This window comes from Salvelinus namaycush, chromosome 2 (genome assembly GCF_016432855.1).
Source record: "Salvelinus namaycush isolate Seneca chromosome 2, SaNama_1.0, whole genome shotgun sequence".
In the NCBI taxonomy this organism is placed as follows: domain Eukaryota; kingdom Metazoa; phylum Chordata; class Actinopteri; order Salmoniformes; family Salmonidae; genus Salvelinus; species Salvelinus namaycush.
The window spans coordinates 57,288,142-57,357,772 of record NC_052308.1 but is presented as its reverse complement, the minus strand read 5'-3'; the positions used below and the strand labels follow the sequence as shown (position 1 = coordinate 57,357,772).

Here is a 69,631-nt window from a genome sequence, read left to right as displayed (position 1 = left end):
TACATGATTTAAATTAAAGTAAAAGTTGTGCGTCCATATATCAAGTTAGGTTTTAGGCTCTCATTTAAAGTCACAATCTGGAGTTTTTGTTTCAGCCCAATACGCTGGGAAAATAAATCACATGGCCACTTTCCTGCCATTCATTTTTGTCCCACGAGCACAAGAAACCAAGAGTTCGCTCGTTAGATTAGTCGTAACAGGAAAAACTGTTGCATTGTGGTATACTAGGAGATCAGCTGGTGGACGAGCCCATTGCCAAATGTGTAGATAGGGTTTGTCTTTTTTTTATTTTTTTTATCTAACTTCTTAATGACAGGCATCTGTTTTACCCAAGAACTCACAAGTTCATGGAGCCTGAAATTGTGAGGAAAATAATATTACGCTAAGGCTGTTCTTCTTCGTCGGTGGCACTATCGTGCCGATTCATGGCAGTTAAAATGCTTTTGAATAGATGCTGGATGCTAAAGAACCAGCTAACAAACTTACTATAACAAACTATTTGGATGAAACAGTCTGTGGACCCCTGGAAGAGTAGCTACTGCTTCAGCAAAAACTAATGGGGATCCAAATAAAATACTAAAAAACATCCTAGATAAGTCCAAAATATGCTAAACCCTAACCTACTTTAAGCCTTGTTTAAATTAAAATAGCAGACTATTGACTGATTACTAATATGTTAATTATCAAAGTTCAAAAGACTAAGATCTATTGAATCAGCTATTGAGAGTGATTAGGTGGAGGTTTTAGAAACAATGGTCATATACCCACCCAGTTAGCCAAATGATGGAGTATGAAATAAAGTTTATTTTTGGTTCTTAGTGAAAGTTGAAAATACGTATTTTAAACAATTGTTTACAGACAGATTATTTCACTTATAATTCACTGTATCACAATTCCAGTGGGTCAGAAGTTTAAATAAACTAAGTTGACTGTGTTTTTAAACAGCTTGGAAAATCCCAGAAAATTATGTCATGGCTTTAGAAGCTTCTGATAGGCTAATTGACATCATTTCAGTCAATTGGATGTATTTCAAGGCCTACCTTCAAACTCAGTGCCTCTTTGCTTGGCATCATGGGAAAATCTAAAGAAATCAGCCAAGACCTCAGAAAAAAATTGTAGACCTCCACAAGTATTGTTCATTCTTGGGAGCAATTTCCAAACGAAGGTACCACATTCATCTGTACAAGCAATAATTTGCAAGTATAAACACCATGGGACAACGCAGCCGTCATACAGCTCAGGAAGGAGACACGTTCTGTCTCCTGGAGATGAACGTACTTTGGTGCGAAAAGTACAAATCAATCCCAGAACAACAGCAAAGGACCTTGTGAAGATGCTAGAGGAAACAGGTACAAAAGTATATATATTCACAGTAAAACGAGTTCTATATCGACATAACCTGAAAGGCCGCTCAGCAAGGAGAAGCCACTGCTCCAAAATGGGGACAAAGATCATACTTTTTGGAGAAATGTCCTCTGGTCTGATGAAACAAAAATAGAATGGTTTGGCCATAATGACCATCGTTATGTTTGGAGGATAAAGGGGGGATGCTTGCAAGCCGAAGAACACCATCCCAACCGTGAAGCACGGGGGTGGCAGCATCATGTTCTGGAGGTGCTTTGCTGCAGGAGGCTGGTGCACTTCACAAGATAGATGGCATCATGAGGTAGGACAATTATGTGGATATATTGAAGCAACATCTCAAGACATCAGTCAGGAAGTTAAAGCTTGGTCGCAAATGGGTCTTCCAAATGGACAATGACACCAAGCATACTTCCAAAGTTGTGGCAAAATGGCTTAACAAAGTCAAGGTATTGGAGTGGCCATCACAAAGCCCTGACCTCAATCCTATATAAAATTTGTGGGCAGAACTGAAAAAGTGTGTGCGAGCAAGGAGGCCTACAAACCTACACGATCAAGAGAAAAATATGCTCCAGTTTATGAGTTTCCAGAATAGCCGTATTTGCGTAAACTACACTGTATGCTACTGTGGCTAATTGTTATTGTTTCCAACTTCACACTGTCCGTTCAAACTGCTACCCAGTTCTATGAATGACGTTAACCTTTACTTAACACCCATCCTGGATCCGGGAGCATCCTCATCAGTAAAAGCTGACTAGCATAGCCTAGCATAGCGCCACAAGTAAATAATAGCATAGAAATATCATGAAATCACAAGTCCAATACAGCAAATGAAAGATAAACATCTTGTGAATCCAGCCATCATTTCAGATTTTTAAAATGTTTTACAGCGAAAACACAATATGTATTTCTATTAGCTAACCACAATAGCCAAAGACTCAACCGCATATTTTCACCATGTTTCTACCGGATAGGTAGCTATCACAAAACCGACCAAATATAGATATAATTAGTCACTAACCAAGAAACAACTTCATCAGATGACAGTCTTATAACATGGTATATAATAAATTTATGTTTTGTTCGAAAATGTGCATATTTGAGGTATAAATCATAGTTTTACATTGCAGCTACCATCAAAAATATCACCAAAGCAGCCAGAATAATTACAGAAACCAACGTGAAATACCTAAATACTCATCATAAAACATTTATGAAAAATACATGGTGTACAGCAAATGAAAGACAAACATCTTGTGAATCCAGCCAATATTTCAGATTTCTTAAGTGTTTTACAGCGAAAACACAATATAGCATTATATTAGCTTACTACAATAGCCAACCACACAACAGCATTGATTCAAGGCACGTTAGCGATAGCAAATAAACCAGCAAAAGATTATTAATTTTTTCACTAACCTTCTCAAACTTCATCAGATGACAGTCCTATAACATCATATTACACAATACATATATGGTTTGTTCGAAAATGTGCATATTTAGCGGTACAATTTGTGGTTGAACAATGTGAATACTAGCCAAACTGCACAAAATAATCCGGATATATTTCTGACACTCACATCATCTAATCAAATAACTAATCATATACTTTACTAAAAAATACAGGTTGGACAGCAAATGAAAGATACACTAGTTCTTAATGCAACCGCTGTGTTAGATTTTTAAAAATAACCTTAGTACGACATACAGCTTACGTTATAGCGAGACAGTGCCCGAAATCTGGGCGGAATATAGTCTAAACATTTTCGACAGAAATACGAAATAATATCATAAATGGTTCCTACTATTTGATGAGCTTCCATCAGAATCTTGTACAAGGTGTCCTTTTTCCAGAATAATCGTTGTTCGGTTGTAGAATGTCGTCTTCATCTGTCGATTTAGCTAACAAAGCTGGCCATGCGGCACGGAAGTGTCCAACTCACCAGAACGCATAAGAAAGAAAATACCGAAAATCGCAATAAACTGATATAAGTCGGTTTAATTTAACTAGTTTATGATGTTTTTAACACATATATCAAATAAAATCAGAGCCGGAGATATCTAACGTCGATAACGAAAGTTTTTCAGAACGCAATCCAGGTGACCCTTTCGCGCCATGGTGAAGAAAGGAAAGAGTGAACGCGTCATTCCAACAGGTCTTGTTCGGCCTCAGATAGAGCTATACACCCCATTCCAATTCTCACTGCCTACTGACATCTAGGGGAAGGCGTATGCAGTGCATGTAGACCCATAGATTCCATGCAAATTAATAAACTGACCCTGGAACAGAGCCCTCGATTTCAGATTTCTCACTTCCTGACAGGAAGTTTGCTGCAAAATGAGTTCTGTTTTACTCACAGATATAATTCAAACGGTTTTAGAAACTAGAGAGTGTTTTCTATCCAATAGTAATAATAATATGCATATTGTACGAGCAAGAATTGAGTACGAGGCAGTTTAATTTGGGAACGATTTTTTACAAAGTGGAAATAGCGCCCCCCCCTATTGAGAAAAGGTTTTAAGAGACATTGGTGATTTTATCAATGTAATCAGATTGGCTATGGTATTGATATTGAACATATTATATAGCCTACTAACCAGGTGTGTTAAAAATTGTGTTTAATTTGTAGTGTAGGCCAATGAATTGGGCTGCTATTATGTTCTGTTCCTCCAACTTTTAGCTGAGAAAAAATTGGCCCAAGGCCAAACCTATTGCCAACCCCTGCTGTACATAGTTTAGTGGTGGAGGGGGGCAGCAGTTTTTTCTGTCTCACCTAAGGCATGAGAACGTCCAGGGCCGGCCCTAACTGGGCTTACAAAGCACATGCTTTCACTCCAGTACCAGCTTTTTGAGAAGCTGCTCTTGCGCTCTCTGACAGTTGATAGGCTTTTCCGCTCCTCAATATAGGCTGTGTATGCTAAAGAAAATACACACAGGCCAATTTAATTTCACTAAATTATGATAAGGGGAAAAACCTAACTGGTAGCCTAGCTAACAAATAGCTAACTAACTAGTAACTTGGCTAGGTTGCTAGTTCCAGTTAGTTTTCTCATCGTGAATTAAGCAGGTAGAGTAGCTACCTTGTGGTATAGTTATGTGAAATTACAATATTTTCTTGCAATATACAATGTTGATTCATGATTTATGCATTGACAGTTTGAAGTGGATCACCGACCAACACTCTACCACCATGTTGGGTCTGGACTGTGAGGGACCGCCACTTACAACCCAATCTGCACCCATCGTATCGTCCATAATAACAAGCAGGGCAGGCAGGGGTTTTGAGGGTGTGCAACTCTTATTTTCTGTTAAATACATTTTTTTACATTCGCAAAGATTGCCCACATTTGCATCTTTCTTGTGATTGGAGCTCTGGGTTTGCTGCGCAAATCAAATAATCCTCTTATGGGTCTTCAAAAGGGTTCTACTTAGCACCAAAACAAGTTCCCCTACAGGGACAAATCAATTAAAGATTGGGTTATTATTCTGTTTTGTAAATATTGCAAGCGATTTGTTTGTGGAAAATGCTCAAAGAAAGTTTAGCAGATTTGTGTTGACTTGATTAGGATTAGAGTGGTTGCCAAAGGTGGCACCACAGGTTCAAAAGTGGTGTGGCCAAATTTTGACACGTCTTTTCTGGGGCCTGGAGTTTTTCCTGATCTCATGACCTGGTCAGGTAAAACTCTCGGTCCTATTCATAGGCTATGACAAAATATTATTATTATTATAGATCGCTTCCTTTTTCATCAGTGCTATGACTATAAGGCTGGGGGTTTTCTTTTCATGTGAATTGGAAACACTCCTGGCCTAAGGTGGATCAAACCCTTTTAAACTACCACTAACTTTGTTATTTTTCATTTCAACTTCAATGGACATCATACTCTGTAGCGTAGCGAACTACAATAGCAGGGCTGAGCGTTATGCAAAGAATGGTTACAATGTCTTTAAATATGAATTTCACTCTATAAACCAACAATGTTAAGCATGGGACTTTGACATGTTTTTAAAGACAGACAGGTTTCAATGTATACAAGTATTTTACACTATACACAGTAGACTTTGTAACAATGTTTTTTTAAATGTTTCATAAAACCTATTCTTTCATAATCTGATCTAGTGTTCTTCTGTAATTATTCATTGTTTTAAGTCTTACTCCAGTGTTCTTTTCACCTCATTTAACACCAGATTTACTTAACAAAAGGCACATCTCAATAGGTCCAGGTATTCTCATGATTTGGCACAAGTGGGGGAGGGCCTTTCCTCTTTTGTTCTCTATTGCGCTTCTATTGTTGAAATTTTAGTTTTTTTTACCAGAAACATTTGTGAATAATCACCAGCAGTGGAAATTAACTAAATGACAACAGTACTGGACCAACAAACTGGCTGACTAACCTTTTCAGGAACTTCTGTATCTCTTGGCCTTGTGTAGCAGCAGCAGATCGTTTAATCTTTCCGTGCCAAACACATATATTCAGTGAGTCTAAATTATTATTGTTAGCTGCTGGCTGCATCAATCTAGCTAGCTAATGTTAACTGAAGATAACGTTCGTAGTTTTGTTAGTTTTAGAGGAATACCAACCTATAGCTATCTAGAATTACCCAAACTGATTTTATTAACACACACCTCAGTTTCCAGGAAAATTTGTGTTCACTCTCTCGTGAGGCAGGCAACCAGGCAGGCAGGAGAGGAGTGTTGTCAGTAGTTACCAAAGCCACAAAGTCAAAATTGTCTATATCATTAAAATGAGGCTCTGTAGCAGTCTGTAGCTAGTGACTGACAATTGACTGTGACTGACAAGTGAATCTACTTGTTGCAGTGAGTTACCACGTGTAATCTCAGGGACAGGGTTGTATTCACTAGACATAGAGGCACACGGGCGAAAATTGGGGGGGAAGTACTATGTCAATTTGTCCAATAAGAAATACCTGCTTTCTTTTGTTGCAAAACATTTATAGGTTTTTCAATGACGTGAATTAATTAATATATCTATGCCATATTTTTTTTTAATGGAAATATTGGTGGGGCAAACTCAAAGAGAATATACATCAAAACCACTACACTACACACTGAATGCACCATAATTGTAACGTGTGTGCTGGGAGTCGGGAAGCAAGTTCAGGGAGTGAATAATTTAATAAATTAACGAAACATAATACGAAACAAGAAACAAACAACGCACAGACATGAAACTGAAACAGAAACAATAACGCCTGGGGAAGGAACCAAAGGGAGTGACATAAAAAGGGCAGATAATCAAGGAGGTGTTGGAGTCCAGGTGAGTGTCATTAGTTGCTGATGTGCATAACGCTGTGTGCAATAATCAGTAGCCTAGTGACCTAGAGGCCAGAGAGGGAGCACACGTGACAGTACCCCCTCACGACGCCGACCAAAATGACGATCCCGGGGATCAGGAGTGGACCGGTCACCTCTGGTGAGGCGTGGGAACCTGTCATTCCGGCTGAGGCGTGGGAGCATGGCAACCCAGAGCGCCGGAGAGAGAACATACGTGACAGTACCCCCTTCCCCGGCACGCGGGTCCAGCCGCAGGACGCCAACCAAAGGGACGTTCCCAGGGATCAGGAGCGAACCGGTCATCTCCGCTGAGGCGCAGAAACCTGACTTACTGGCTGAGGCGTGAAAGCCTGATGAGCCGGCTGAGACCTCCCCGGTTGCTTTGGTCGAGGCACGGGAACCTGTTCACCCAGCTGAGGCAAGGGAGCCTATCGAACCCGCTGAGGCAAGGGAGCCTGTCGAGTCAGCTGAGGCATGGGAGCCTGTCGATCCCGCTAAGGTATGGAAACCTGTCGAGCCAGCCGAGGCAGGGGAACCCGTCAAACCCGCCGAGGCATGGGAACCTGTCAAGCCAGCTGAGGCATGAGAGTCTGACAACACCGGCTGAGGCCTTCCTGGTAGCTGTGGTACTGACACCCAGACCCGACATTACCTCCAACAAAAAAAACACTCCCTGATGTTTCCCTTTGGTGAGGCGTTATTCTGTAATGCAATTTCAGGGAGTGAATAATTTAATAAACGAAACATAATACGAAACAAGAAACACAAACAACGCACAGACATGAAACTGAAACAGACACAATAACGTCTGGGGAAGGAACCAAAGGGAGTGACATAAATAGGGCAGATAATCAAGGAGGTGATGGAGTCCAGGTGAGTGTCATTAGGCGCTGATGCGCAATAATCAGCAGCCTGGTGACCTAGAGGCCGGAGATGTAGCACACATGACAATCATAACCAACCCCATAATGAGTTTTGAGCAACACACACAAATGTTATAACATTTTGCGCTATGATCAGGTTATGGGCTACTTCCCATATCTTGCTCTTATTGCATGGAAAACCATGGTAGTTGAGCATACTTTTATAGAGTAAAGTTTATGTGACTTCAGAATCAGTTTCAGCATCAGTCTACAGCATTGCTATTCACAGTGCCATCCGTTTTGTCACCAAAGCACCATATACCACCCACCACTACGACCTGTATGCTGTCATCAGCTGGCCCTCACTACATATTCGTCGCCAGACCCACTGGTTCCAGGTCATCTACAAGTCTTTGCTAGGTAACGCTCCGCCTTATCTCAGCTCACTGGTCACCATAACAACACCCACCCACCCGTAGCACGCGCTCCAGCAGGTATATCTCACTGGTCATCCCCAAAGCCAACACCTCTTTGGCTGCCTTTCCTTCCAGTTCTCTGCTGCCAATGACTGGAACGAATTGCAAAAATTGCTGAAGTTGGAGACTTATATCTCCCTCACAAACTTTAAGCATTAGCTATCTGAGCAGCTTACCAATCGCTGCAGCTGTACACATCTCATCTGTAAATAGCCCATCCAACTACCTACCTCATCCACATATTGTTTTTATTTACTTTTTTTGCACACCATTATTTCTACTTGCACATCTATCAAGCCAGTGTTAATTTGCTAACTTGTAATTACGTCGCTACTATGGCCTATTTATTGCCTTACACATCCTTACGCCATTTGCACACACTGTATATAGACTTTTTCTATTGTGTTATTGACTGTACGTTTGTTTATTCCATGTGTAACTCTGTGTTGTTGTTTGTGTCGCACTGCTTTGCTTTATCTTGGCCAGGTCGCAGTTGTAAACAAAAACCTGCTCTCAACTGGCCTACCTGGTTAAATAAAGGTTAAATAAAATTTAAAAAATAAAACAAAATTGTTAAGAGTGTTGGGATGCAGCCCATACATGTTCTTAGTGCAGTTGCATTAACAAGATGCTCTGGATAAGAATAAAGCAAGAGTCTATAAAGCTAGTCCCTTCTTTCATCCATTGCATAGCTACAGTTCCATTGGGTTATTACAGTCTGAAGTCAAACAAGCTAAATCAACATTTCTGGAGACAGACATACTTTCTGTAACATCCAACAAAATTACATTATGCTTTATTCCAAAAATAACTAACTTTTTATGAAATTCATATCAATTTACTATTCATATTCTGGTAAAATTAGAAGAAAAACACTGCAAATGCTGCTGGAAAATATGGTTGGTTATTCTGTTTATGTTATTTTCGACAGCACAGACCTCAAAACAAATCAGGGGGGGAAAACATATTCATTCAAAAATAACAAATCATAGTTGATATGCTGGAAAGTTGATGGTTGATGTTAATTCTTCCCTGTTCTTGTTGTTTCTCCATTGAACAAAGAGACAGGATGTTGTTTATACCAAAACCTAGCCTGTGGTTAACCAATTAGAATTCATTGCAGTAAAATTGGCCGAATACAAAGTATCCCTTTTCAGGCTTCAATATGTAGATAGTTTGGACCAATGAGAACTTGCCACATGTAGCTATGAGTCCAAACTGGAACCCCTACACAGATTCTAAACAGATGCTGAACTGAAAAACAACTAGTTGCATTGATCTCTAGTTTCTGTGCGTTGTAAATTTATCTTTGAGTATTCTTACAGAAGGTTTAGGCCTACTGTAGACATGAGCAACGTTTTTCTATTTCAATCTTCTGAATATGCTTATTCTGCATTGGATCTGGAAATTTCAACTCCCTACTTGCAGTAAATATCATATTTTAACTTAGCCCCCAGTTTAGTGTGAGCCAGGTGCTTCTCAAACTTCTCGTCCATCTGTTTACTTTGGGCTTCACTTAGATGGTTCTTCCAATCTCCAACTTCACCTAGGCAGAAAAGCAAGGGGGACAAATCAAAGGCGAAGATCAACTTTTTGGACCTGTGAAAACATCAACAACTGACATCACCAAAATCCTTGTATATTCACTTTGAAATGTTTTACAAAGCCTTTACTACAACCCTTTTCAGTTGTTGTTTGTTTTGGGTGGTTTCAGTCTCTTCACCAATTGAAAGGTTTCCTTGATATTACTAAGGGTGTCCCAAAGGGGTTGATTTTGGGCCTGTACGTTTGACTTTTCTATAAATACAAACAACATTGGTTGGTCTGTAGGTAATCGTAATTTCCACTTGTATGCAGATTATTCGGTTGTGCATTCTGTTGACAAGGCTGTCTTGGAGCTACAATCTGCCTTTTTTGCTTTGCAGAAAGCCCTTGTTGAACTGAAATTGGTATTTTCCAAAAAGCTCTGATGGTTTATGCATTTGTACATCAGATGGTGCCCACATTTATTGTGTTCCCTCTTATAAATATCTGGATTGACGAGAAGCTATCTATCAGAAAGCATATTGATTAATTAGTAAAAAAGTGAAGAATTAAAATTGGCTTCCTTTATAGGAGTAGGGCAAGCATTTCATTAAATAGCAGAAAACAAATAATTCAGTCAACATTCACATGGCATGCCAGGGTTGTGGGTTTGATTCCTACGGAGGACCGGTATGAAGATGTACTCACTACTTTAAATTGCTCTGGATAAGATTAAATAAAACTTAAAATACTGGTTATATTATATATTATAACTCCTTTTCCCAGAAAGGTGAGTTCCAGTCCTTTCTAGAACTTTGTAGCATTACTAGTAATTGTTTTTGGCCATCTCATCAAAAATAATTACTTTTGGGTATGAGTATTTAGGTGGAAATCATACAAGCTAGCAGACCCGGTGTCAGGGAATTCTAATTTGGAGATCCCTTTGATCTTCACTGAGTTATAGTGTACTCTGAGTATACCAAACATTAGGAACACCCAAATACTTTTGGGTATGTCTATGTAGGCGGAAATCTTTTTTTTTTTTTATTATCATTCAAGAGGTTAACCGGTCAATTGCAACTAACATTGTCTCAACACAAGGTGATTTTTTGTCATACCATTAATATGCGCTAAAATCACCCGCACTGCTAATCTCAATTGCAACCACTTTTGGCCACCGTATTAATGCTCACAAAAGTGTTCGATTTTAGTCCTGGATGCTGCCAACATTTTTCAAGACTATTTGGTGGGTATTATCTTTGGTATAAACTAAACCTACTATTTGAGCAGACTAAGCAAAGACTTAACTATTGACAATCCTTCCGTACAACTGAATTGAAGTTTTTCCTTGTTTACCACAGAGAATCTACATTAGCAATTTACTCTACACATTTTATGAATGGAAGCTCATGTTGGTGTACTTATTTCTCATTTCCAATTAATGTAATCCATGAAGAAGTAATACAGTACTGTCATTTCTTATTCAAAAAAATATATACAGTGGGGAGAACAAGTATTTGATACACCGCCTCCCGGGTGGCGCAGTGGTCTAGGGCAATGCATCGCAGTGCTAGCTGCGCCACCAGAGTCTCTGGGTTCGCGCCCAGGCTGGGCTGGGTTCGCGCCCAGGCTCTGTCGCAGCCGGCCGCAACCGGGAGGTCCGTGGGGCGACGCACAATTGGCATAGCGTCGTCCGGGTTAGGGAGGGTTTGGCCGGTAGGGATATCCTTGTCTCAGTATGTAAAAAAATGTAATAAAATGTATGCACTCTACTGTAAGTCGCTCTGGATAAGAGCGTCTGCTAAATGACTAAAATGTAATGTAAATGTAGATCAATTACCTGCCTTGCAATTTCCAATGTTACTTATAGGTCAATATATCATTGGCAAGGACCCATGCCAAATATTTTTCCTGTAGTCCACAATCATCTCCTTTGTCTTGATCACGTTGAGGGAGAGGTTGTTGTCCTGGCACCACACGGCCAGGTCTCTGACCACCTCCCTATAGGCTGTCTCGTCGTTGTTGGTGATCAGGCCTACCACTGTTGTGTCATGGGCAAACTTAATAATGTTGTTGGAGCTGTGCCTGGCCATGCAGTCGTGTGTGAACATGGAGTACAGGAGGGGACTGAGCATGCACACCTGAGGGGCCCCTGTGTTGAGGATCAGCGTGTCGGATATGTTGTTACATACCCTTACCACCTGGGAGGCGGCCCGTCAGGAAGTCCAGGATCCAGTTGCAGAGGGAGGTGTTTAGTCCCAGGGTCCTTAGCTTAGTGATGAGCTTTGAGGGCACTATGATGTTGAATGCTGAGCTGTAGTCAATGAATAGCATTCTCACATAGGTGTTCCTTTTGTCTAGGTAAGAAAGGGCAGTGTGGAATGCAATCGAGATTGCAGGATCTGTTAGAGCGGTATGCAAATTGGAGTGGGTCTAGGGTTTCTGGGATAATGGTGTTGATGTGAGCCATGACCAGCCTTTCAAAGCACTTCTTGGCTACAGACGTGAGTGCTACGGGTCGGTAGTCATTTAGGCAGGTTACCTTAGTGTTCTTGGACACAGGCACTATGGTGGTCTGCTTAAAACATGTTGGTATTACAGACTCGGACAGGGAGAGGTTGAAAATGTCAGTGAAGACACTTGCCAGTTGGTCAGCGCATGCTCGTAGTACACATACTGGTAATCCGTCTGGCCCTGCGGCCTTGTGAATGTTGACCTGTTTAAATGTCTTACTCACATCGGCTGCGGAGAGCGTGATCACACAGTCTTCCGGAACAGCTGGTGCTCTCATGCATGATTCAGTGTTATTTGCCTCTAAGATAGCATAGAAGTAGTTTAGCTCGTCTGGTAGGCTCGTGTCACTGGGCAGCTCTCGGCTGTCCTTCCCTTTGTAGTCTGTAATGGTTTTACAAGTCCTGCCACATCCGACGAGCGTCAGAGCCGGTGTAGTGCGATTCAATCTTAGTCCTGTATTGATGCTTTGCCTGTTTGATGGTTCGTCGGAGGGCATAGCGGGATTTCTTATAGCTTCCAGGTCCCGCTCCTTGAAAGCGGCAGCTCTAGCCTTTAGCTCAGTGTGGATGTTGCCTGTAATCCATGGCTTCATCAATAAGTGCATCGATTTTGTAAGCCGTAATCAGGAGAATGGAATTATGGTCAGATTTGCCAAATGGAGGTCTTTGTATGCATCTCTGTGTGTTGATTTATGTTTCCCTGCATTAAAGTTCCCGGCTACTAGGAGCGCCGCCTTCTCGGCGAGCGTTTTCTTGTTTGCTTATGGCAGAATAAAGCTCATTCAATGCTGTCTTAGTCCCAGGCTCCGTCTATGGTGGCATGTAAACAGCTACAAGAAAATACAGATTAAAACTCTCTAGGTAGATAGTGTTGTCTACAGCTTATTGTGAGATACTCTACCTCAGGCGAGCAATAGCTTTAGACTTCCTTAGATATCGTGCACCAGCTGTTATTTACAAAAATACATAGTCTGCCGCCCCTTGTCTTACCAGACGCCGCTGTTTTATCCTGCCGGGACAGCGTATAACCAGCCAGCTGTATTTTGATAGTGTCATCGTTCAGCCACGACTCCGTGAAGCATAAGATATTACAGTTTTGAATGTCCCGTTCGTAGTTTAATCGTAGGTCATCAATTTTATTCTCCAAAGATTGCACGTTTGCTAGCAGAATAGAAGGAAGTGGGGGTTTATTTGATCACCTACGAATTCAACAATGATGTGTGTTAAGTGAATTTGAAGGACAAAATCTGCCTGGGTCAATAGTTCAACAAGGCAACAGTAAATATGTCGTCTGAGCCAATTGAGACATCGCGTGACCCAAAAAAATTCAGTTATTGTGTTTGACCACAGATTACCCATTATATTGACCTGATACTCCAGTGGCTGCTCTAACAATGAAAATAAATATATTCAGAAAGGGAATTCAGTTAGCCTGAGTGCCAGTCTCTTTAGATAATCCACTCCCTGTACTCCATGTCATGTGTCAATGAGACTGGCCTTTCTGCCATCTTCAAATATGAACATTTTGTCATTGGGTGTGTTCCTAAATTCATTCTGGAGTATCAGAGTACGTTCAGAGTGCGCTCTGGGCGTTCATAAATTCAGAGCATTGCCAGATTGTCTTTTCTTAAATTCTGTGCATTTTGCTCTCAGAGCGTTCAGAGCGCACACTGGACGCTCTGGCTGAGGAGTAGGGTTTGTTCTGAATGGCAGCCAAGCCCCAAGCTAACTGGCTAAACACAAATGAGAGAACACCTCACTTTGACTATTTTACTCGCCCTAGAAGAGCTGGTTAGACTTTTTTTCATGTAAACTAGAGTGTTAGTGACTGTATATGTGCTGCTAGCCACAATTGAATTACGTTTTTTTGCCGACGTTTACTGATACCTGTCAAATTCAATGGGTGTTGCGCTTTCGTAAAATCATATTTTATCTACTCTCTGGCACACTCTGAAATCAGAGTAGATAGCCAAAGTGAATTTATGAATTTATGAACGCATCCATTAATGAACAGAGCATTTGATCACCCTCACAGCTATCCTCCAATCAAGGATTATGCAAATGTTGGAACCGTTTTTAGTTTGTCCAGTCTTTCAAAAGTTGCTAGCTCACGTCTAAATTCTTAAAGTAAATGCATACTGCATTTCCAACTACTAATCGCCTTAATTTTAAGCCTCAAAGTACAACAACTTGCCTAGCTAACAGATAAATGTCTGTTTTTGTCTTTGTTATAAATTCTAATTCTATTTTCGAGGCGCCACATGATGTCATGGAAAATATGAATGGTATTTTCAACAACCAATGAGCAACTCTGCCATAAATCCAGCACATATTGAACATTGAGATTGCCTAAAGGCCAATCTCTTTGGCAATAACAAGGAGTGGCAAAGAGTGGAATTTTAGCTAAAGAGACTGGTACTCAGACTAGAATGCAGTCAGGAGGCAAGATCAGGTGGGACCATTCTAGGCAATAAAGCTGCAATATGTAACTTTTCTGGCGACCCAACACAATGCACATAATGGGAGTTATCGATCTGTCATTCTCATTGAAAATAAGTCTAAGAAGCGGTAGATCTTTTCTATTTGCGCTATTTCTATACTTCCGGTTCTTACATTTAGTTTTTGCGTCTTCTACTTTCAGTTTTTTACACGAGCTTCAAAAAGATGAAAATACAATATTTTAGGTTATGGAAAAGATATTTCACAGCGGTTCAGATGGTAAAAGGATTCTCTACACAATGACGGCTTGTTTTGTCACATAAACTGAAATTAGGCAAACTATTAGAATTTTAGCAACCAGGAAATGACGGAGCGATTTGACATTCTCATTGACCTCCATACAAAAACACCAACTGCTAGAAAGACAGATTTTGGCCCAAGTTATCCCTGACTTCACCTCTTCACTGGTGTGATTCAGTAAATTATTTAAGTAAATTACGGACCGAGACCATTCCACAATCCCCTACCTGATTTCATCGTGGGGGACAATAATGAGAGGAATAAAGTAACGTTTTTGTTTTACAACATTAACAACATTTTGTGAATACAATTTATTAGAATTATTATGAACTTACCTTTTCGGAAAAACACATTGCCATGTTTTCCATGGGTGTTCTTGGAACTGTCCTTCATAGCATTGAAGGTGCTCTGCCCTGCAATTGTCTGGACTTGCTCTTCAGTCAATGGGAAACCAAAGAACTTGGATATCTGCTGCACCCCCTGACCTAGATTCTGAAGAATAAACAGAGTGGAGTTTACTCTTTTACATCCAACTTTGTGCATTCCACAACTCTCAAAAAAGCCAGGAGGACATCAATGTGATGTAAGACAACGATAAAATTGAATGTTAATGACATATAAATGTACATTACTCACACATAATTAGGATTGTAAATCTCCCAGTAATTTACCACATCGGAAATGTTGTTAATTAAAATCCTTAGTGTCGATTGATGCACCCGTGAGTCAATTTAATTAACATAATACAAACATCTGTCTATACCTGAATATTTTTATTAACGTCTTAATATATATATATATATATTTGTCTATATGTGTCTAGTAGTTAGACCATGTGGTTCAAGAGAGCCTAATTAATGAAAAAATGTAATTTCCAATTATCTCTGGAACTCTTCCAACTATTGACTTCTCACAACTGCCGACCGGTTCGGCCCAAAAACATTTACAGCAAAGATATATTGGCATAGTAAAATAAAATATAGAGGATATTCCATGCTGAAACCCTCATGGTAAACAACGGTATTCAGTAAATTGATTGGTTATATTTAAGATTATGTTATACAGCTTTGTGAATCAATTATTTTATATTAAAAACATTTTATTGTATTATTTTATATCTTTAACATGTTATGAAAACTCAAAAAAAATCTGGTAGTTTACTGGTACATTTCAAAAGTTAGGCCTAATATTTTCACGTCTACACCCGCTCCCCCTCTCCGGCGCTCGACATGGCCGGTTTACTAATCACTGGCTCTGATTACCATCATTACGCACATCTGGCACCACCGTTACGCGCACCTGCGCCTCATGAGACACACCTGGACTCCATCACTTCACTGATTACCTCCCCTATATCTGTCACTCCCTTTGTTCCATTCCCCAGGCAGTATTAGTTATGTGTTTCATGTCCTGATGCTACTCTTGTTTTGTATCGAGCCAGCACACCAGTCCGTTCAGCAGTCTGCCCAGGTCAGCGATGCCTGTTTGTCTCTCCCGGACAAATATGACGGAACCCCATCTAAATGCAGTGGCTACCTACTCCAGTGCTCCCTCTATTTTGCACACCATATGGGAATTCCCACCACCGAGAGGTCCAAGTTTGCTACGGTTATTTCTCTGCTGACTGGGCGGGTGTGGGCTACGGCAGTCTGGGAGAGAGGAGAGGAGGCACTGGCTTCGTATGAGGGGTTCATGGCTCTGTTCAGAGGTATCTTTGACCATCCACTGGAGGACAGAGAGGGGAGTGAGCGCCTACTTCAACTACGGAAGGATGATCAGACTGTCGAGTACGCGCTCACCTTCCGGACAGTAGCAGCATTCAGCAGATGGAATGAGCCAGCACTCCATACGTTATTCAGAAGAGGACTGCGTGAGGAGGTCAAGATGAACTGGCATGTAGAGATGACAGCCTCTCATTGGACACACTCATCACGATGGACATCCATTTGGATAACCTACTTCGGGAGCGTTGGTACCCTCATCACTTCTCTCCCTCCCTCAGTGACGAATCTGTAGCAGAGCCTGAACCGATGGAGGTGAAGGTCACATGTCTCCCCACGGCTGAGCGAAGCAGACGGAAACTGCTGGGGCTCTTTCCTTATTGTGGTCAAGGAGGCCCCCAATTTCAGCAGTGTCCGTTACGTCCCAACTCGGGATCCACAAGAGCAGAGGGATAGTCACGTGATCTTCCACCTCCTGGGGAAGGTGTGAGTATCCAATCTTCATAATTTTCTGCCAAACCCTTTTCAGTGTTGATCACACTAGCTGGCTGTCCGTCATGTACTGTTTCTAAAGTGCTAGTGGATTCCGGTGCCGCGGGGAACTTTATTGACCAGACCGTTACCTCCTCTCTGAACATCACCTTATACACGCTCTCCTCTTCGTTTCCCGTCCAAGCCCTTAATAAATTGGCCACTAGGATCCGGAACCATCACACACACAACTCACCGTAGAGTCCATTAACCTGGAAAACATTCTCTTCATTAGTGCATCAGTTCACAAGATCATCCTCGGCCTACCATGGCTCAAACGCCATAACCCCACCATCTCATGGTCAAGGATGAGAATCACGGACTGGGAAACCGCATGCCAGAGGACTTGCTTTCCCATACCCTCTTGAGTCGTAGCCCCTGTGGTCTGGGACGTAGATGTGGACATTCTCCAGGCTCTGGAGAGGAAACACGCACCCACTACCTGTCCTCCTGAGCGCATCTACATTCCCATGGGGATAAGGGATCGGTTGCTGACCTGGGCACACACAGCTGTCATCACTGGACATCCATAGATCAGATGTACCATTCAATCTCTCTATTGGTGGCCCACCTTGGCGCAGGATGTTATTCGCTAAGTCAACTCCTGTTCTGTCTGTGCCCACACTCCAGCAGGGAAACTCCTGCCCCTTCCCGTGCCTCAGCGTCCCTGGTCTCATCTATCCATTGATTTTGTCACTGATCTTCGCTCCTCTGACAGTTTCACCACCATTTTGGTGGTTGTGGATAGATTCTCCAAATCCTGTCATTTTATCCCTCTCTCTGGTCTCCCTACGGCTCTCCAGGTCGCTGAGGCACTGTTCCAGCAGGTCTTTCGGCACGATGGCCTTCCGGAGGACATCGTCTCCGACCGTGGCCTCCAATTCACATCACAGGTATGGAGAGCCTTCATGTTTATTGTATTACACTCACCCCCTTCACTTGCTTCTCGACTCCCAGCGTCTCCGTTACAAATATTCACTATTTTTGCAACCCTATACACAATATGGGTTTTACCTCCTTCATTTGCTCATAAGTGACCATCAATATGTTAGGATTGTCCATTAGTTTCTCCCAGGCGAGGGCATGGTTGAAGTAAGAGCCCCAAGCCACTGTAAAAAAAGAAACAAATACCATAAGGTCAATCCATTCAGCAGTCATGTGACTGTACATAATGTTTTTGTAGTGTGCTGTATTGTACCATAACTATAGTGTGATTATCCATTTGTTAGTGCGATACTGTGGAAAGAATTTAATTTTCATTAATTGCATTTATCGGACAGGGATCTGACATCAATGAAGATTTCTGTAAATGTGCCAGACGTAGCCAGCTAAAACATTTATTTTGTATTTTTAACCCGCATAATAAACATTACACAGAGCAGCTCAAAGGTTTAAAAACGGAAATGTCTGTAAACATTGTGCTGATTGTCCTTCAGCCAGACTCTGGGTTCAAATACATGTGTATTTACATATTAGTATTTTTGTGGTAAAACTAATTACTTCTATTTCAAAGTATTAAAAAAATTATTTCCTATAACTACTTTTTAAAACCTGTCTGCCAACAGCTAGTTTTCAGTTTTCTCCTAGCCACTCAGACCAGTCCTACCTATATTTGTGAGAAATATTTCCCAAACATTCTATGAATGTATGAAAATGCTCACTTGTCAGAAAATCTAAAAACAAAAATGCATCATTCTTCCTGGGGGTGTATATGAACAATATTTCATTTTGCTGAAACGCTGTCAGTTCCACTTGAATTGTTACACAAGTGATTTGATATTGTTATAAAAACGGCTTCATTAAGCTTAAGCGGAGTTGGAATGTGAAGCTAACTGACGCTAGCTAGCTTTAGAAAATCCCAAATAGATATACAGTGCTTGTTGAAAGCAAGACCACTTTAGAACTTTTACATACTCTTATTAGGTGTGCTTGTAAAGCAAAGCACAATTGTAGATTTCTTACATGCTCATACTGTTGTTTGATTTGTCAGCTTTAGAGTTAAACAATTTACGCAATTAACAAAAAACTAACCATGTGTCCAGACCGCCCCAACTCGGGTTGCTTGAGAAAGGCTTTTTATAGCATTCATACTTTAACTACACCTAACAAAAATGTAAAGTGTTGGTCCTATGTTTCATGTGTTTACATCCCGGTTTGTGAGCATTTCTCCTTTAACAAAATAATCCATCCACCTGACAGATGTGGCATATGATTAAACAGCATGATTATTACACAGGTGCATCTTGTGCTGGGGAGAATAAAAGGCCACTCTAAAATGTGCAGTTTTGTCAAACACAATACAATGCCACATGTCTCAAGATTTGAGGCAGTGTGCAGTTGGCATGTGTAACGTCAACTGTAGAACCACCCACCTAACCCGGACCAAGCAGCGTGGAAACGGGCAGCAGCGACAGCAGCAGCGGTACAAGGAGGAATGGACATGGGAGGAAATCCTAGACGGTAAAGGACCCTGGGCAGAGCCAGAGGAGTGTCGCCGCCCCAAAGCGGAGCTGGAGGCAGCGAAAGCGAAGAGGCTGCATTATGAGGCGCTAGCAAGGCAGAGCGGCTGGAAGCCCGAGAGGCTCACCCAAACATTTCTTGGGGGGGGGATAAAGGGGAGTGTGGCGAAGTCAGGTAGGAGACCTGCGCCAACTTCGCGGGCTTACCGTGGAGTGAGAGGGCGTCGTACTGGTCAGACACCGTGTTATGCGGTGGAGCGCACGGTGTCCCCAGTACGCGTGCTTAGCCCAGTGCGGGCTATTCCACCTCGCCGCACTGGCCGGGCTAGAGTGGGCATTGAGCCAGGTGCCATGAAGCCGGCTCAACACATCTGGCCTCCAGTACGTCTCCTCGGGCCGGTGTACATGGCACCAGCCTTACTTAGGGTGTCCCCGGTTCGCCAGCATAGCCCAGTGCGGGCTATTCCACCTCGCCGCACTGGCAGGGCTACGGGGAACACTCAACCTGGTAAGGTTGGGCAGGCTCGGTGTTCACGAGCTCGTGTACTCCTTCACGGTCCGGTAAATCCGGCGCCACCTTCCCGCCCCAGCCCAGTACCACCAGTGCCTACACCACGCACCAGGCTTCCAGTGCGTCTCCAGAGCCCTGTTCCTCCTCCATGCACTCTCCCTGTGGTTCGTGTCTCCAGCCCAGTACCTCCAGTTCCGGCACCATGCACTAAGCCTCCTGTGCGTCTCCAGAGCCCTGTACGCACTGTTCCTGCTCCCCGCACTAGCCTTGAGGTGCGGGTCTCCAGTCCGGTACCACCAGTTCCGGCACCACGCACCAGGCCTACTGTGCGCCTCAGCAGGTCAGAGTCGGCCATCTGCCCAACGCCGCCTGCACTGCTCGTCTGCTCAACGCCGCCTGCGCTGCTCGTCTGCTCAACGCCGCCTGCGCTGCCCGTCTGCTCAACGCCGCATGCGCTGCCCGTCTGCCCAGCGCCATCTGAGCCTTCCGTCTGCCCAGCGCCATCTGAGCCATCCGTCTGCCCAGCGCCATCTGAGCCATCCGTCTGCCCAGCGCCATCTGAGCCATCCGTCTGCCCAGCGCCACCCGAGCCATTAGAGCCGCCCGTCAGTCAGGAGCCGCTAGAGCCGCCCGTCAGTCAGGAGCCGCCAGAGCCGTCTGTCAGTCAGGAGCCGCCAGAGCCGTCCGCCAGTCAGGAGCTGCCAGAGCCGCCACCCAGTCAGGAGCCGCCAGAGCCGCCCGCCAGTCAGGAGCCGCCAGAGCCGCCCGCCAGTCAGGAGCCGCCAGAGCCGCTAGCCAGTCATGAGCTGCCCTCCAGTCATGAGCTGCCACTCAGTCCGGAGCTGCCACTCAGTCCGGAGCTGCCACTCTGTCCGGAGCTGCCACTCTGTCCGGAGCTGCCACTCTGTCCGGAGCTGCCACTCTGTCCGGAGCTGCCACTCTGTCCGGAGCTGCCACTCTGTCCGGAGCTGCCACTCTGTCCGGAGCTGCCACTCTGTCCGGAGCTGCCACTCTGTCCGGAGCTGCCTCTCTGTCCGGAGCTGCCTCTCTGTCCGGAGCTGCCTCTCTGTCCAGAGCTGCCTCTCTGTCCAGAGCTGCCTCTCTGTCCAGAGCTGCCTCTCTGTCCAGAGCTGCCTCTCTGTCCTGAGCTGCCTCTCTGTCCTGAGCTGCCTCTCTGTCCTGAGCTGCCTCTCTGTCCTGAGCTGCCTCTCTGTCCTGAGCTGCCTCTCTGTCCTGAGCTGCCTCTCTGTCCTGAGCTGCCTCTCTGTCCTGAGCTGCCTCTCTGTCCTGAGCTGCCTCTCTGTCCTGAGCTGCCTCTCTGTCCTGAGCTACCTCTCTGTCCTGAGCTACCTCTCTGTCCTGAGCTACCTCTCTGTCCTGAGCTGTCTCCTAAATTTAGTGGGGACCTTGGTGAGGATTCCTAGGCCAAGGTCGGGGGCGAGGGTTGCCACTCAAAGGACGCTAAGGAGGGGGACAAAGACAATGGTGGAGTGGTGTCCTCGTCCTGCGCCGGAGCCGCCACCGCGGACAGATGCCCACCCAGACCCTCCTCTTGAGTTTTAGGCGTGCGTTCGGAGTCCGCACCTCAGGAGGGGGGTACTGTAACGTCCTGACCAGAGTTCTTATGTGTTGTGCTTGTTTTAGTGTTGGTCAGGACGTGAGCTGGGTGGGCATTCTATGTTGTGTGTCTAGTTTGTCTGTTTCTGTGTTCAGCCTAATATGGTTCTCAATCAGAGGCAGCTGTCAATCGTTGTCCCTGATTGAGAATCATATATAGGTGGCTTGTTTTGTGTTGGGGATTTTGTGGGTGGTTGTCTCCTGTGTCAGTGTTTGTGCCACACGGGACTGTGACGGTTAGTACTTTTGTTGTTTTGTATTCTTGTCTAGTTTTCATGTCATTAAATTATGGAAACTTACCACGCTGCACATTGGTCCTGCGATCCTTCTCGCCTCTCCTCATCTGAGGAGGAGGACGACTTAGACTGCCGTTACAGCATGCTGACTGCTGGAATGTCCACCAGAGCTGTTGCTAGAGAATGTAATATTCATTTGAGGCGGCTTATGAATAAGCTGTCATTTTAAAGAATTTTGCAGTACGTCCAACATGCCACAACCACAGACCAAGTGTATGGCGTCGTGTGGGTGAGCAGTTTGCTGATGTCAACGTTGTGAACAGAGTGCCCCATGGTGGCGGTGGGGTTATGGTATGAGCAGGCATAAGCTACGGACAACGAATTACATTTTATCGATGGCAATTGAATGCACAGAGATACAGTGATGAGATCCTGAGGACCATTGTTGTGCCATTCATCCGCCACCATCACCTCATGTTTCAGCATGATAATGCACAGCCCCATGTCCCAAGCATCTATACACAATTCCTGGAAGCTGAAAATGTCCCATTTTTTCCCATGGCCTGCATACTCACCAGACATGTCACCCATTGAGCAATGTTCTCATGTTCAGGCTATCCTGTCTTCACATTCTTAATAAAGTTTATAAACAGTGGTAATTACCATAAATTAGCATAACACTTAATGGATTCAATGCCAAAAATAAGAACACAGTAGTAGACATTTTAAATGTTACCACTCAAACCATTTCAGCTACAAACATTAAAACAATATTACAATTTTCTAAACTTTTTCATAAATACTTTATAACAAGCTAGCGCCACACCACATTTTCTTTAGGAAATGTACTTTTCTAGTTATTATTATTTGATTTCTTTGGCTGGCAATCTTTCCCTCTACCAATTTATTCAACTATAACCAGTCACTGCCATTACTACAGCGGTCACTACCACTATTAAAACTTATTTCACAACCATAAATCATTTAAGACCAGCTAGAAAGCACAGAAATGTTATTTAAGAAATGTAATTTTCTAGTTGTGCTATTCATTACATCCAGCCTATCCAACATGACACTGCATTTCTTTCAAACAATACGAATGTGTTGAGTTGTTCTTTAAAATCGGCAGGTAGCCTAGTGGTTAGATCGTTGGACCTTGTCAGCTCGAATCTCCAAGCTGACAAGGTAAAAATCTGTCGTTCTGCCCCTGAACAAGGAAGTTAACCCACTGTTCCTAGGCCGTCATTGAAAATAAGAATTTGTTCTTAACTGACTTGCCTAGTTAAATAAAGGTAAAATAAAATAAATACAAATTCTCACCTTCACCCTCCATGAAGTCTGTGAAAAATGAATCCCAGGATTTGGCATTAGGCAAAACAGGGTTTGTGTTCATGAAGTGGTAGTATGATACGACTGTATCGGAACACAACCAGCATCTGCAAGTCAAAGTTACCACAGATAATTGTTATACTATTGGTGCAATTGAGTTCTAAAGTTTGATGTAAAACCACAACATAATTCAGATGAACATGGACAGAATATTTTCAGGCATTTCTCAGGAAGAATATTTTGCAGTGAACATGTTGGTTAGTTAGTTGCCTACAATAGCAGATGACTAACATTATTAGCTTACTTATCTACCGTAAGTTCAGTCACTTGGAATCTGCATCCTAAAATGGAATCCGCAGTAGGGGGAAACAGCCACTGTCCACCCCACCGAGGTGAGGAGCGTTGTGTAACATGCAGTACATATTTTCTGTTCCATCACGTGTGCAATGACGTTCGTAAAAAAAATAAGGTTAATGTTTTTGCATGAACTTTTGTTGTTGTAATATCGCAAATGGAAATGGCAGTTTCACCATTAAGGATTCCAGTTTTTAACCTACAAATATGTGTTTAATTATGAAGTCCAACACTCATACAAAAGTCAATTCAGATTCAGACACAAAAGATGCAACCCCTGTCAACTCCAGGGGAAGTGTAATACCCCTGCCTGATTGGCTGGATTTATTCCACATTACGTCAAAGTATTTATTTTACACATCTCAGGATCATTTGCCTATCTTTAGGAAAGCTCACTCTACCTTCCGAACTTTTATTTATTCTAGAATTGAGATATATTGCTCTATAATTCCAACACAAGACTTCAATTTCAAATGAAAGTGTCCACAGGATGTATAATTGACATTTGTATTGGAATAAGAGGAATACAATAGCTAAAATGAAAATGTGTCATTCATTCTACGCAGGGGCGCAACTTTGGTTTTAGAAGTGGGGGGAAAATATAGTTTCTAATCCAGACGCATAATACGTCATCCACTCCACTCGCGGATACGTCATCTTCAATGGCGGCTCTGGTGCGGGGATCGTCGCCGGAAGCTCCGGACCGTGAAACGTCGCCGGAAGCTCCGGACCGTGAAACGTCGCCGGAAGCTCCGGACCGTGAAACGTCGCCGGAAGCTCCGGACCGTGAAACGTCGCCGGAAGCTCCGGACCGTGAAACGTCACCGGAAGCTCTGGACTGGGAACTGTCGCCGGAAGCTCTGGACTGGGAACTGTCGCCGGAAGCTCTGGACTGGGAACTGTCGCCGGAAGCTCTGGACTGGGGATCGTCGCCGGAAGCCTGGTACGTGGGGCCGGCACTGGTGGTACCGGGCTGGTGACACGCACCTCAGGGCGAACGAGTGGAGCAGGCACAGGACGTACTGGACTGGGGAGGCGCACTGGAGGCCTGATGCATGGGGCCGGTACAGGTGGCACCGGGCTGGTGACACGCACCTCAGGGTGAGTGCGGGGAGGAGGCACAGGACGTACTGGACTGTGGAGGCGCACTGGAGGCCTGGAGCGTAGAGCTGGCACAACGCGTCCTGGACAAATGACCACCTTCGCACGGCAAGTGCGGAGAGCTGGCACAGGACGCACTGGGCTGTGAATGCGCACTGGAGACACAGTGCGTATCACTGCCAAACATGGTGCCTGACCGGTCACATGCTCCCCACGGTGAGTACGGGGAGTTGGCTCTGGTTCAAAACCTGGCTCCGCCAACCACCCTGTGTGCCCCCCTCAAATTGTTTTTTGAGGCTGCCTCTCGGGCTCCCGTCGTGGCCGCGAACCCCAGTGTTGTCGTTGTTCCTCCCTCGCTGCCTCCGTCTGCTCCCTTTCCTGCCAGGATCTCCTCCCACGTCCAGGATCCCTTACCGTCCAAGATATCCTCCCATGTCCAGGATGTCTGCTCCTCATGGCCACGCTGCTTGGTCCGTTTGTGGTGGGATCTTCTGTCATGCTCGTTATAATGAGTGGACCAAGATGCAGCGTGGTATGTTTCCATCCTCTTTATTTGGACGAGAAACTCAAAGAAAAACAATAAAGCACGAAACGTGAAGCTAACGTAGTCCTCGCAGGCAACTATACATAGACAAGATCCCACAAAGCACAATGGGGAAATGGCTGCCTAAATATGATCCCCAATCAGAGACAACGATAAACAGCTGCCTCTGATTGGGAACTATACCAGGCCAAACATAGATATATAATCACCTAGATCACCCACCCTAGTCACACGCCGACCTAACCAACATAGAGAATAAAAAGCTCTCTATGGTCAGGGCGTGACATCCATTTTGAGTTTGCATCCCAATATTACACTTTATATACAGTATCAGTCAAAAGTTTGGACACCTACTCATTCAAGGGTTTTTCATTATTTGTACTATTTTCTGCATTGTAGAATAATAGTGAAGACAAACTATGAAACAACACATATGGAATCAGGTAGTAACCAAAAAAGTGTTAAACAAATCAAACTATATTTTATATTTGAGATTCTTCAAAGTAGCCATCCTTTGCCCTGATGACAGCTTTGCACACTCGGCATTCTCTCAACCAGTTTCATGAGCTAGTCACCTGGAATCCATTTCAATTAACAAGTGTGCTTTGTTAAGTTAATTTGTGGAATTTATTTCCTTCTTAATGTGTTTGACCCAATCAGTTGTTGTGACAAGGTAGGGGTGGTAGCCCTATTTGGTAAAATACCAATTCCTTATTATGGCAAGAACAGCTCAAACAAGCAAAGAGAAACAACAGTCCATCATTACCTCAAGACATGAAGGTCAGTCAATCTGGGAAATTTCAGGAACTTTGAAAGTTTCTTCAAGTGCAGTCGCAAAAAACATATAATCGCTATGATGAAACTGGCTCTCATAAGGACCGCCACAGGAATGGAGACCCAGAGTAACCTCTGCTGTAGAGGATAAGTTCTTTCGAGTTACCAGCCTCAGAAATTGAAGCCCAAATAAATGCTTCAGAGTTCAAGTAACAGACACATCAACATCAACTGTTCAGAGGAGACTGCGTGAATCAGGCCTTCATAGTCGAATTGCTGAAAAGAAACCACTACTAAAAGGACACCAATAAGAAGAAGAGACTTGAAACACGAGCAATGGACATTAGACAGGTGGAAATCTGTCCTTTGGCCTGATGAGTCCAAATTTGAGATCAATGGTTCCAACGGGCATGTCTTTGTGAGATGCAGAGTAGGTGAACGGATTATCTCTGCATGTGTAGTTCCCACCGTGAAGTATGGAGGAGGAGGTGTGATGGTGTGGGGGTGCTTTGTTGGTGACACTGTCAATGATTTATTTAGAACTCAAGGCACACTTAACCAGCATGGCTACTACAGCATTCTGCAGCAATACGCCATCCCATCTGGTTTGTGCTTAGTGGGACTATCATTTGTTTTTCAACAGGACAATGACCCAACACACCTCCAGGCTGTGTAAGGGCTATTTTACCAAGAATGAGAGTGATGGAGTGCTGCATCAGATGAACTGGTCTCCACAATCACCTGACCTAAACCCAATTGAGATGGTTTGGGATGAGTTGGACTGTTTGAAAAGCATTCCAGGTGAAGCTTCTACCCCCAAGCTATAAGACTGATGAACAATTAATCAAATGGCTACCCGGACTATTAACATTGACCCCCCCCCCCCCCCCTTAGTTTTTACACTGCTGCTACTCACTGTTTATTATCTTTGCATAGTCACCTTACCCCAACCTACATGTACATACTACCTTGACTAACATGTACCCCCGCACACTGACTCGGTACCGGTAAACCCTGTATACCGGTACCACTTGTACTCGGTACCGGTACCCCCTTTGAGCCTACCAGACGAGGTAAATGCCTTTTATGCTCGCTTCGAGGCAAGCAACACCAAAGCATGCACGAGAGCACCAGCTGTTCTGGATGACTGTGTGATAATGCTCTCGGTAGCCGAACAAAACCTTTAAACAGGTCAACATTCACAAAGCCGCTGGGCCAGACGGATTACCAGGGCGTGTACTCAAAGCATGCGTGGACCAACTGTCAAGGGTCTTCACTGACATTTTCAACCTCTCCCTGACCAAGTCTGTAATACCTACATGTTTCAAGCAGACCACCATAGTCCCTGTGCCCAAGGAAGCGAAGGTAACCTGCCTAAATGATTACTGCCCCGTGGCACTCATGTCGGTAGCCATCAAGTGCTTTGAAAGGCTGGTCATGGCTCACATCAACAGTATCCTCCCGGACACTCTAGACCAGGGCTGCCCAACACTCTTCCAGTAGATCTACCATCCTGTGGGTTCAGTCCTACCCTAATTTAACACCTGATTCTACTAATTAGCTGCTCAATAAGACCTTAACTAGCTTTATCAGATATGCTAAATTAGGGATGTACTGAAAACCTACAGGACAGTAGATCTCCAGGAAGAGGGCTGGGCAGCGCTGCCCTAGATCCACTCCAATTCGCATACCACCCCAACAGATCCACAGATGACGCAATCTCAATCGCACTCCACACTGCCCTTTCTCACCTGGACAAAAGGAACATCTATGTGAGAATTCTGTTCATCAACTACAGCTCAGCGTTCAACACCATAGTGCCCTTGAAGCTCATCACTAAGCTAAGGACTCTGGGACTAAACACCTCCCTCTGCAACTGGATCCTGGACTTCCTGACGGGCCGCCCCAGGTGGTAAGAGTAGGCAACAACACGTCTGTATTCCCTTTTCACCCACGACAGCGTTGCCAAACACGACTCCAACACCATCAAGTTTGCTGACGATCACCGACAACGATGAGACGGCCTATAGGGAGGGGGTCCGATAACTGGCAATGTGGTGCCAGGACAACAACCTCTCCCTCAATGTGAGCAAGACAAAGGAGCTGATCGTGGACTACAGGAAAAGGCAGGCCGAACAGGCCCCCATTAACATTGACAGGGCTGTAGTGGAGCAGCTCGAGAGTTTCATGTTCCTTGTTGTCCACATTACCAACAAACTATCATGGTCCAAACATACCAAGACATTCGTGAAGAGGGCACAACAAATCCTTTTACCCCTCAGGAGACTGAAAAGATTTGGCATGGGTCCCCAGATCCTCAAAAGGTTTTACAGCTGCCTCACCGAGAGCATCCTGACCGGTTGCATCACTGCCTGGTATGGCAACTGCTCGTCATCTGACCGTAAGGCACTACAGAGGGTAGTGCGAACGGCCCAGTACATCACTGGGGCCAAGCTTCCTGCCATCCAGGACCTATCTAATAGGCGGTGTCAGAGGAAAGCCCCCCCCCCCCCCCCCCCCCCACACTTCTCTTCCAAGCATAGTCACTATATGTACAAATTACCTCAACTAACCTGTACCTCCACACATTGACTCGGTACCAGTGCCCCCTTGTATATAGCCTCGTTATTCTTATTCTTATTGTGTTACTTTTTATTATGACTTTTTATTTTAGTCTACTTGGTAAATATTTTCTTAACTCTTCTTGAATTGCATTGTTAGGGCTTGTAAGTAAGCATTCCACAGATAAGTCTACACTTGTTGTATAATCGGCGCATGTTACAAATACAATTTGATTTGAGATAACCTCGTTATTGTGATGTAATTTCATTGTGTTACTTTGAATTTATATAGTAAATATTTTCTTAACACTATTTCTTGAACTTCATTGTTGGTTAAGGGCTTGTAAGTAAGCGGTTCACAGTAAGGGATACACCTGTTGAATTCAGCGCATGTGTCAAATAACATTTGATTTGATTGAGAAAATGACAAGAGTGTGCAAAGCTGTCATCAAGGCAAAGGGTGGTTACTTTGAAGAATCTAAAATATAAAGTATATTTTGATATGTTTAACACTTTTTTGGTTACTACATGATTCCATATGTGTTATTTCATAGTTTTGATGTCTTCACTATTATTCTACAATGTAGAAAATAGTAAAAATAAAGAAAAACCCTTGAATGAATTTGGTAATACATCCAACCTGCTTCACAAACGCAGACCACGTGTAACCACCCCAGGCCTGGACCTCCACATGTGGCATCTTCACCTGCGGGATCATCTGAGACCAGCCACCCGGACAGCTGATGAAACTGAGGAGCATTTCTGTCTGTAATAAACCCCTTTTGTGGGGAAAAACGAATTCTAATTCGCTGGGCCTGCCTCTCAAGTGGGTGGGCCTATGCCATCCTAGGCTGCTCCCCTGCAGTGAAATACATGTGAAATCCATAGATTAGGGCCTAATGAATTTCAATTGACTGATTTCCTTATATGAACTGTAGCTCAGTAAAATCATTGAAATTGTTGCATGTTGCAGTTTATATTTTTGTTCAGTATAATTACGAAATGATAAAAAATATGAATAATATTCCATTAGGCCACTATGTCATTGTCTGCAGGAAAAGGCTACGTGCCTTACTGTGATTATTTTCAATTAAAATGGTCAAAAAGTGACTAAATAGCTTCTTAGTAAAGAACAATCTGGGAGTGGTCTGAGCGAGAGGCGTTATTGGACAAGCCTAATGGGAGGAATATGTAGTGGAAGAAAGAGAGAAGGTGATACTCGCAACTGGCGACTTACTGGCGTGGGAGCACAACGTGATGACTCAATCACAGTTTATGACATTGTTTGGATGGCAGACCATTTGTAGGCTATCACAGTGATCAAACACACCTTATCTGTGGCTTTCTCCGGGAAGGGACGTTCCCCCAGAACCCTGGGAGCATGGACACCGTTGGAGGTGTGAAGACAGATGAAAACGTAATGAATGTTTCTGCGTGAATTACATTTATGTTTGGATTGTTTCAAGAGTTTATAAAGAGCTATACATTTTGACATGTTGTACTGTATGTTTATTGTACTGTAAGTTCTATGCATTTATTGTTGTTACAGGGAAACGGTGTTATTTTGTTTGTCGGATGGTGGATAGTTCAAAAAGAGGAGAGACACAGGGGTGCGCTCCTGTCATTTGAATTGGAATGATTAGATTAGAAACTGGGTGTGTTTTCCTGTCTTTTGTTTTTACTAGCAAAGTGCAAATAAACTGAGCCAAAAAAGAAACGTCCTCTCACTTTCAACTGCGTTCATTTTCAGCAAACTTAACATGTGTAAACATTTGTATGAACATAACAAGATTCATCAACTGAGACAAAAACTGAACAAGTTCCACAGACATGTGATTAACAGAAATGGAATAATGTGTCCCTGAACAAAGGGCGGGTCAAAATCTAAAGTAACAGTGAGTATCTGGTGTACCCACCAGCTGCATTAAGTACTTTCTTTCTTTTGGTGTTTTTCAGAGTCAGTAGAAAGGCCTCTTTAGTGTCCAAAGTTTTCATAACTGTGATCTCAATTGCCTACCGTCTGTAAGCTGTTAGTGTCTTAACGACCGTTCCACAGGTGCATGTTCATTAATTGTTTATGGTTCATTGAAAAAGCATGGGAAACAGTGTTTAAACCCTTTACAATGAAGATCTGTGAAGTTATTTGGATTTTTACGATTTCTCTTTGGAAGACAGGGTCCTGAAAAAGGGCCATTTCTTTTTTTGCTGAGTTTAAATGCTAATTCAGGTTGGGGGTGAGTTTCTGCTTGAATTTGGTTAAAAGGGAAGCAGTGAATTGTTTTATGCTTTGAGAACTAGCTACCAAGCTCCTGTGTGTACCACACACAAAGTTTATCCTCTTAGAGATTATTCTGAAGACATATTACATGATACATTACAGAATAACACAGACAGGCTAAGATGTATCATGTATTTCATGTGCAATGTAATTGTTTGAGTGTCAATTATTTTGTGACTAATAAATTATTAGTGGAATTGAGTAAATGCATTCCTCGTTTTACAGAGTCATTATTCAATTGGCTATACGTTTATAATTTAGTAGGTCTATTGGTAGCTGTCTATATGCTTGCCTCAATAAAATAATGCTAGAACATTGGTCGTCAGAATTAGCTATTTGTATCTAGTCTCTTAATAATTGCATTAACCTGTCTAGGATAGGGGTTCCGCTAGCGGAACTCCTCCCACATTCCACTGAAAAGGCAGAGCGCGAAATTCAAAAAATATTTTGGAGAAATATTTAACTTTCACACATTAACAAGTCCAATACAGCAAATGAAAGATACACATCTTGTGAATTCAGTCAACATGTCCGATTTTTTAAATGTATTACAGCAAAAACACCACGTATATTTATGTTAGCTCACCACCAAATACAAAAGAGGACAGACATTTTTCACAGCACCGGTAGCATGCAGGTAGCATGCACAAAGCCAACCTAACTAACCTAGAACCAACCTAACTAACCTAGAAACAACTCCCTCAGATGACAGTCCTATAACATGTTACACAATAAATCTATGTTTTGTTAAAAAAATGTGCATATTTGAGCTATAAATCAGTTTTACATTACTGCTACCATCATAGCTACAGTCAGAAATAGCACGGGAGTAGCCAGAGTAAATACAGACACCAACGTCAACTACCTAATTACACATCATAAAACATTTCAGAAAAATATATGGTGGATAGCAAATGAAAGACAAAGATCTTGTGAATATAGCCAATATTTCCGATTTTTAAAATGTTTTACAGCGAAAACACCACGTATATTTATGTTAGCTCACCACCAAATACAAAAGATAGACAGACATTTTTCACAGCACCGGTAGCATGCAGGTAGCATGCACAAAGCCAACCTAACTAACCTAGAACCAACCTAACTAACCTAGAAACAACTCCCTCAGATGACAGTCCTATAACATGTTACACAATAAATCTATGTTTTGTTAAAAAAATGTGCATATTTGAGCTATAAATCAGTTTTACATTACTGCTACCATCATAGCTACCATCATAGCTACAGTCAGAAATAGCACGGGAGTAGCCAGGGTAAATAGACACCAACGTCAACTACCTAATTACACATCATAAAACATTTCAGAAAAATATATGGTGGATAGCAAATGAAAGACAAAGATCTTGTGAATATAGCCAATATTTCCGATTTTCTAAGTGTTTTACAGCGAAAACACAATATATCGTTATATTAGCTTACTACAATAGCTAGCACAAAACAGCATTGATTCAAGGCAAACGTAGCGATAGCACAGTTCGACAGATATATGAAATCGCATCCCAAATTGGGTCCTTATCTTTGTTGATCTTCCATCAGAATGTTGTACAAGGGGTCCTTTGTTCAGAACCGTCTTTGTTTGGGTCCAGTCCGAACTATTTCCCTCTTGAATTAGCAAGCACACTGGCAGTGCGGCGCTAACCTCTCCTTTTTGAAGAAATTCCTCCAACGCATCACGTCTAAAGTCCCGAATAAATTTCAATAATATAATTAAACTATATTGAAAAAACATACTTTAGGATGATATTGTGACATGTATCGAATAAAATCGAAGCCGGAGATCATATTCATCAATAACGACGGTTTTCCAGGAGGCGATACCAGGTCCAAATTCGCGCCTCCCAACAAAAAATAAATGGCGGTCCTCTCAATCAAAGAGGTTGTATTCAATCCCTGAACGAGATAATCACCTCATTTCTGCTCTCACTTCCGCATGACACCCAGGGGAAGGCGTATGGCGTGTTTCTACAGTCATAAGTGACATGCCCTTTTATAGACAAGCTCTTGAAGAGAGACCTCGATTTTGGAAATCTCACTTCCGGATAGGAAATGGGCTGTAAAAAGAGTTCTGTTTCACTTAGAGAAATAATTAGAACTGTTTTAGAAACTAGAGAGTGTTTTCTATCCAATATTAATAACAATATGCATATTGTACGAGCAAGAATTGAGTAGGAGGCCGTTTTAAATTTTGAACGATTTTCCCCAAAAGTGTAAACTCCACCCCTAATCCTTAAGAGGTTTAAGGTGCAAGTTAGACACATTCATGTTCATTACAATCATACTGAGTGGTGATGCAAGGTTCGCTACCTTGACTAGATTCCTCCAGAGACAGACAAGGCCTGTTGCATTTATTCACACAATATTGGAGTCAGATTGATGAATGCAGTTTATTGTTACAGTGCCTTCGGAAAGTATTCAAGTATTCCACATTTTGTTACGTTACAGCCTTATTCTAAAATTGATGAAATAAAACATTTTCCTCAGCAATCTACACACAATACCCCATAATGACAAAGAGATAACAGGTTTTTTGAATTTGAGCAAATTTACATGTATTCAGACACTCTGTTATGAGACTTGAAATTGAGCTCAGGTGCATCCTGTTTCCATTGCTCATCCTTGAGATGTTTATACAACTTGATTGGAGTCCACCTGTGGTAAATTCAATTGATTGGACATGATTTGTTAAGGCACACAACTATCTTTAAAAGGTCCCACAGTGTGTATGTCAGAGCAAAAACCAAGCCATGAGTTTGAAGGAATTGTCCGTAGAGATCCGAGACAGTATTGTGTCGAGACACAGATATGGGGAAGGGTACCAAAACATTTCTGCAGCATTAAAGGTCCCCAAGAACACAGTTGCCTCCATCAATCTTAAATGGAAGAAGTTTGGAATCAGCAAGACTCTTCCTAGAGCTGGCCGACTGGCCAAACTGAGCAATCGGGGGAGAAGGAACTTGGTCAGGGAGGTCACCAAGAACCTGATGGTTACTCTGACAGAGCTCTAGAGTTCCTCTGTGGAGATTGGAGAACTTACCAGAAGGACAACCATCTCTGCAGCACTCCACCAATCAGGCCTTTGTGTGAGAGTGGCCAGACAGAAGCCTTTATGGTAGAGTGGCCAGACGGAAGCCACTCCTCAGTAAAAGGCACATGATAGGCCACTTGGAGTTTGCCAAAAGGCACCTAAAGGCTCTCAGACCATGATAAACAAGATTCTCTGGTGTGATGAAACCAAGACTGAACTCTTTAGCCTGAATGCCAAGCATCACATCTGGAGGAAACCAGGCACCATCCATACGGTGAAGCATGGTGGTGGCAGCATCATGCTGTGGGGGATATTTTTCAGCGGCAGGGACTAGGAGACTAGCCAGGATCGAGGGAAAAATGGACAGAGCAAAGTACAGAGAGATTCTTGATGAAAAGCTGCTCCAGAGCACTCAGGACCTCAGACTGTGGCGAAGGTTCACCTTCCAACAGGATAACGACCCTAAGCACACAGCCAAGACACCGCAGGAGTCGCTTCGAGACAAGTCTCTGAATGGCCTTGAGTGGCCCAGTCAGACCCAGTACTTGAACCTGATCGAACATCTCTGGAGAGACCTGAAAATAGCTGTGCAGCGATGCTCCCCATCCAACCTGACAGAGATTGAGAGGATCTGTAGAGAAGAATGTGAGAAACTCCCCAAATACAGGTGTGCCAAGCTTGTAGCGTCATACCCAAGAAGGGCCGAGTCTGTAATCGCTGCTAAAGGTGCTTCAACAAAGTACTGAGTAAATGAGCAAAAATGTCTAAAAAACAGTTTTTCTTTAGCATTATGGGGTGTTGTGTGTAGAGTGATGAGGTGAAAAAACGATGCAATCAATTTTAGAATAAGGTAGTAACGTAAACAAAATGTTAAGGGGTCTGAATACTTTCCGAATGCACTGTATATACATATATATTGATAGTTGCGGATTAATTTACTTATACTGATGCCTTTTATAAATATTTGACGCTCAAGAAGTAAGACACGTTGCCAAAAGTTTAAAAAGTCTTATTTGAACTAGCATGCTGGAGCATGCCTACTTGAGCCGAGGACTCACAGGACTAAGAACCCACTTGATACAGGCCGTTTTATGTGTTTTATATTAGATTACGCTGTTTTTTATCTGTTCGTCGCCAGCCTGTACTTTCTGAAAAACGTAAATAAAAATACAAATGGCAAGCTGTCGAAAGAGAGGCATTGCGCAGCTGCTGAGAGTTGTAGTTCATGTGTGTAGTTCCATTTAAACAGTTGTAACTTTTCGGCTCCGTGCTTCTTCTTGGCCATCAAACACATTGAAAACGTAAATTCACCCATAAATATAAGTACACATTTTATATCTTAAATTACTGCGTTTTCATTGACAATACAAATTTGAGGCTCAATCATAGCCTACAAAAAACAGAGGTGAAATTGATGTCACTTTCATATCGTATTAATTTCCTGTTATTCTAAAAAGAAAAAGAAAAAATTGCCACACTGCATTAGATTAAGCACTCCACAATGGAAGGGAGGCTAGATTCAAGTTATTGTGACATGTTCTTTAGTAAAGTTATTAACACTGACCTTTGTTTTTTTCGCAATAAAAGTGCCAGGGATGTTATCAGGGTGCAGATGTGTGCCCAGTAACCGCGGAGAGGGCATTTCCCCCACCACCTTGAAAACAAACAGAGGGAAAGGACAAAGGTTTTAGTAGCTTATCATATGGCATACCAAAATGCAGCAGAAAACCACAAGGTACACCATTTGTAAAAAATTACATGAAAAGAAATGGTCATTTAGCAGCCAATCTTATCCAGAGCGACTTACAGGAGCAATTAGGGTTAAGTGCCTTGCTCAAGGGCACATTGATAGATTCTTCACCTTTTAGGCTTGGTGATTCGAACCAGCGACTTTTTGGTTACTGAACCAATGCTCTTAACCAGTGTCAGAATGATAACAATCAAAGGCAGGAGCATGAGAAATACAAAAATAAAATGTTTGATTTGACTTGCCTAGTTAATAAATAAAAATTCCTTTGAACAGGTCGATTACAAATACCTTGAAATGCACTAAAGGCACTAGTGCATCCTATTGTAGGTTATTCTGAAATTGTTCAGTGTGTGGCACGTAAAAACTAAAGGCTGATTTACCTCAATCGGTAGCGACCAAAAGTAATTTCAAGAATTAGCGATTCCTGTGAGCGAGTAATAAAAAATGTAAAAATACTTTTGGGTATGTCTATTAGGTGGAATTTTTACATCACATTTAATTTAAAGATCTGTCATTGTCATTGAAAGCAAGTCTGATAAAGAGATCTATTTTGATTGACTAGGTATTGACTTAGTTCTGTTATAGAAAACTGTTAAAGTATACATACCTTCTGCATGTCAGGAGAGAAAAACTCCATCAGTGGAGGTATTTGAGACACTTCTTGTTGCCCAGAGGCTGCAGCCATGATTTTGCGTAGCACAGCAACCATCCAGTTGAACCCTGGAAAAGCACACTCAATTAGGGCTTTGCTGGCAAAAGCAGTATAGGGCAGACTATATAGTTTATAGTGTCCACAAAAGTGTGTGTACAATGTGAGCCTGTGTCCAATGTGGTCTATGTTTTTAAGGCTAACTAATTTGTTTGAGTATCTTCATGGGTGGCAGTTGGAACACATTGATTCTGCAAAGAATGCTCATGATGTGGTTACAGGAGACATATTCCAATGCACATGCTCCTGTGGGCTCTTGATACATTTGTTAATGTTCAACAACCAACTGTTGGCTTCTTAGATCTAGAAACATTTTGTATTAAGTCCTATACACATGTTGTCATGCCCAGTACTATATAACAGCAGTACTGTGTTCTGCACTTTATTTGATGGCAAAAAATATTTCCACTATGTAATCCAGTTCACGCTAACTACCACAACAGCAGGGATGGTTGCACTTACCACATTTTGGGTAGGCCACCAGTAAAATGTCATCGGGTCTGCCCTCCAGCTTCTTCAAGCCTTCAAGATTTTCTGAGGGACTCATGATTGTAGAGTAGAGGATCCCCTCATGCAAGTACAGCTTATTCTCATCCTTCACATTCTTTGCCTCCTCCATTTTGGACATGCCTTGCGCAGACATTGGTTTGCTCATTTTGTGTCCTGGTGACTTAATGACAGTCTATTTATGTATTCAGACCCCAATGGAGATGCACAAAAAAGGTGTTAGTATTTGTGTTCCCGGCCTATACAGTAAAACAGGACTTTCCAGTTCACTGGTGTGATATTGTTGAAGGGAGGGACTAGTTCCCTATGCACAGTCGACTGATTTGGAGAGAGTCACTTGCTCATAAAATGGGTGAGAGTTCAACTCCAGTGTAGGTTAGATTTGTCTCAGTAAATTGGAATACTCTTGAAAGAAAAAGCAACAAAGGACAACACACGTGGAATGTTAATGACGTACACACTAACACTGACTTACACTCATACTTGCTCTTACTCAAACAATGCATCAATACTCAGCCAACTCACACAGCTGTCAACACATGAAAATAGCTTTGTCACTGTGACTATACTCTCTCTTGTTGAGGGTTATCTAAGTTGAAGCATATTGGGGTGTGCCTGTTGAAAGAGATTATCAAAGATTACATTCCATTTTCCAGTCACAAATGTATGAAGCTTGTATCCTTTACATGACTACATCAGCTTGACAAAGCTTGTTCAATGCCAGATTCAAAAGATACTTAAAACTTAAGAGTTTTCCATTAAAAATGTCTTCCTATTAAAAGGTCCTATGCCTAACTTTGCTTTCCTCTTGAGAGAGCTAGGCGAATTGCAGCCACATAAACAACTCTAACCCCCCCCCCCCCCATCCCATTTGACTTAATGGCTATGGGATCTTGTGGAAGCCAGCGGAGAACGCACACCTAGATTCTTTAACTTTCCGTTTTGTCCACCAACTTCAAACAGCTGAAAATGTGATATTTGAGATGCACATTGTAGATGATTCTCTACACTCTCAACTGCTTGTTTTCTTACATAAAATGAAATTGAGCGACTTCTGCATGTTGAGCGCATTGGGTTGGGCACTTGCCCCAGTCTGCCATTGCTAGTTTTTGTATTTATTATGGATCCCCATTAGCTGCTGCCAAAGCAGCAGCTACTCTTCCTCGGGTCCAGCAAAATTAAGGCAGTTATACAATTTTAAAAACATTGCAAAACATTCACAACAGATTTCATAGCACATTAAGTGTGTGCCCTCAGGCCACTACTCTACTACCACATATCTACAACACAAAATCCATGTGTACGTGTGTGTATAACGCGTATGCTATCGTGTGTGTGAATGCATGTGTCCGTGCCTGTGTTTGTGTCTCTTCACTGTCCCCGCTGTTCCATAAGGTTATTTTTAAAATCTAATTTTACTGCTTGCGTGAGTGAGTTTATGTGGAATAGGGGTCCATGTTCATGGCTCTATTTAGTACTGTGCGCCTCCCAAAGTCTGTTCTGGACTTGGGGACTGTGAAAAGACCTCTAGTGGCATGCCTTGTGGGATATGCATGGGTGTCTAAGCTGTGTGCCAGTTGTTCAAACAGACAGCTCGGTGCATTCAACATGTCAACATGTCACAAATACAAGTAGTGATGAAACCAATCTCTCCTCCACTTTGAGCCAAGAGAGATTTACATGTATATTATTCATTTTAGCTCTCTGTGTACATCCAAGGGCCAGCGGTGCTGCCCTGTTCTGAGCCAATTGCAATTTGTGGCAGCTGACCACACGACTGAACAGTAGTCCAGGTGCGACAAAACTAGGGCCTGTAGGACCTGCTTTGTTGATAGTGCTGTTAAAAAGGCAGAGCAACACTTTATTTTGGACAGACTTCTCCCCATCTTAGCTACTGTTGTATCAATATGTTTGACCATTTTACAATCCAGGGTTACTCCAAGTAGTTTAGTCACCTCAACTTGCTCAATTTCCACATTATTCATTACAAGATTTAGCTGAGGTTTAGGGTTTAGTGAATGATTTGTCCCAAATACATCGTTTTTAGTTTTGGAAATATTTAGGACTAACTTATTCCTTGCCACCCAATCTGAAACTAACTGTAGCTCTACCTGGAGTAGAATCAAGAACGCTCTCGGTAGCCGATGTGAGCAAGACCTTTAAACAGGTCAACATTCACAGTCATGGGGCTAGACGGATTACCAGGACGTGTACTCAAAGCATGCGCGGACCAACTGGCAAGTGTCTTTGTTACACCCCTGAACAAGGGGGGAAAGAATCACAATTGTGATACGGAATGTTTACTTATTGAACTTTTAGTGCAATGAGAAAAAGACCGCGAATTCTCCGTGAACTTGAGTGGAGACCAGAGCAATCGATCTCAGGCTCATAGATTAAGAACATTTAGTAGATCACAGATTAACACTTTTACCCACGACAACATAAAGTAATCAACATAACGTTTACACATTCCTCTCACAATTCATACCCTTTGTATGCTTGACGGATTTTAACACAACATTTATATAATTATCAATCTATCAACTAATACTGCATGCATGATCTTCTTAACCTTAGATGTTTTAAGATCCTCACATACTATGAACTTACTAATACTTTTTAATGTATAACAGGCTATTAGTATTTCCTTTAACCTGTCACACTCTCCCCGACAAAATAAATGTTGTCCCAACATTACCAACATTGTCTTCTTCAACAGTCTGTATGCACTGGACCTCGAAAATCCTCTTCTGTAAGGTAGTACTTGAGCAGAGGTCAAGGGTCACAGTTCAAATATAACTAACAAGTTATTCACAGTCCATATCTGTTGACCAGCTGTATAACATAAACAGTCCTTTCTCATACTATTGATCAACAGTCCATCAATTTTAATGATCTAAATGCATAGTCTGCAAATTGTCTCGTGACAGTCTGTGAAATCAGTCAGTAGTCCATGGTCAAACATGTCAACTCTGTTGCTGAAGCCCATACATGTAAGGTGGCTGAAAGTAACATTGCTGTAGTGATGGCAGCCATGGAACCAGTCCTGGTGCAGAGTAGACAGGAAACAACTGTGGCTGTATACTGTAGCAGGAAGGGATACCAAGCTGATCATAGGTGATACGTCTTGGAGGGTGTCTCTCTCTTTGTGGCAGCTGGTAGGCTGGTTCCTCAGGTTCAGCAGCATCAGTTAATGAAGGAAAGGCACTTGGTGGACGATCATCAGGCAAATTTTCAGCAGGCAAGTTCATCTCCTCAGCAGGCAGGTCTTGAACTGTTGTTGTCTCCTCCAGCCGCTTTTCAACAAGAGGCTGTGCTGGTAGCGTATCAGGGACTGGCACCACAACTGTCTGTTTCACTGGTGGGGGCCTGTGTTCCCACTCTCTCGCTGGTTCAGCATTCCTCTCCCCAGGTACTGTAGGAGATGTGGGAACCTGTAGCGGCTCATGATGAAGGTCATATTCATCCCCGCTGTCTTCATCAGAATCTAGAGGATGTGATGCAGGCTGATGTCTCCTTTCTTTCTGACTTTTGTCATCTTTGGTCATTTCTGGTTGTCTCTCAAAAGGTAAGTGGTCACAGGACATGAGCAGGTTTCTGTGCAGGACCCTGGAGCGTCCCCTACACTTTTCTGGTCTCAATTCATAAATCGGCAGGTCTGAACCCATTTGTTTCACTACTGTGTGAATTGTATCTTCCCAATAGTTACGGAGTTTGCCTGGTCCTCCTCTTGGTGTCAGGTTTTTAATCAGAACTCGCTCGCCAGGCTGTAGCACTGAACTCCTAACTTTAGCGTCATAGTACTTCTTACTTCTTTCAGCGGCTTTCTGAGCATTTTCATTTGCAATGGCGTATGCTTCTTCCATCCCTCGTTTCCAGTTCTCCACGTAGGCTCGATGGTTACTGGAACCTGCCTCTGTGCACAATCCAAAGAGCATATCAACTGGAAGCCTGGGTGATCTCCCAAACAGAAGATAAAATGGTGAATAGCCAGTCACTTCGCAACGGGTGCAGTTATAGGCATAAACCAGTTTGTTCAGAGACTCCTTCCAATTTGACTTTTGTGTCTCAGTTAGTGTCTTTAACATTTGCAACAATGTTCTGTTCATGCGTTCCACTTGACCGTTCCCCATCGGGTGGTAGGGTGTTGTTCTGGACCCCGCCATGCCACTGAGTTTCTTTAACTGATGGAACAACTGATTTTCAAATTCTCCCCCTTGGTCATGGTGGATGCGGGACGGGAACCCAAACTTCAGGGCAAAGTCATTGAAGATGAGATTTGCAGCAGTTTTACCTGACTTTGATGTGGTGGCGTAGGCTTGAGTGAAACGTGTAAAATGATCAACAATCACGAGGATGTACTCATATCCCCCTTTGCATCTGTCGAGATGAAGGAAGTCTATACATACCAGTTCAAATGGCTGTGTTGTCACAATGTTTGTCAGAGGAGCTCTTGTTTCATGGGCTGGCTTTTTCTGCTTGACACAGCTACAAGTTTTAGTCACATAGTGCTCGATGTCAGATTGCATATATGGCCAGAAGAAGCGGTCACGTACTAGTGATACAGTGCGGTCTGTACCTTGGTGTCCCATGTTATTGTGCAACTCTTCCATCACTTTACCTTTGTACTGCTCTGGTAGAACTAACTGCTTGCGGGCTGTAGTGATTCTGTACAGAATGCCATCACTGTCTATTGTCAATTTGTCCCATTCTCTGAATAGGCATTTTGTCTTTGGACTGAATTCCTTTTGCTCTTTAACTGGCGGTTTGAAACCAGACAGTTTGAAATTGAGCACAGGACGGATGACCGGATCAGATTCTTGTGCTTCTCTTATCCCATCTTTTGGGATCGAGCTGGTTGTTGCAGTGGTTGTCTCACCTTCAGCTGACACTGACATAGCTGCAGCTGAAAGTGACCAAGGTACAACAGCCTCTTTCTGTACCTCAACTGCTTGTATCGTGGCGGCAATGGTGTCTGGTGGAAGCTCCTCAGAACATTCTCTCATCAGTGACTCTACATCCAGTGGCATCCTTGACAACGCATCTGCATCACCGTTCTCTCTGCCTGGCCTGTACTTTATTGTAAAGTGGAAATCAGCCAATTCTGAAACCCACCTGGAAGTGGTTGCGTTCAGTTTCGCAGTAGACAGAATGTAGCTGAGCGGGTTGTTATCGCTGTATACAGTGAAGGACGGTGCATAGTACAAATAATCATGGAACTTATCAGTGATTGCCCATTTTAGAGCTAGAAATTCTAGCTTGCCTGAGTGGTAGTGATAGTTCTTCTCAGCTGCTGTTAAGGTTCGAGAGCCATAAGCAATGACCCTAAGCTTCCCATCTTGCTTTTGATAGAGAACTGCTCCCAAGCCTTGGTGTGACGCATCAGTGTGTACAACAAATGGCTGAGTGAAATCAGGGAAACCTAAGACTGGCGGGTGAAGCAAACACTCAATCAGCTGTTCAAGTGCCTGTTGATGCTGGTCAGTCCACTGGATTGGCTTGTTTGAGGGCACCACATGACTTAGTTTCTTTGTTTTTGTTTTCCGTGGGTGGTCAGGTAATTTCTCTGAATCTGCTTTCAGGAGGTCATACAGGCAGCTGGCCCTCCTAGAAAAGTCTTTGATGTACTGTCTGTAGTAAGTGAGTAAACCAAGCATTTGTCTGAGCTGGCCCACAGTCCCTGGTCTGATTTCTTTCAATGCTCTTACTGCTTCAAAATCGGCTGGGTCAACTCGGCTGCCCTCTGCAGACACTACTCTGCCCAAATAACGGACCTGGGGTTTAAAGAGATCACACTTACTTGGTTTGAGTTTAATGCCATACTCTCTGAGACGCCTCAAAGCTTTTCGCACATCATTCACATGGCTGTCGAAAGTTTTACTGAAAATAAGCGTGTCGTCCAGATAAGGAATGCAGATGTCATCCCGGAGCCCTTCCAAACACTCCTCCATACACCGCTGAAAAGCTGCAGGAGCGTTCATGAGGCCGAATGGCATCCGTATCCACTCATAGAGTCCCCACGGGGTCACAAATGCTGTCAGTGGTCTGCTTTCTTCAGAGATGAACCCCTGGTGATAAGCCTTTCCCTGATCTAAGAGGGAGAACCAGGAATTACCACCTAAACTGTCCATGATGTCTTGGACCCGAGGGATGGGCTGGCGGTCGGGATGTGTCTTTCTGTTCAGGTCTCTGTAATCTATACACAACCGGAGGGTCCCATCCTTCTTACGAACGCACACGACAGGTGAAAAATATGAAGAGTTTGACTTCCTAACCCAGCCCTGGGCTATGAGGTCATAAAGGTGACCCTTCATCTCCTGATACAGTGGCCTGGGCACTGACATGTATGTGCGCTTGACTGGTTCAGAGTCCTTTAGAGAAATAGTCATTTTCAATCGTTCAATGCAGCCAATGTCATTGTCTGATCTGGAGAAGGAGTGACACTCTTCTCTAAGCATTTGCCTAACAACCTCTCTCTGCTCTTCGGTTAGGTGAGTTAAACCTACTGGTGGATCCCACTGTTCAGTAGCAGTACATGGGGTTCGAACGCTGGTGTGATTCACTGTGGCTGGGGTGACAGTTTTTTCAAAGACTTGGGCAGGTAACACAGTCATAATGGTTTGTACTGTACCGATTATTGTGCGTCCTAGCAGGGCAATGTCGTGGTCAGTAGGGTTAGAGACATCAAGCCTGATAACTGGAAAAGCACCTTTCCTGACTCTGACTAGTGTGTCAAAGAACTCAAGGTCGTCTGGCCACTGCGGGTTCAGGTCTGGCTGGAAAAGCATTGTCATGTCCTCTTTGAAAGGCTGGGAAGCTACGCGGCACTCAATCTGAATGCTACTGTGTTTTGGGATAGCAACCTTCTCTTTCTTGGTTTTCACTGCATATTCATCTGTCTGTTCTGCGCTAACAGCCTGTATAAAAGCACTCACCTTGTTTCTTTTGAGGCTTGGGAAAGCTGTTCTTATTGTACTGTATCGTTTAGTCTTTTCGGTCATTGTCAGGATGTGCTCGATAACATTGAAACCTATAATGGGATGAGATAGGTGACAGCCTTTCATTACCAGCACTGGGATGATCAGTTCCTTTGTTTCGTCAGTTTCAGAGGCTAGCCGAAAAGTTGTTTCAATCCATCCCAGGTACGGTATTTCAGTCCCATTTGCTGCAGTCAACCTTAGATCAGCAGGTGAGTCCAGGATTTCTGAAACATCTCTCAGCCTTGCGTTTGGGAGAGATTCCTCTTTCCATCGTTCATCAATGACCGATACCTGAGAGCCTGTGTCCCATAGAGCTTGGAGGTGGTGGCGATTCAGGTGACACTCAATAAGGCACTGTCTGCCGACTAGCGAGGTGACCTTACGGGGGTGGCAACCTTGAGCTAGGGATGGTAAGGAGTGGGCATTTTCCTCTGTGCAGGAAAACCTTTCACTGGTAGAGTCAATTTTCAGGTGAGTGCATTTTTCCTTATGTTTAATCCAATGTTGATTTTGACATACTTTGGAACAGTACAGTGTCTCTTTACATGATGAACATTGTTTCAGGTTCTCAAATGAATCTTCTCTGGCACAATTTGCACATTTCTGGGACTTTTTGGTAGCTACGGTTAACACTCGTCCCTCAGCGGTAACCCTTGCCCGTTTAAAGGGGCCTCCCTTGAAGGTCTGACTCCCCGGATTTTACATCCAGCTTGAAAATGTTCTCCACTCCCACATCGGAAGCAGTGTGTGCAGCGTGCATCTGTTCTGGCCTGCTGGCAGACAAAACACCTCCTTGGAGCTTGAGCAGAGCGGTTGGCATACCGGTTAGGTGCATATTGATGCTGCACAGGGTCAGGTGCTTGGGACTGACTGTAGTTGCTGTAATACTGCTGCTGGGACACAGGTGGCTGGGGGTCCCTATCTGGCCTCCTAACTGGAGGTGGGGCATAGGCACAAGGCGGTGACCGAAACATAGGCTGCTGTAATGTCTCCTTAATCTGAGCAATCTCTGCACTGAGACCTTTTAGAGAAGCTACACCTGTCTTAAGTTCAGCTAACTCTGTTAACAGTTCTGCGGGTATCTTAACTTCGGCTTCCTTCACAGGACACTTTGTGGATGGCGTATCTTCTAACTGGACTACACTTACAGTTGTAGCAGGCTGTGGGGCATGAAACCGCTTTTTGTTTCGTCTTTCTATCTCATTAGCACAAGCAATGTTAAGCTTCTCTAGCAAAACCTCATCTGATGTTTCGCTATCTAGCAGGAGAGGCTGCATGTCTATCCTGATACTGTCACTCTGGAGACCTGTAAGGACTGTGTGTAAACACATGCGCTGGACTAGAGCAGGGTCATACTTAAGCCCTGATTCTGACTCCTGGGATGCAAACAGTACTTTTTGCCTCAAATCTAAGACGCGCATCAGGAAGCTTTGAGGGGTCTCTTTGCTATGCTGTGCTTCTGAAGCTAGCTGTTTGTAAAGCTCTGTTGCACTCTTCTCTTGGAAGTGGGAACGCAGGATACATCGAAGTGTGGGAAGAGTTAGCTGGGGTTTACCTTCCAAGTAACTGCGTAGCTGTGAGCCTGGAGAAATAGCCCTGACTACTGCGTCTACTATTTCTACCTCAGGATAGCCTCTGTTAAGTCCACTCTCGATCTGATGGGCAAGGCTGGAAAAAATCAGTTTATCTTTCTGGCCCGGTTCACCTATCTGACCAGAAATTTTAAACTCTTTGCGCCAATATGAGCTGGGCTGTGCATTGGGTGAGAGCGGCACGCTCCCCTGAAGATTGGCATGGGGTTGGGGCTGACGCAGGGAATCACTGGCTTTGGCTGCAGTAATCTGCTCAGTTCCCACCCTTTGTTGTGGGGTTACAGTTCTCAGTTCCTCTATTCTGTGATGTATTCCGGCTGTTTCAATATCATGGTCAGTTTGCCATGTTTTGTTATCTATGCCACTGATCATCTCTGTAATTTTGTCTTTAAGTAGCAACAATTCCGACATGCCTCCATCTTCTAACTCTGCAACTTCCTCTCTTTCAAGGAACATCATAATGTGAGTCATCAATGATATGCGGGATTTGTCTTGAACATCTCTTCTCTGTTCGCCTGATATGTCAAGGAAGCCACATATCTCTAGTAACTTGTCTTTAGTCAGGGTGCGCAATTCTCCTACTACCTCTTCCTGTAGTTCTTCCCAGGCGGTTGTCATGTTGACAGAACAGGAGGAACTTTTACTGTGCAGGAGTTGACTCTGAATTAGATGGTCCTTACTGTCTCTGATGGTCGATCAATGGCCTCAGGAGACACGTACTTAACCACCAACTTCCAGCTCTCCTCGAACAGCAACACTTTCCTCACTGCAGCCTGCCTGAGTTATTATGTGGGGATTTAGCTGGCTCGGAATTCAGCGACCAGGATGTGGAAACTGGACATCTGAGCAGCAATCTCAGCGGAGCCTCCAAAAATGTTACACCCCTGAACAAGGAGGGAAAGAATCACAATTGTGATACGGAATGTTTACTTATTGAACTTTTAGTGCAATGAGAAAAAGACCGCGAATTCTCCGTGAACTTGAGTGGAGACCAGAGCAATCGATCTCAGGCTCATAGATTAAGAGCATTTAGTAGATCACAGATTAACACTTTTACCCACGACAACATAAAGTAATCAACATAACGTTTACACATTCCTCTCACAATTCATACCCTTTGTATGCTTGACGGATTTTAACACAACATTTATATAATTATCAATCTATCAACTAATACTGAATGCATGATCTTCTTAACCTTAGATGTTTTAAGATCCTCACATACTATGAACTTACTAATACTTTTTAATGTATAACAGGCTATTAGTATTTCCTTTAACCTGTCACATCTTCACTGATATTTTCAACCTCTCCCTGACTGAGTCTGTAATACAAATGTTTCAAGCAGACCACCATAGTCCCTGTGCCCAAGGAAGCGAAGGTAACCTGCCTAAATGATTACGCCCTGTAGCACTCATGTCAGTAGCCATGTGAGAATGTCACACCATGTCACACCTATGTGAGAATGCTGTTCATTGACTACAGCTCAGCCTTCAACACCATAGGGCCCACAAAGCTCATCCCTAAGCTAAGGACCCTGAGACTAAACACCTCCCTCTGCAACTGGATCCGAGACTTCCTGACATGCCGCCCCAAGGTGGTAAGGGTAGGCAACAACATGTCTGCCACACTGATCCTCAACACTGGGGGCCCCCAGGGGTGTGTACTTAGTCCCCTTCTGTACTCCCTGTTCACCCACAACTGCGTGGCCAAACACGACTCCAACACCATCATTAAGTTTGCTGACGACAGTGGTAGGCCTGAACACCGACAACGATGAGACGGCCTATAGGGAGGAGGTCAGAGACCTGGCAGTGTGGTGTCAGGACAACAACCTCTCCCTCAATGGGAACAAGACAAAGGAGAACAGGCCCCCATTAACATCGATGGGGCTGTAGTGGAGCGGGTCGAGAGTTTCAAGTTCCTTGGTGTCCACATCACCAACGAACTATCATGGTCCAAACACACCAAGACAGTCATTAAGAGGGCACGACAACACCTTTTCCCCTCAGGAGACTGAAAAGATTTGGCATTGGTCCCCAGATCCTCAAAATGTTCTACAGCTGCACCATCAAAAACATTCTGACCGGTTGCATCACCTCTTGATATGGCATCTGCTTAGCATCTGACCGTAAGGCGCTATAGAGGGTAGTGCGTACGGCCCAGTACGTCACTGGGGCCATATTCCTGCCATCCAGGACTTCTATATCAGGCGGTGTCAGAGGAAGGCCCAAAAAATTCCCATGGACTCCAGCCACCCTAGTCATAGATTGTTCTCTCTGCTACCACGCGGCAAGCGGTATCGGAGCGCCAAGTCTAGGTCAAAAGGGCTTCTTAACAGCTTCGACCCAAGCCATAAGACTCTTGAACAGTTAATCAAATGGCTACCTGGACTATTTGCATTGTCCCCACCCCCTATTTTTTACGCTGCTCCTACTCTCTGTTTATTATCCAGGCATAGTCACTTTACCTTTACCTATATATTACCTAAATTACCTCGACTAACCGGTGCCCCCACACATTGACTCTGTACTGGAACCCACTATATATAGCCTCACTATCTGTTATTTTATTGTTGCTACTTAATTATTGGTGATATTTCTATATATTTTTTCTTAACTGCATTGTTGGTTAATTAAGGGCTTGTACAGTAAGTAAGCATTTCACTGTAAGGTCTACGAATACCTGTTGTATTCGGCGCATGTCACAAATAAAATTTGATTTGATTGCTGTGCTTATAATGGGGGAAAAAATAGCCTAATAGTTCATCTACATTTTAAGCTAAACGATCAGCCTCATTGCTTTTAAACAATTTTGATGCAAGTGGTTGTATTAATTTGGTGATCTATTGGATCCCTCAAATGTCCCAGAGTATGTTTGGAATATTTATTTATTGCACAGATGGACAAGTTGACCAATAGAATAGGTCAACTTTTGTACTATGGGGGATAGTAGATTGACATAGGCTAGTGCTTTTGCTGTTCGTTAGGCCTACTCATCTTGCTGGCAGACGAAAAGTAGCCTAAATGTGGGACAGTTCTAACATCTTCAATATGCGCACAGTTACGTCCCCGATGTCTGTCTTCATTCACTTGTAGCCTACTTCTTAGCTGAAATGCCTGTGAGAAGGACCCTATCACTTGAAGGGCATTTGCTACATCTGAGAGAGCCATGTTGAGTGAGAGGTCCTTCGGATGCTCCGGGAGAAGGGAATTATAATTAGTCTATTATAGTCAGCTCAAGCTGCAACTTTGGGCGCAAAAGGCATGGATATTTTTACGTTTACTGACACCGACCATATTCAACGGGTTTTGAGCATACGTAAATTTGTCAGTTATTCTGTGCTCTTGCACAATCAGATGAGAGTGCTCTAAAATAGGAGTAGATAGCCAGAGTGAATCTACGAACGCAACCTATTGACTTGATTATTCACATCATTCTAGCTTAGCTAAGTGGTATAGACAGTGTGCGTTCTTAATAGATATTGTTAATGAAGTCGCAAGATGTCTAGCTATTCATTTGATATGCTAACAATTTAGAAAGAAGTTGCATGGCAACAGCATCAATTTCCGGTGGACATGCTCAACTGAAAGTATACCGTTCGTTTACAGTATTCTAAAACTAACTAATAGTATGTAGTATATACTCATACAGTATGTTAGTATGGGTATTCAAAAACAATAGCCCAACGTTTGTATCACAACTAAAGTTGTATAAATAACTCAATTAAGCATATAGGAGGAACAGTTTCTTTGTTAACCCCTCAACACAGAATAGCCGCATGTACACACTTCCTTTGAAATTGTTTGGACAAAATATCCTTTAAATTTATTTAGCTATGTTCTTTTTTTTACCCCTCTTTTATCCCCAATTTCGTGGTATCCAATTGGTAGTAGTTACAGTCTTGTCTCATCGCTGCAACTCCCGTACGGACTCGGGAGAGGCGAAGGTCGAGAGCCATGCGTCCTCCGAAACACAACCCAACCAAGCCGCACTGCTTCTTGACACAATGCAGATCCAACCCGGAAGCTAGCCGTGGCGACCTGGTCAGTGTGCACTGCGCCCGGCCCGCCACAGGAGTCGCTAGTGTGCGATGACACAAGGATATCCCTGCCGGCCAAACCCTCCCTAACCCGGACGACGCTGGCCAATTGTGCGTCGCCCCATGGACCTCCCAATATACACTCAGTGGTCAGTTATTAGGTATACCACCCCGTTCATGAAAATGGTTAGCTCCTGCAGACAGTGAGTTCCGTGACCGTGGCTTGCTATATAAAGCAGGTATAGAGGCATTTAGTTACTGTTCGATTGAACATTAGAATGGGCAAAACGAGTGACCTAAGCGATGTTGAGCGTGGTATGATCATCGGTGCCAGGCGTGCCAGTTCCAGTATCTCAGAAACAGCCGGCCTCCTGGGCTTTTCACGCATGACAGTGTCTAGGGTTTACCGAGAATGGTGCGACGAACAAAAGACATCTGGTCAGTGGTAGTCCTGTGGTTGAAAATAGCTTATAGATGAGAGAGGTCGAAGGAGAATGGCAAGAATTGTGCAAGCTAACTGGCGTGCCAAAAACAGACAAATAACGGCACAGAGTGACATCTGGGGAACGCATAACTTGTCAGTCCTTGTCATGTTTGGGCTATTGCAGCAGACAACCACACCGGGTTCCACTTGTATCAGCTAAAAACAAGAAGAAGCTGCTCCAGAGGGCACGTGATCACCAACACTGGACTGAAGAGTGGAAAAACATTGCCTAGTCTGACAAATCCTGATTCTTGTTGTAATCCTGATGGCAGTCAGGATTTAGCATAAGCATCATGAGTCCATGGCCTCATTCTGCCTGGTGTCAATGGTACAGGTTGGTGGCGGTGGTGTAAAGATGTATGGAATGTTTTCCTGGCACTCGTTAGGTCCCTTAATACCATCTGAGCAGCGTTTGAATTCCACACCTTGTAGAATCCATGCCTCAAAGAAATCAGGCTGTTCTGAATCCAGGTACTAGATGGGTGTACCTAATAAACTGGTAACTGAATGTTTTTCATGATGGGTAATGTGCGCAATGATTTAGTGAATTATTATAGGGTAAGTATTAGAAAAAGACGCCTCAATATTTGTAGCCATATGTGAAAAGACTCAGTAGTCAACTTGGATAAAGTCCGCTTTTTTCAGCTTCAAAGCATGCAAACTTCCTGTCAGAGTTTCTGTGCCTGTGCCAGGAGTGGTAAACCATGTTTGAAAGCAATGAAAGTTTTCCAGACCCAGCTTTGGCCTTGATCGAAGCTTTTGATCAAATCTGACGACACGCCCTTGCCCAGAAGCATGCACCAGCTAGCCTCGAGCTAGGCCCATCTCCTGGCTAGCAAACGAAGTACACCAACTACAATACCTCTCTTGCCAATTTGCCTGGACCCTTTGTCAACACGGAGCCCCGCCGATCTCTCACAATTGGTCTGCTGACGTAATTCGGCCAATGTGCTCTCAACCGGCCTCTGCGTCATGGATGTTGGTCTAGATCCATCTGCTAGCCCCGGCCCGCCGTGTCTCCCGCTCACCTAGCGTAGTAATCGACTACCGATTGGCTCCCTGTTTCATCTATTGCTGCTCATTGGACCCTATGATCAGTCGGCTACACAGCTGATGCCTGCTGGACTGTTCATTAACACGGTACTTCATTTAGTTTATCTGTCGGCCCCAGCCTCGAACTCAGGCCCTGTGTGTAGCTAACTGACCCTCTCTACCCATTCATTGCCATTTACCCGTTGTTGTTGTCTTAGCTGTTTACCCGTTGTTGTTTCACCTGTTGTTGTCTTTGCTCTCCCAATCAACACCTGTGATTGCTTTATTCCTCTCTCTAATGTCAACATGCCTTGTATACTGTTGTTTAGGGCAGCTCTCATTGTTTTATTTTACTGCGGAGACCCTAGTCCTGCTCAACATGACTCAGATAGGCCCCTTGTCCCACCCCCCACACATGCGGAGACCGCACATAGCTTAACTGCCGCCTCTACCTCTCTCATCGTCACTCAATGCCTAGGTTTACCCCCACCATACCCTTGTCTGTACACTATTCCCTGAATCTATGCTACCACGCCCAGAAATCTGCTCCTTTTATTCTCTGTTCCCAAAGCACTAGATGACCAGTTCTTATAGCCTTTAGCCTTTAGCCATACCCTCATCCTACTCCTCCTCTATTCCTCTGGTGATGTAGAGGTTAACCCAGGCCCTGTGTCCCCAGGAGCTCTCATTTGTTGACTTCTGCAACCGTAAAAGCCTTGGGTTCATGCATGTTATCATCATAAGCCTCGTAAGGTAGCTTTATTCATTGCTTTAGCACACTCTGCCAACCCTGAGTCCTGGCTTAGGAAGGCCACCAAAAAATTTGAAATTTCCATCCCCAATTGCAACATTTTCCGTCAAGACAGAACTGCTAAAGGGGTCGGAATTGCAATCTACTGTAGAGATAGCCTGCAGAGTTCTGTCATACTATCCAGGTCTATGCCCAAACAGTTCAAGCTTCTACTTTTAAAGATCCATCTCTCCAGAAATAAGTCCCTCACTGTTGCCGCTTGTTATAGACCCCCCTCAGCTCCCAGCTATGCCCTGGACACCATATGTGAATTGATTGATAGATGGAGGGCAGAGTTTTTACTGCTAGGTGACCTAAATTGGGATATGCTTAACACCCTGGCCATCCTACAATCTAAGCTAGATGCCCTCAATCTCACACAAATGATCAAGGATCCAACCAGGTACAACCCCAAATCCGTAAATATGGGCACCCTCATAGATATCATCCTGACCAACTTGCCCTCTAAATACACCTCTGCTGTTTTCAACCAGGATCTCAGCAATCACTGCCTCATTGCCTGCGTCCGTTATGGGTCTGCGGTTAAACAAAACAACCACCCCTCATCACTGTCAAATGCTCCCTAAAACACTTCTGCTAGCAGGCCTTTCTGACCGACCTGGCCCGGGTATCCTTGAAGGATTTTGACCTCATCCTGTCAGTAGAGGATGCCTGTTTGTTCTTTAAAAGTGCTTTCCTCACCATCTTAAATAAGCATGCCCCTTTCAAAAAATGTAGAACTAAGAACAGATATAGCCCTTGGTTCACTCCAGACTTGACTGCCCTTCACTAGCACTAAACCACCCTGTGGCGTACAGCACTAGCTTTGAATAGTCCCTGCAATATGCAACTTTTCAGGGAAGTCAGGAATAAATGCACACAGTCAGTTAGGAAAGCAAAGGCTAGCTTTTTCAAACAGAAATTTGCATCCTGCTGCACTAATTCCCAAAGGTTTTGGGACACTGTAAAGTCCATGGAGAATAAGAGTACCTCTTCCCAGCTGCCCACTGCACTGAGACTAGGAAAAACTGTCACCACTGACAAATCTACGATAATCGATAATTTCAATAAGCATCTCTCTACGGCTGGCCATGCTTTCCACCTGGCTACCCTGTCAACAGCTCTGCACCTCCCCGCAGCATCTAGCCCAAGCCCCCTCTGCTTCTCCTTCACCCAAATCCAGACAGCTGATGTTCTGAAAGAGCTGCAAAATTTGGATTTGGATACCTACAAATCAGCTGGGCTAGACAATCTTGACCCGCTCTTCCTAAAATTATCCGCCGCCATTTTTGCAACCCATATTACTAGTCTGTTCAACCTTTCTTTCGTATATTCTGAGATTCATAAAGATCGGAAAGCGGCCGGGGTCATCCCCCAAACAGTTACAGACATATATCCATCCTGCCCTGCCTAACTAAAGTCTTCGAAAGCCAAGTGAACAAACAGATCACCGACCATTTCGAATCCCACCATACCTTCTTCGCTATGCAATCTGGTTTCCGAGCTGGTCACGGGTGCACCTCAGCCACGCTCAAGGTCCTAAACGATATCATAACCGCCATCGATAAAAGACAGTACTGTGCAGCCATCTTCATTGACCTGGCCAAGGCTTTCGACTCTGTCAATCATCGTATTCTTATAGGCAGACTCAACAGCCTTGGTTTCTCTAATGACTGCCTCGCCTGGTTCACAAACTACTTCTCAGATAGAGTTCAGTGTGTCAAATCAGAGGGCCTGTTGTCCGGACCTCTGGCAGTCTCTATGGGGGTGCCACAGGGTTCAATTCTCGGGCCAACTCTTTTCTCTTTATATATCAATGATGTCGCTCTTGCTACGGGTGATTCTTTGATCCACCTCTACGCAGACGACACCATTCTGTATACATCTGGCCCTTCTTTGGACACTGTGTTAACAAACCTCGAACGAGCTTCAACGCCATACAACACTCCTTCAGTGGCCTCCAACTGCTCTTAAACGCTAGTAAAACTAAATGCATGCTCTTCAACCGATCGCTGCCCACACCCGCCCGCCCGACTAGCATCAATACTCTGGACGGTTCTGACTTAGAATATGTGGACAACTATAAATACCTAGGTGTCTGTAATCTCTCCTTCCAGACTGACATTAAGCATCTCCAATCCAAAAATACATTTAGAATCAGCGTCCTTCTTCGCAACAAAGCCTCCTTCATTCATGCTGCCAAACATACCCTCGTAAAACTGACTATCCTACCAATCCTTGACTTCGGAGATGTCATTTACAAAATATCCTCCAACACTCTACTCAGCAAATTGGATGCAGTCTATCACAGTGCCATCCGTTTTGTCACCAAAGCCCCATATACCACCCACCACTGAGACCTGTATGCTCTCGTTGGCTGGTCTTCGCTACATATTCATCGCAAAACCCACTGGCTCCAGGTCATCTATAAGTCTTTGCTAGGTAAAGCTCCGCCTTATCTCAGCTCACTGGTCACCATAGCAACACCCACCTGTAGCACGTGCTCCAGCGGGTATATTTCACTGGTCATCCCCAAAGCCAACACCTACTTTGGCTGACTTTCCTTCCAGTTCTCTGCTGCCTGTGACTGGAACGAATAGCAAAAATCACTGAAGTTGGAGACATATCTCCCTCACTAACTTGAAGTGTCATCTGTCAGAGCAGCTTACCGGTCGCTGCAGCTGTACACAGCCCATCTGTAAATAGCCCATCAAATCAAATCAAATGTATTTATATAGCCCTTCGTACATTAGCTGATATCTCAAAGTGCTGTACAGAAACCCAGCCTAAAACCCCAAACAGCAAGCAATGCAGGTGTAGAAGCACGGTGGCTAGGAAAAACTCCCTAGAAAGGCCAAAACCTAGGAAGAAACCTAGAGAGGAACCAGGCTATGAGGGGTGGCCAGTCCTCTTCTGGCTGTGCCGGGTGGAGATTATAACAGAACATGGCCAAGATGTTCAAATGTTCATAAATGACCAGCATGGTCAAATAATAATAATCACAGGAGTTGTCGAGGGTGCAGCATGTCAGCACCTCAGGAGTTAATGTCAGTTGGCTTTTCATATTCGATCATTAAGAGTATCTCTACCGCTCCTGCGGTCTCTAGAGAGTTGAAAACAGCAGGTCTGGGACAGGTAGCACATCCGGTGAACAGGTCAGGGTTCCATAGCCGCAGGCAGAACAGTTGAAACTGGAGCAGCAGCACGCCAGGTGGACTGGGGACAGCAAGGAGTCATCATGTCAGGTCGTCCTGAGGCATGGTCCTAGGGCTCAGGTCCTCCGAGAGAGAGAAAGAAAGAGAGAAAGAGAGAATTAGAGAGCATACTTAAAATCACACAGGACACCGGATAAGACAGGACAAGTACTCCAGATATAACAAATTGACCCTAGCCCCCCGACACATAAACTAATGCAGCATAAATACTGGAGGCTGAGACAGGAGGGGTCAGGAGACACTGTGGCCCCATCCGATGATACCTCCGGACAGGGCCAAACAGGAAGGATATAACCCCACCCACTTTGCCAAGGCACAGTACCCACACCACTAGAGGGATATCTCTAACCACCAACTTACCATCCTGAGACAAGGCCGAGTATAGCCCACAAAGATCTCCGCCACGGCACAACCCAAGGGGGGGGGGGGGGGGGGGGGGCGCCAACCCAGACCCCCTGCAATAGGGTTAGAGGCAGAGAATCCCAGTGGAGAGAGGGGAACCGGCCAGGCAGAGACAGCAAGGGCGGTTCGTTGCTCCAGAGCCTTTCCGTTCACCTTCACACTCCTGGGCCAGACTACACTCAATCATAGGACGTCTAGGAGTCTTCATAGGAGTCTTCAATAAAGACTTAAAGGTTGAGACCGAGTCTGCGTCTCTCACATGGGTAGGCAGACCATTCCATAGAAATGGAGATCTATAGGAGAAAGCCCTGCCTCCAGCTGTTTACTTAGAAATTCTAGGGACAATTAGGAGGCCTGCGTCTTGTGACCGTAGCGTACGTGTAGGTATGTATGGCAGGACCAACTCGGAAAGATAGGTAGGCGCAAGCCCATGTAACGCTTTGTAGGTTAACAGTAAAACCTTGAAATCAGCCCTTGCCTTAACAGGAAGCCAGTGTAGGGAGGCTAGCACTGGAGTAATATGATAAAAAAATTTGGTTCTAGGCAGGATTCTAGCAGCCGTATTTAGCACTAACTGAAGCTTATTCAGTGCTTTATCCGGGTAGCCGGAAAGTAGAGCATTGCAGTAGAATAACCTAGAAGCAACAAAAGCATGGATTAATTTTTCTGCATCAGTTTTGGACAGAAAATTTCTGATTTTTGCAATGTTACGTAAATGGAAAAAAGCTGTCCTTGAAACAGTCGTGATATGTTCGTCATATCAACAGTTACCCCATACCTCTCATAGCCAGTGCGATTGAGTCAAAGCACGGGGCGCGTTTCTTCACAAAATTGGATCTCAGGAGCACTTACAACCTGGTGCGTATCCGGGAGGGGGACGAGTGGAAGATGGCATTTAGTACCACCTCAGGGCACTGAGTACCTCGTCATGCCGTACGGGTTGATGAATGCTCCATCAGTCTTCCCGGCCGAACATATGTCTCCGAATCCCTGGGGCAGGGGTACATTCTGCCCTCCACTTCACCTGCCTCCTCAAGTTTCTTTTTTGTGAAGAAGAAGGATGGAGGTCTGCGCCCGTGTATTGACTATCGAGGCATCAACCAGATCACGGTGAGGTACAGTTACCCCCTACCTCTCATAGCCAGTGCGATTGAGTCAAAGCACGGGGCACGTTTCTTCACAAAATTGGATCTCAGGAGCGCTTACAACCTGGTGCGTATCTGGGAGGGGGACGAGTGGAAGACGGCATTTAGTACCGCCTCAGGGCACTATGAGTTCTACATCGTGGAGCTCCGCCCCATAGGGGAGCTCTGCTCCTAGTGGTTTACCCCGCTGCCTAGGCAGCGAATAGCCTGAGAAAAAATGATGCACACACCTGCAGCCAATAGGAGTACAGGTGTCCCTATATAAGGGGACGCTTCCCCTCAATCAGCCTCCCATTATCTTCAGCGACAGGACTGGACTGAAGAAGCCTAGAAGAGAAGAGAAGAATCTCAGGACGAACCCGTCGTCGATATCCTGTTGTTGACGTCGTCCTTCAATGAGCAATTTTCCACCCCCAAAAGCTCTTTTAAGAGCTCAGTGTCGCTGCTCCACTATGGCGGCTTTGGACCAGCACGAACTTTGTTTTGTGTGCTTAGGTTCAAAGCACGCTAGGGGCGGCCTCACAGATCCTCCGGAATGCGCTAGCTGTTCACTCCTTTCTTTAAAGGAGAGGAAACAGCGATGGGCATTTTTCAATGAGGATTTCCCTCTCGAGGACGCGGTTTCTATGATGGCCTCAGACTCTGAGGCGTCATATGATGACAGCGCCTCTAGAGAGGATGAGGATGTTGGGAAGTGTCTGGATTATTCTCCGATAAAATCCAGTCTACCGACCGAGGCTGAAAAGAACCCCCTCCCCAGGGAGAGAGAGGTAATTTTCTCATCCTTAGGCGAGGACGAGACGGGCTCTGAATTTTCAGCAGCCCCCTCCTACGCAGTAGCCTCTCTGCGCTCTGATTTTACAGGGCTCATTGAGCGGGCTGCGAGCAGGCTGGAAATTACACTGCCCCCCATTCCCTCCGTTTCGGAAGTGGATTTAATGGTGGGCGGCCCCTATTCCAGACCAAGACGGGCAGCGGTACTTTTGGCACCGACCATGCCCTCGCTCGCCAAATATGTGGAGGGTGCATGGGAAACGCCTTTGACGGCCAGAGCGCCGGTGAAGGCGTATATTCCATTCACTAACGTTGACAGACAACGGCCTCAAGAGATCCCTAAGCTCGAAGCCGCCCTAGCGGCGTACCTCGTGCCAGGTTCGAGCTCTTGGCCGTCTGCCAAGAGACCCACATTACCTACGACTAAGGACCGTCTCACAGCACAGCTGGCTGAGAAGTCCTTTGTTCTTAGTACACAGGCTGTAGCAGCAGCGAATAATATTGCCCTCTTGGCAGCCTCTCTATCTCGTCTGACCACGGGTAGAGAGGGGCTGTCGGGAGAGGAGATGGAGGAAGCGTCGAAGATTTCCGGCGCCATTCTCCATCTCACACAGGCATCGGCTGTATGTGCGGGGAGATCTATGGCCACTTCGGTGGTAATGGAACAACACCTCTGGCTGTCTTTGACGGCTATGAAGGAGACCGACAAAGCCGCCCTATTGAACGCCCCCATCTCTGACAGCGGTCTCTTTGGAGCCGCCGTCACTGATGCGACGGCGCATTTTGGGAAGCTTGAGGAGGAGAGAAAGCAGCTGGCTAGACATCTGCCTTTGGCAGGAGGCTCTAGAACAGCTACGAAGGATCCCCATCGCTCCACCGTCTCCAGTAGACCAGGGTCTACGGCCAGACGGAGAGCCCGTCGAGCAGCCGCACCTGGAGTACCTAGAGCGGGCCCAGCCCCTCCGGCAGCACCAGAGAAGGCGGCGGTGAAACCGACGAGAGAGACCCCGTTTATTTCGTCGCCCTGGCAGCCGAGAGGCAGTCAGAAGAGGCGACGGCCATGACGGGACGAGGGGGAGAGGACGGGAGAGAGCGCTGCACTTCATGTGAGGGTACCCACTGTTCATCCCCCACCCCTGCAAAGGGATGGAGGAGTTGTTGTGTCTGTGTTTAATAAAGAATGTGTTCCATCTGACTTTGTCACAAGAGAACCTCTTTTCCAAAACAAAACTGAGACCGCTCAGATTCCTCCTCGCTCTCTCTCTCTCTCTTCCTCTCACCACTCTGTGTGCAGCTCAGCCCATTGCGGAGCTGAGCACACACAGAGGGCCGTTGTGAGTGGGAATGACAAGGGGAAAGCAAGACGGACGCTCGTAATGAGCCGTCATGCTTTACCTCATAAAAACCCAACACTACACACTCTGAGGAGTGAAGTAGATAGGAGTTTTAATAGCAGCCTGCGTACACAGCCCCATAGTGGGCCGATGAAGCAGTCGCTATTGGGAGACGGCGCACTAATTCAGGCCGGCGCCTCAATTAGTGTAGCGCAGACCCGTGCTGAGTTCACGGAGGGCTGGAACCACAAGGTTACATGCATAACCGAAGTGTCGGCGCCCCCGATTCTCACAGAACGCGCTAGTGTTCCCTCCCCCTTTCGTAGGGGGCCCACCTTGGGCTGTCCCACCACTTCAGTGTTGGGAGACAGCGGCGGTTTGGGCCATAGAGGAATACAGGTCCTTCCTACTGTCTGTACCACAGCTTCGCGCTCTCCCGCTCTCAGAGCACTATTGGGAGTGGCAGCGAAGCTGCACCCTCTCCTCCTGGCTAAGTCGGACGCTGGAGAAGGGTTATGCCATTCAATTCCATCGAACTCCACCCCCGTTCTCCGGTGTGGTAGAGACGGTGATGAAGACGCCAGAGAAAGTAGCCGCTCTTGTGAAAGAGATTACGGAACTTTTGGCGAAGGAGGCGGTCACAGTAGTTCCCCAGGAGCAAAGGAACAGCGGGCTATATTCGCCCTATATTGCGCACTCTCAACGAGAGCGTAGCCAAACGGCCTTTCCGAATGCTCACGACAAAACGTCTACTGGAATGTATTCACAACAGAGATTTTTGTGTAAGCATAGATTTAAAGGACGCATACTTTCATGTGCCGGTACTTCCGCGTCACAGGAAGTTTCTGCGTTTCGCCTTTCAAGGGGTGGCGTACGAGTATGCGAGAATGCCATTCGGGTACTCCCTGGCACCTCGCACGTTTTCCAAATGTGTGGAGGCGGCATTGGAGCCGTTGCGCCGTCAGGGGATAAGGCTATTAGCCTACCTAGACGACCTACTGGTTTTGGCCCCGTCAGCAGAGCTGGCGATCACACACACGACACAGACAGTGATTCACCTCACGCGTCTGGGGTTCGCTGTGAATTGGAAAAAGAGTGCGCCTTGGCCCAGTCAGCAGATTGTCTATCTGGGATTACAGATAAACACTGTGAATATGAGGGCGCGAATTTCGGATCCTCGGCGGGCTGCCTTGTTGTTAGCCCTGAGAAGGTTTTATCCGAATCACATGGTGACGGCGCATTCCGTCATGACACTTTTGGGTCTCATGTCGTCTGCCCACTCCGTGGTTCCGCTGGGACTTTTGCACATGCGCAAAACACAGCGATGGTTTGCTCAACTACGACTGGACCCAGTGAGGCACCGTCGTCGGTTGTTGACAGTTCCCCTCTCGCTCAGAGCGGACCTGAACTATTGGAGAGACCCGTGCGTAATGGCACAAGGGGTCGCAATAGGCAGGGTGTCATCCTACATTCCAGTGTACACAGATGCTTGTCTGACTGGATGGGGAGGGACATGTCAGGCTCGGGCAGTCGGAGGTGTGTGGTCCCAATCGGGACGTCACATCAACCTCCTGGAATTGGAAACGGTTCTACTGGTTCTGACCCACTTCATGTCCACCCTACGGGGACACGACGTGCTGGTTTGGTCAGACAACAGAACGACAGTAGCCTATATAAATCGCCAAGGGGGAGTCAGGTCTCCTGCACTCCACCGGTTGGCGGAGGAATTGTGGCTGTGGGCTCACGAGCACCTTCGCTCGTTGACAGCAGCGCACATTCCAGGCTGTCAGAATATCGGAGCAGACCTCATGTCTCGAGGGGGTCCCCGAGACGACGAGTGGCGACTGCACCCCGATGTTGTTCTCCAAATATGGGAACGGTTCGGGAGAGCCGAGGTGGACCTGTTCGCGTCACGTGTGAACGCGCAATGTCCCCTATGGTTTTCTCTACGAGCCCAGGACGAACCGCCACTAGGGATAGACGCTTTTGCGCACCAGTGGCCGGAGGTTCTCCTGTACGCATTTCCACCGCTGTCCTGCATTCTCCCACTGCTAGCCCGGGTGAGAACAGGAGGGCTGTCAATTATATTGATAGCCCCCGACCGCCCAGGGGCTCCGTGGTACGCGGAGATGATTCAAATGTTGATTGCGCCATCATGGCCAATTCCACATCGACAGGACGCGATGTCTCAGGCGGCAGGCATGATAGAGCATTTGCCTCTAATCGGCCAGCCACTGAAGGTCTGGCTCCTGAGAGGGACAGGTTAGAGCGCCGTGGGTTATCTGATTCGGTAATCAGAACCATACAGGGCTCACGTGCCAGTTCCACATACAGGACTTATGCCAGTAGATGGAACATGTTTTCACAATGGTGCGCCACAGAGAATGTGGACCCCGTGTGCTGTCAGGTTGAGAGTGTGCTCTCTTTCCTACAGTTCATGTTTGACAAGCAGCGTTCACCCGCCACCATTAAGGTGTTCGCGGCAGCGATTTCAGCTTGTCATGAGGGGTTTGACAGAGACACTGTTTTCAGTCACCCTCTAGTGAAACGGTTTCTATTGGGGACGCGGCGGCTTAGGCCAGTGGCTAGAGCCACGCTACCACAGTGGGATTTAACGTTGGTACTCGAGGCGCTCTGTGAGACGCCGTTCGAACCATTGAATCAAATTCCCCTCAAGATGTTGTCTCTGAAGACGGCACTGTTGCTTGCCTTGACTACAGCCAAGCGTGTCAGTGATTTGTGTGCTCTTTCGACGAGACCCGACTGCCTTGCCATAAACGGCGACTTGAACAGAGCGGTGTTACGTCCTAACCCGGCATTTACGCCGAAGGTTATTAAGAGCTCATACAGGTCGCAGACTGTTGAGCTATGGGCTTTCTCCCCCCCCCTCCTCATGAGGAGCGGAGAGAGGAGAGACTTCATCGCCTGTGCCCGGTGCGCGCCTTGGCGTGCTACGTACAGCGCACGGCGATGATTAGGTCATCACCTCAGTTGTTTGTGTGTCACGGTGCTAACGCACTGGGTAGACCACTTTCGAAACAGCGGCTGTCTCATTGGCTTTGCGAAGGCATTGAGACGGCTTATGAGGCGGCAGGGCGACCAATGCCTCATGGCGTAAGAGCCCACTCCACTCGTGGAGTAGCGGCGTCTACGGCACTTTTCAGAGGAACTGGGGTAGAGGATATTTGTGCAGCGGCGTCGTGGTCGTCACCGTCTCCTTTTATCCGATTCTACCTGTTGGACGTGTCGTCTAACTCTCTAGCTCGTTCTGTACTCAGCGTAGTTGAGGGCAGAACTTGAGTTAAGAAAGGTTGCAGGACTAATGAGATGTGTTCCCATTAGGTCCGCTCCTTTTTTGACAGAAGAGAGAGACACACACACACACACACACGTGTAACATGACCTTTGTTTGACACTGTCAATACAACAGGGAATGTCTAGACTGCCACCAGTGTGTCATTGTGCTGGGAAATAGTACTGTAACCTAGTGTTACCTGACTATTAGACCGGTCACTAAAGTTGAGGGAATTTTGAGGCTTCATCTATCTGCTGAGTCAGAATAGTTGGCCAAAATTCTATCGTCTGCCCACGAATCATTGGCTCTGCCTATGCATTGAGTGTGGCGGGTTACACTGAGAAAGCAGTGAGCATGTCTTCTAAACTGGTTCAGCCTGTACTCGGCTTTGCTGACGTGCAGGCTAGAATTAAGGCGGGAAACACAGGATTAATGGACAGGGTTTCCATCAGGTCCGTTTTTTCTCCTTTATTAGAAGGACTGCAGGACATGACTCCTGGCCGAATGGCACAGTTGAGTCATGTGTTATATCTTGCCCACCAGTCTATGACTGTGTTGGGCAGAGGGATTAGGGATATAGTTCTGTAATGGGTATTACAGTACTATTAGACCAATCTGTATATCAATAGAGTTGAGTTCATCTATCTGTGGTGCATTTAGTATGACTCATATTCTATGATCTGCTCACTAGTCATTGGCTTTGCCTTTAGACTGAGTGAGCGGATTAGATCAAAGACACAGTACATTGTAATTTAATGTGGTTCACTATAAATTGCAGTACTGTGGGATTTGGTCGCAGCCATTGCTGAGCTGACCTTTTCTTAAGTGGAAAGTTTTTGGCTCGGCAGGGAGTACATTTTGGAGCGTTTCGCTCCGCCTTAAACCACTAGGAGCAGAGCTCCCCTATGGGGCGGAGCTCCACGATGTAGAACGATAGTTACCGGAGTGTAACTCCAGTTCTATGAGTGGAGCGGAGCCCCATAGGGCTTAAGGCCCTGCCGACCCCCAGTCTCGCTGAAGATAATTTTTCGGGAGGCTGATTGAGGGGAAGCGTCCCCTTATATAGGGACACCTGTACTCCTATTGGCTGCAGGTGTGTGCATCATTTTTTCTCAGGCTATTCGCTGCCTAGGCAGCGGGGTAAACCACTAGGAGCAGAGGTCCCCTATGGGGCTCCGCTCCACTCATAGAACTGGAGTTACACTCCGGTAACTATCGTACCTCGTCATGCCGTACGGGTTGATGAATGCTCCATCAGTCTTCCAGGCCTTTGTAGACGAGATTTTCCGGGACCTGCACGGGCAGGGTGTAGTGGTGTATATCGACGACATTCTGATATACTACGCTACACGCGCCGAGCATGTGTCCCTGGTGCGCAGGGTGCTTTGTCGACTGTTGGAACATGACCTGTACGTCAAGGGTGAAAAATGCCTGTTTTTCCAACAGTCCGTCTCCTTCCTAGGGTACCGCATTTCCACTTCACTTACCCCTTCCACAACGGCCGTGGTCGCACCTATCGGTGGATTTCCTAACGGATCTTCCTCCATCACAGGGTAACACCACGATCCTGGTCGTTGTGGGACGTTTTTTTAAGTCCTGTCGTCGCCTGCCTTTGCCCGGTCTCCCTACGGCCCTACAGACTGCGGAGGCCCTGTTTACACACGTCTTCCGGCACTGCGTGGTGCCTGAGGACATAGTATCTGATCGAGGTCCCCAGTTCACGTCAAGGGTCTGGAGGGCGTTCATGGAACATCTGGGGGTCTCGGTCAGCATTACCTCTGGTTTTCACCCCGATAGTAACGGGCAGGTGGAGAGAGTGAACCAGGATGTGGGTAGGTTTCTGCTGTCCTATTGCCAGGACCGGCCGGGGCAGTGGTCAGCATTTGTGCCCTAGGCAGAGATGGCCCAGAACTCGCTCCGCCACTCCTCCACTAACCTCTCCCCCTTCCAGTGCGTACCGGGGTACCAGCCGGTTCTGGCGCCTTGGCATCAGAGCCAGATCGAGGCTCCTGCGGTGGATGACTGGTTTAAGTGCGCTTAGGAGACATGGGACGCCGCTCATGAGCACCTTCAGCGGGCCGTGAGACGCCAGTAAGCCTGCTCAGGTCGCCACCGCAGTGAGGTCCCGGTGTTCGCACCGGGGGACAGGTTCTGGCTCTCGACCCGAAACCTGCCCCTCCGCCTGCCCTGCCGGAAGCTGGGCCCGCGGTATGTGGGGCCATTCAAAGTCCTGATGAGACTGAACGAGGTATGTTACAGGTTACAGCTGTAACAATTAATTACAGCTGTGCGAATTAACCCCTCGTTCCATGTGTCTCTCCTCAGGCCAGTGGTGGCTGGTCCACTCCAGGAGTCTGAGGTGCGGGAGGTTCCTCTACCCCCTCTGGACATCGAGGGGGCCCCGGTGTATGCAGTTTGATCCATACTGGATTCGAGGTCGCCGGATCGCCCTGCGTCTCGCCCTCCGGGTCGTCCCCGAGGCTGGTGTCGGCGTGCTGTTGGAGCCGTGCGTCATGGGGGGGGTACTGTTACGACCTCCGCCGAGGTCGGTCCCTCACCTTGTTCGGGCGGCGTTTGGCGGTCGACGTCACCGGTCTTCTAGCCGTCGCTGACCCATCTTTCATTTTCCATTGGTTTTGTCTTTATTTTCTACACACCTGGTTTTCATTATCCAATTACATGTTCATGTATTTAACCCTCTGTTTCCCCCATGTTTGTTGTGCGTGATTATTTCTATGTTCAGTTCGGTTTATGATGGCTGGTTTTTCGACGGGTGCTGTGTTACACAGCACCCGTGCGTAATGTTTACCGTTGGTTATTGGTCAAGTATATTTGTTTACCGTGTGCCTTTTTTGTTGTTGAGTAAAGTACGTTGCTCACTCATTTTGCTCTCCTGCGCCTGACTTCATGCACCAGCTACACTCACCTTCTGACAGAGCCACACTTGGCGGCCTAAGCGGCACACAGCAATTTACCGCGTGCTAGTGAACACGAGCTGTAATCTTACATCTGATATCTAATCTTAAACATAAACATTAGCGACTAGTTAGGTGTTTTCTCGTACAAGTGACCACGAAAAATCTGCCTAGTATGTTGTATGGCTACTTTTATGATACGATCTGTAAAACATTTGAGCAATAATATACATTTTGACTAGACATTCAGTCAGTCACAATTTACGACATTGAGGAGGAAATGGCAACGGTGCTTCAATCCGAAAGTGCGGCAAGTGAAGTGTGTGATAATGAATGGAAAACAGTGAAATCAAAGAATGGAACAAAACAAGCAAAAGTTGTAGTAGAAGACAAGGACCATTCCAATAATGCATTTATTCTTGGGCTGTATTTTTTGGCAAGGTGATTAATTTGGGAAATCCATTTGTAATATCGAGGACTGTGAAGAAAGCAGTGGGAAACTAGAAGAGGCGTTGTTTTGGTTAATTATGTTGATGAAGAACAGAAGAAGTGTGCACTGGATCTGGCAAAATTGTCCACGTCACAAGTAACATTTATTGATCTTTGGAACAGGCTGCCTGCCAAAGGAGTTATAGCTCGAGTTTTGTTGGATATAGATGATGAGTACCTTAGTCAGAAAATCTCAGGAGTGGTCAGTGCACGTCACCTGACCTGTATGGTAAATGGAAGGAAGGTAGTATATTATTATTATTGAGGAGACTCTACCTGAATATGTGAAGCTTGGATATGTGAGGTATGCGGTGAGAGCATTTGTGTCCAAAACATTACAGTAATGAAATTGTAAATTATATGGTCACGTGTCAAAAATTTGCAGACGGGAGAAGTATGATATTGAAGTATGTGTGAATGGAAAATGTTGCAACTATGGTGGGGATCATACTCTGGACTTCCTTGAGCGCCCTCTTAGGGTGAAGGAGTTTGAGATGTCAAGGATTAGGGTTGCGCAGCGGATCTCCTATGTTGAGGCGTTGAAGAGAGTCGAAGGGGGCAAGAGGCAACAATCTTGAAGATATGGAAGTGGATGCGTTGCAACCAGTTGCTAGTGTTTTAAGTCAATTGGGTGATCTGGATACAGTCATGATGGATTTTGTGGCATTTATAGGCACATTGAATAATTTTACAGCACAAGTGTCTAAGAAGTCCAATAAGCTGGATGTCATTATATCTGTAGCTGAGAAGTTTTTGGGGTACCCAAAGACTTCATGGCAAAAGCACTACAAGGACTTTTGCCATGAAAAAAGTCCTTGTACTACAAAATGTCCCGCCCTCACAGGAGAATTCTGAGCTTGTTTAGGGACCTGATTAGAATCTTTTTTACAGAAAAGCAGGTTGATTTTGTTGAGTTAATTTCTGTTTTGGTAGTTTGTATCATTTAAAAAAAAAAAAAAAAAGTAGCCAAATGTTTTCCTTTTTTGTGATCCTCATATCCACCTGCACAGTTGGTGGTGGAATGTACATTTAATAATTGAGAACGGCATTATACCATAGAAGAAGAAGATTAGCAACTCCCAGAATGCATGCACTTTCTACCACATGCAGGTAGAGTAGAGCAGAGCAGCGCCGTCATGGAGGAGGTGCAATCAGCCAACCAACCACCCTAGCAACAGCGAAAATGCAATTAACCCGTTACAGCCATGTTCGACTAGAGTATTTAGTCCACTGCAACGTTCCAGGCACAAATTGATGACCATTCATCTAATACTGGTACTGGCAGCAACATTTTGACAGTGACCAGAAAGTTATTCAGATGGTGTGGAAATCAATGTAAGTTGCCATCTAGCTAGCTTGTCAAGCATGCTCCAGCTCTCCCCCCTGGTGCTCGAGGGCGCCAGGCTGCCCTGCATTACACACTCCTGCCACCATCATTACGAACACCTGCCTTCCCCCGTCATGCACATCAGCAATTATTGGACTCTCCTGGACCAAATCACTTCTGTCTTTACCGATCCTTTATTTGTCAGTTCTCCAGCTCTGTTCCCCGCTGCTGTATTGTTTGTCGTCTGTCCTTATGTCACCTGATGCTGACGGTGTTGATTGTTTGCTCCATGTCTGTTCCAATTAAATGTTGAATCCCCGTACCTGTTTCTCATCTCCAGCGTTGGTTCTTACAGAATGCAGCAGCCATCAAATGAAACATCGGGGAGTGCTGGCATTTCGTTTGGTGGTGGTGAGGTTGGGTCCGAGGGTGTCTTAGCTCGATGAAATCAAATCAAATTGTATTAGTCACATGCACCAAATACAACAGGTGTTGAACCTTACAGTGAAATGCTTACTTAAGAGCCGCTAACCAACAGTGCAGTTTAAAAAAATACAGATAAGAATAAGAGATAAAATTAACAAGTAATTAAAGAGCAGCAGTAAAAAATAACAATATATACAGGGGGGTGCCGGTACAGAGTCAAAGTGCGGGGGCACCGGTTAGTGAGGTAGTATGTACATGTAGGTAGAGTTAAAGTCACTATGCATAGATGACAACAGAGAGTGGCAGTGATGTGGAAAGGGGGGGGGGGGGGGGGGGGAAATGCAAATAGTCTGGGTAGCCATTTGACTAGATGTTCAGGAGTCTTATGGCTTGGGGGTAGAAGCTGTTTAGAAGCCTCTTGGTCCTAGACTTGGCGCTCCGGTACTGCTTGCCGTGTGGTAGCAGAGAGAACAGTCTATGACTAGGGTGGCTGGAGTTTATGACAATTTGTAGGGCCTTCCTCTGACACTGCCTGGTATAGAGGTATGGATGGCAGGAAGCTTTGCCCCAGTGATGTACTGGGCTGTTTGCACTACCCTCTGTAGTTCCTTGCGGTCGGAGGCCGAGCATTTGCCATACCAGGCAGTGATGCAACCAGTCAGGATGCTCTCGATGGTGCAGCGGTAGAATCTTTTGAGGATCTGAAGACCCATGACAAATATTTTCAGTCTCCTCAGGGGGAATAGGTTTTGTTGTGCCCGCTTCACGACTGTCATGGTGTGCTTGGACCATGTTAGTTTGTTGGTGATCTGGACACCAAGGAACTTGAAGCTCTCAATCTGCTACACTGCAGCCCCGTCGATGAGAATGGCGGTGTGCTCGGTCCTCTTTTTCATGTAGTCCACAATCATCTACTTTGTCTTGATCACGTTGATGGAGAGGTTGTTGTCCTGGCACCACTCGGCCAGGTCTCTGACCTCCTCCCTATAGGCTGTCTCATTGTTGTCGGTGATCAGGCCTACCACTGTTGTGTCATTGGCAAATTTAATGATGGTGTTGGAGTCGTGCCTGGCAGTGACCGCATTTGAGCAATTGGATTACTGAACAAAACGCGCCAACAAAATGGAGGTGTTTGGATATAAAGAGGGACGTTATGGAACAAAACAAACATTTATTGTGTAACTGGGAGTCTTGTGAATGCAACCATAGGAAGATCATCAAAGGTAAGTGATTAATTAGGGCAGAAATCCCGTTAACGGGATCGATATGACAACAGCCAGTGAAAGTGCAGGACGGCAAATTCAAATAACAGATAAAAAAATCCTCAAACATACAAGTATTATACACCATTTTAAAGACAAACTTGTTGTTAATCCCACCACAGTGTCTGGTTTCAAAAAGGCTTTACGACGAAAGCATACCATGCGATTATGTTAGGTTCAGCGCCAAGTCACAGAAAAACACAGCCATTTTTCTTGCCAAAGAGAGGACTCACAAAAAGCAGAAAGAGATCAAATGCATCACTAACCTTTGATGATCTTCATCAGATGACAGTCATTGGACTTCATGTTACACAATACATGTATGTTTTGTTCGATAAAGGTCATATTTATATCCAAAAATCTCAGTTTACATTGAAGCGTTATGTTCAGTAATGTTTTGCTTCCAAAACATCTGGTGATTTTGCAGAGAGTCACATCAATTTACAGAAATACTCATCATAAATGTTGATGAAAATACAAGTGTTATACATGGAATTAAAGATATAGTTCTCCTTAATGCAACCGCTGTCAGATTTTAAAAAAGCTTTATGGAAAAAGCACACCGTGCAATAATCGGAGTACAGCGCTCAGGCAACAAAACAAGCCATACAGATACCCGCCATGTTGTGGAGTCAACAGAAGTCAGAAATAGCATTATAAATATTCACTTACCTTTGATGATATTCATTGGAATCCACTCCCAGGAATTCCAGTTCCACAATAAATGTTTGTTTTGTTCAATAAAGTCCATCATTTATGGCCAAATATCTCCTTTTTGTTTGTGCGTTTAGTTCACAAATCGAAATTCAAGATGTTCAGGCAGTTAGTCCAGACGAAAAGTTAAAAAGTTTTATTACAGTTCGTAGAAACATGTGAAACGATGTATAGAATCAATCTGTAGGATGTTTTGAACATACATTTTCAATAATGTTTCAACCGGACAATTCCTTTGTCTTTAGAAATGAAAAGGAACAGAGCTCACTCTCACGGGCGCTCGCCTGACTTAGTTCATGGCATTCTGCCAGACACCAGACTCAAACAGCTCTTATTCTCTCCCCCTTCACAGTAGAAGCCTGAAACAAGGTTCTAAAGACTGTTGACATCTAGTGGAAGCCTTAGGAAGTGCAATTGGACCAAATTTTACACTGTATATTGGATAGGCAAAGACTTGAAAACCTACAAACCTCAGATTTGCCACTTCCTGGTTGGATTTTTTCTCAGGTTTTTGCCTGCCATATGAGTTCTGTTATACTCACAGACATCATTCAAACAGTTTTAGAAACCTCAGAGTGTTTTCTATCCACATCTACTAATAATACGCATATCTTAGC

General features: G+C 44.9%; 1 protein-coding gene across 1 annotated transcript; it reads right to left on the bottom strand.

The window, feature by feature from the left end:
• Positions 1-8,887: 8,887 nt before the first annotated feature.
• On the bottom strand, positions 8,888-37,273 carry LOC120064781 (sulfotransferase 6B1-like). Its single transcript, XM_039015388.1, is given in 8 exon segments — positions 8,888-9,541; positions 15,107-15,263; positions 18,038-18,132; positions 23,167-23,267; positions 23,269-23,282; positions 35,395-35,484; positions 36,188-36,300; positions 36,752-37,273. Coding segments are annotated over 8 exon segments (891 nt in total). The 5' UTR covers positions 36,945-37,273; the 3' UTR covers positions 8,888-9,413.
• Between the last annotated feature and the right edge of the window lie 32,358 nt (positions 37,274-69,631).